The sequence below is a fragment of the Mizuhopecten yessoensis genome, unplaced genomic scaffold (genome assembly GCF_002113885.1).
Source record: "Mizuhopecten yessoensis strain PY_sf001 unplaced genomic scaffold, ASM211388v2 scaffold11153, whole genome shotgun sequence".
In the NCBI taxonomy this organism is placed as follows: Eukaryota; Metazoa; Mollusca; class Bivalvia; order Pectinida; family Pectinidae; genus Mizuhopecten; species Mizuhopecten yessoensis.
Window position 1 is genome coordinate 977,033 of NW_018408906.1, and position 72,089 is coordinate 1,049,121.

A 72,089-nucleotide genomic window follows, 5' to 3' on the forward strand; every position below is an offset into this window, starting at 1 on the left:
GTACTTTATATGTTGAATTCTATTAAATCATGATGGATGGTGGATGCATTTCAGTTTTAAGAAATGTGTGATGTTTTTAAATAACAATATACTCATAATTCCCGTCAAGATTTGCATATATTGTCAATTATAAATAAGTCATTATCCTTGCTTGTTATTTTAAGCAGTGCCAAAGAGGATTATAAGTTTCCCACTAAAATTTACAAAACTTGGACGAGATGGCTAATTGTGAAACAAAATTTCAGATAAAAGGATAAATATACGTCCATGATGTTAAATTAATGTGTAGTTAATGAATGTTACATTTTAACATAAAATAAAATAAAAAGTTGAACTTATTTACCTTCAAAATGGGTAATAATGCTGACCAATCAGGGAGCATGTTACGTAATGGTTTGGTGCAAACATTTAATAGCTCTGTTATGTCTGAAACTCTGCTAATAAATAGCATTGTAAGTATGTTGTGATTGGAGAAATCATGAAACAAAGAAGTACTATTTTTTTTGTTTTCTGTTACTTAGTGATAGAGAATGTTAGCAATAACTGACTTTAAATGTGTGTCTACTCACCCAGGGGGGCTAACTCTCCCAAGTTACTTCCCCTGTTTTACGTGTTTATGTAAGGTGCATACCTCGTATGCATTGGGTGTAACTCGTGGACAGATAATTGAGTGTGGAATAAACAAGTTGACTATAAGTTACATGTTTTATCTTATCATTATGAAATAAGTACTGGGCTGATGCTGTTCAACCGATAACTGGATGAGGAGTCCATCCGGAGTTCAAAGGTAACAGCAAGTAATATGTGCTTGTGGGTAGAAGATGTCTAAACCTTATAGTTTTAAATAGTGTTATCCTCTCAAACCAAGGTTAACAAAAAGAAGGAAGATGTGTTGAAAACCTAGATTGGATTTAATATAATAATATAAACTTTATATATTTTACAACAATTATGAAACAAGTTTTTACAGCTTATACTAATTATATATAATCACTATTGTACCGAATGTGAGAGCGCGGGGGGTCTTATTGTGGGAGGAAACCCGAGTAGCCAGAGAAAGTCCATATGGTCGGGCAGGTGCCCCCATACCTTGAAGGAAACCGGAGTAGCCAGAGAAAGTCCACATTGTCGGGCAGGTGACCCCATACCTTGAAGGAAACCGGAGTAGCCAGAGAAAGTCCACATTGTCGGGCAGGTGCCCCCATACCTTGAAGGAAACCGGAATACCCAGAGAAAGTCCACATTGTCGGGCAGGTGACCCCATACCTTGGAGGAAACCGGAGTAGCCAGAGAAAGTCCACATTGTCAGGCAGGTGCCCCCATACCTTGAAGGAAACCGGAATACCCAGAGAAAGTCCACATTGTCGGGCAGGTGACCCCATACCTTGAAGGAAACCGGAGTAGCCAGAGAAAGTCCACATTGTCGGGCAGGTGCCCCCATACCTTGAAGGAAACCGGAATACCCAGAGAAAGTCCACATTGTCGGGCAGGTGACCCCATACCTTGGAGGAAACCGGAGTAGCCAGAGAAAGTCCACATTGTCAGGCAGGTGCCCCCATACCTTGAAGGAAACCGGAATACCCAGAGAAAGTCCACATTGTCGGGCAGGTGACCCCATACCTTGAAGGAAACCGGAGTAGCCAGAGAAAGTCCACATTGTCGGGCAGGTGCCCCCATACCTTGAAGGAAACCGGAATACCCAGAGAAAGTCCACATTGTCGGGCAGGTGACCCCATACCTTGGAGGAAACCGGAGTAGCCAGAGAAAGTCCACATTGTCGGGCAGGTGACCCCATACCTTGGAGGAAACCGGAGTAGCCAGAGAAAGTCCACATGGTCGGGCAGGTGCCCCCATACCTTGGAGGAAACCGGAGTAGCCAGAGAAAGTCCACATTGTCGGGCAGGTGACCCCATACCTTGGAGGAAACCGGAGTAGCCAGAGAAAGTCCACATTGTCGGGCAGGTGACCCCATACCTTGGAGGAAACCGGAGTAGCCAGAGAAAGTCCACATTGTCGGGCAGGTGACCCCATACCTTGGAGGAAACCGGAGTAGCCAGAGAAAGTCCACATGGTCGGGCAGGTGCCCCCATACCTTGGAGGAAACCGGAGTAGCCAGAGAAAGTCCACATTGTCGGGCAGGTGACCCCATACCTTGGAGGAAACCGGAGTAGCCAGAGAAAGTCCACATTGTCGGGCAGGTGACCCCATACCTTGGAGGAAACCGGAGTAGCCAGAGAAAGTCCACATTGTCGGGCAGGTGACCCCATACCTTGGAGGAAACCGGAGTAGCCAGAGAAAGTCCACATTGTCGGGCAGGTGACCCCATACCTTGGAGGAAACCGGAGTAGCCAGAGAAAGTCCACATTGTCGGGCAGGTGACCCCATACCTTGGAGGAAACCGGAGTAGCCAGAGAAAGTCCACATTGTCGGGCAGGTGACCCCATACCTTGGAGGAAACCGGAGTAGCCAGAGAAAGTCCACATTGTCGGGCAGGTGACCCCATACCTTGGAGGAAACCGGAGTAGCCAGAGAAAGTCCACATGGTCGGGCAGGTGCCCCCGTACCTCAGAGTACCTAGAGAAAGTCCAACACTTTGTCAGGACCATGAGTTGATCATTCATTCCAAGTTTAAGTTAAATCGACCCAGTAGAACTTTACTTTAAGTTTGAAATAGTTTTTCAAAATGGCGGCCGTTGTAGCCATATTGGATTTCTGATCGACACGAAAAAATAACACTTGGTCAGGGAGTTGTCAGTAACATCCCCATGAAGTATCAATGAAATCCCATAGACAGTATTTCAGCTTAAGTTGAAAATGTAAAATGTTAATGGACGACGGACAAAGACGGAAAGCAAAAGGTCACTTGAGCTAAGGCTCAGGTGACCTTAAAAGGTACTACTGTACCAAATTCTTACACTCAAAAGATGTATGTAGGATGGATCTGCCCCATACCACAATTGGGTATGTACACCTAAGGTTAAGGTCATATTTAGGTCAAAGGTCAAATTTGTTTCCAGTTAATAACTTCTGGCTTGCTGAAGATAACTGGACGAAATTTAACTAATATATGTAGGATTCAATGTCAGTGTGGCATACACATTTCTGGTCTATCAACCCAAGATCAAGGTAAACAATTCATTTCTTTTGGCCACAACTTTTGATTTGCTGAAGATAGATCTATGAAATCTTAAAGAAATATGTAGAATGGCAAGGTGTGTGATGCATAGCATTTTAGAGTCGGTGTGCTTAAGGTCAAATTGTCAAAGTTTTACCTTGTATCTCCATAGGTAAATGTAGAATGAAGTGGTTTGTTGCATATTATTAGTTATTCACTTCACACAGTTATAGAGATAAGAATGGCACCAGGCATGATAAAATACAGATCAAGATATGTAACACATAACCTTTATTTCAGTCCTGATGACCTGTTCAGGGAGCATACAATCCATCAGTTTTAAATATATATACGGTGGGCTATTCAAAGCACCCTTCTTCTGTGGTCTGTCCTTAACAATTCTTATTAGCGCTATTTCTCAGAGTACTGGAGCAATCTTTTTTTTAATTTCAAATATCACAACAGGATTTTGCCTAACGAATTTTGGGACTGATCACAAAACCAAGATGACCAACAGGCAGCCATCTTGAATTTCAGAGCTTAAGTTTGTTTACGCTATTTCTCCGAGTACTGGAGAGATCTTCCTCAAACTTCACATGAAGTTCCCCATGATCCCTAGTTTTGCATATCAAATTTTTAAACTGATCACAAAACCAAGATGGCCGATATGCAGCCATCTTGAATTTGAGAGTTAATGTTTGTTAACACTATTTCTCAGAATGTACCAGAGGGATCTTTCTCAAATTTCTTCTGAGATTTCCGTATGGTCCCTAGTTAGGCATATCAATTTTTTTTGTACCGAACAGAAAACCAAGATGGCCAACAGGCAGTCATCATGAATTTGGGAGTTAAAATTTGTTAGCGCTATTTCTCAAAAAGTACTGGAGATATCTCTCAAATTTCACACAGAGGTCCCCCTTGGTCCCTTGTTATGCATATCATTTTTTTTAAACTGATCACAAAACCAAGATGGCCGACAGGAAGCCATCTTGAATTTGATTATTAAAGTTAATGAGAGCTATTTCTAAGAAATTATTTGAGGGATCTTTCTCAAATTTCATATGAGGGTTCCCCATAATCCTTTGTTATGCATATACAATTTTGGGGCTGACTGGAACACTAAGATAGCCAACAGGTGGCCATACTGAATTTGGGAGTAAAAGATTGTTGGCACTATATTGCTCATAATGTAGAGGAGGGATCTTTCTCAAATTCCAAGTAGGGTTCCTCTTGGTTCTTAATTATGCATATCCAATTTTTAGCTTGATGTGAACCAAGATGGCTGACAGGAGGCCGCCATCTTGTTATAGTTGAAGTTTGTTGTTGCTATTTCTCAAAAAGTATCGGAGGAATCTTTCTCAAAGGGAGGGATTGCCCCTCCTTTGATTTCAATTTTCTTTTGGTGAGGCGTAGACTTAAACCTGATCACAACAATAACAAGAGGCCCATGGACCTAAACGGTCACCTGAGTCCTACAGTATTTATTTTTGTTGTTGAAATATGTACCAATTTGAGTAAAAAATAGTTAAGTATAATGTTAACTTAAGTTTGTCAGGACCATGAGCTTAAATCGGCCTATAAGAACTTGTTTTTAAGTTTGAAACACTTTTTTCAATAAGTTTGAAATACTTTTTTCAAAATAGCGGCCGTGGCGGCCATATTGGATTTTTGATCGACCCGAAAAATAACAACACTTTGTCAGGACCATGAGTCGATCATTCCTACAAAGTTTCAGTTCAATCGGCCCAGTAGAACTGGACTTTAAGTTTGAAATAGTTTTTCAAAATCGCGGCCGTGGCGGCCATATTGGATTTCTGATCGACCCGAAAAATAACAACACTTTGTCAGGACCATGAGTCGATCATTCCTACAAAGTTTCAGTTCAATTGGCCCAATAAAACTTGACTTTAAGTTTGAAATACTTTTTCAAAATGGAGGTCATATTGGAACTCTGATACACCCGAAAAATAACAACACTTTGTCAGGACCATGAGTCGATCATTCCTACAATGTTTCAGTTCAATTGGCCCAGCAGAACTTGACTTTAAGTTGAATAGTTTTTCAAAATGGCGGCCGTGGCGGCCATATTGGATTTCTGATCGACCCGAAAAATAACAACACTTTGTCAGGACCATGAGTCGATCATTCCTACCAGGTTTCAGTTCAATCAGCCCAGCAGAACTTGACTTTAAGTTTGAAATAGTTTTTCAAAATGGCGGCCGTGGCGGCCATATTGGATTTATGATCGACCCGAAAAATAACAACACTTGGTCAGGGAGATGTCAGTAACCTTCTCATGAAATATTTCAGCTTAAATTGAAAATGTAAAATGTTAACGGACGATGGACCTAAAGCTCAGGTGACCTAAAAAAACATTAAAATTCAAATGGGTTCTTGGTCCTTTTTTTCGTAGAAGCATAAAACTGAAATTCTCAAAAAGCCAGAGTTTTTCCCAAAAAGACTAATGTTGTCAAACTAACAATGCATTGACGGGATCATATGCTACAGTATACATGGAAAAATCCCTTGCTATGGTAAGTTATAAGATAATTACAGACAACTCAACAGCCAGAAGGCATCTCAAGCAATGATATTTTTCAGACAAAATATGTGTTCATTTTAGAGTAAAAGTATCTTATAACTTTTGTATACCAAAAATATTTTGAATATAGATGGACTAGTTCATGAACTACCAGTGACAAAAATATCAAACTTTATTTTCTCTTTCCACACGTGCAGATTAACCAACCTGATATCTAAAATAAGACATTTCTTAACAGAATTACTAAAAGCTACACTTAGAGGGTTAACCACATTGGGAACTTCAGTCACACACCTGTTACTAACCAAATTGGCTATAGCCTGTGAGACAAACTCTGGTTTTGACAAAGCGGACTTGTCATTTTTTGAAAATGAACGAGGAGGGGTTGAAATGAAAGGTATGGCATAGCCATTCTCTATAGTACTGACGACAAACTCGGGCGCATCTTATGTCTTTCCAAAACTGTACATGTTGTTTTAGCCCTTAACATATATTACAGGGTGTTCGTCCTGATACTCAAAAAACTGTTTGTGTGACCAAAGTCAGTCCAAGTCATACGAATAGGGCGTGTTATACTTATCATGTATGCCGCTGTTGCTCTCACTTCGCTCCTCCCAACTGCTGGAACTGACGGGTGCCGCCCTGTCTGTACTTGCCAGTCTAGATCTCTCCTTCAGTGACCGAAACCTCCGCATGAGAAACACTGGTCTGAAGGGGAACACTCTCTTGGGTTGATAGGTGTACTGCTGAAACCTTGGCCACGGAAAAATGATGAACCGGAGGCTGCCGCTGTCCAATTCTTGACACTTGGAGCGTTGCCGCCATTAGCATAACTAACAGAGCTACACTTACGAACATCGTTCTTTTGTTTAATGCTAAGTAAAGCCCTGTTCTCTGCCGGACGAACATGTTTCTCATCCTCGGAGTCCGAAGCCAGGTCGTCCGAAATATACTCATTGACAGTGGTCCAGCCAGCCGGAAACACGGGAAAACGCTTATATGGCTTCTAAACCGCAGCCTGCTGAACATTGAGAGGTAGGAGCCGAAGCCGTGTTGTTTGCCTCGGAAATGGGAATATCTTTCTCACTCATGTTAAAAAATAAACTATCCCACTATAGCGTCTGTCCAGGTGCGCTGCAAAAGCTTGAATGACATATCATAGCTTGTACACCTGTACAACTCACCTATATCACAGGTAAAGCATGTGCGCCTCGACCATTTTGAAGGGACCACGTCCTCCATCTACATCAATTATTTTTAAATTTCTAGGAGAAGGGATTTACAAAATGGGCAACAACATCCTTTATTCATGCAAAATGAAGGTCCCTTGTTCCAAGGATGCTTCAGAACAAATTTCGATAAATTCTCTTTGTTCCTACAGAAATGATGTTAAACCTCTATTTCCCCTATCGGGGCTATGCACCTCTGCCCACAGGGGGCCACACACATTGTTTACACAAAATATATTCTCTCAAGGGGGCTTTAGGCTGAACGCAGTCAGATTCTATCCAGCTGTTCCGGATTACTCCGACTAGTAACGTTTTCAAGGAAAAGTTGGCAGACAACGGACACTGCACCAAGGCATAAACTCACCTGTTCTTCGAAACAGGAGAGCTAAAGTGAAGCATTTATTCAGCATTCTCACAGACCTCGGCAAAACAAAAACAAAATTGTCTTCTTTACATCCTGCACTTTCAATCTTTTCCATAATTTTGTTTTTATACTTTCATTCAGAAATCTTATCTTCTCCTCGATCATGGCCTGTACATGTCTTTCTATCTGATTTCGATTAACGTCTTTCTCATATTTTTGTTTCATTTTCAGATACAGGATTTTCCCTTTTCTATAGGGTATTTACCAATGCTATTCCAAAAATATCTAATTGTAAAACTCTATTTTTACTATCAAAATCAATTACATATGTAACAGCTGTTTCACACATACAGTACCATGTATCTATAGTGTCAATAGAGCGAACATTTTCTGTTTTTGATTGGTGATAGAATTGTTTTTTTCCTCTCAATATTTTTCAAAACTATCTCGTTTTATATAGGAAACAACAGGACCTGAAGTGGTTCTCAAAAGGTAATGGACAGGACTTTATGAATAATTTTGCGTAATTTTGAAAAAGAATGATAGTTTGTGATCAAAGACTGCTGGCATTATCAACAAATCCACTGACCCACATTTCGACATCTCAATTGCATTCCTCTATAAATATCAATACTTTCAAGATATCTCAAAATTTTCAATCAAAGTTTCATACTTCTGTGTGTATATAAGTACACTGTTCTTACAAATGAGGTTGTTGTTTGAGCTATTTACTAGTAGAGTACTTCATGCTTAACAAGGGGAACTTAAATTTGAAAAAGATCTTTCTAACACTACTTAGACAAGAGGCCTGGATCGCTCACCTGGATATGTTTATATGCTCATCTGCCCCCAGGGGGCACACCCACCATTAATAAACAAGAGGTCCATTGGACCTGTATCGTTCACCTGGTTTTATATTTACGTCATTACAACTGAATGCATTAGTACATCTTTATATGAAATTTCCTCAAAACCAGACAAGATCTATGTTCTGACCCAACTGGGACCACAATATCTGACTTTCAACTAATGAGGGGCCTCCATTGAGTTGCCAGGTTAACAGCTTTTGAAATAAATAATATGTCATATTACAGGGTGTAATTAGACAATACTTTAATTTTCATTCAACTATAAGCTTTTATAAACCTAGAAACCAATTTTTAACAATTTATGAAAACTACACCATAGAATGATAATCTAGCTGTCCCATTTCTTAGGACCGCAGCGGTCAAATCAACCTCATTCAATTCAGAAATGTTTGTTCTTCCTCAATAATGTTTTTGACCAAATTTTGTACAATCGACTCAGGCAATTAGGGGGTATTAGCGTCTTAAAGCAAAATATTAAGATAATTTTACTCTTTGGGGCCCGGTCTTCCTAGCCCCAGTCTCATTTATTTAGGAAATGTTTGCCCTCCCCAAATGAAATTTCAGAGCAAATTTGGTTGAAATTTTCTCTGGCGTTTGGGAGATGCGTTTTAAAGCAAATCTAGCTAAGTTCCCCTTCAGGGCCCCGCCCCAATGGCATCAGCAGCGAACCAACCTCATTTATTTAAGAAAAGTGATTGCCCTCCCCTAGTGATGCTTCAGACTAAATTTGGTTGAAATCCTCTCTGGTGTTTTGGAGGAGATGCATTTTAAAGCAAATTTAGCTAAGTTCGTTTTCAGGGCCCTGCCCCCCTTGCCTCAGGGGTTGAACCAACCGCATTTATTTAAGAAGTGATTGCAATTCCCTAGTGATGCTGCAGATTAAATTTGGTTGAAATCCTCACTGGCGTTAAGTAGGAGATGCATTTTGAAAAACATCCCTTCAATACTTTCTGAGAAATAATGCTCAAGTTTTAACTCTTCCATTTTGGAATAGTTCATTATGAAATTTCAGGAGTGAATGAGTTAAACAAACCTGGTTTTACAACACAATTTAAAACAATAACTAAGTAGCGAGTCAATGGTGTTTAATAATAAAACAGCGCTGTGAACAAATGAGACACATAAAATAAATGAACATGATTCTTAGCTAAAAAATACACTTTGTATATAATACACCGATGTTTGATGTTCTACGCTAAATATTTTATAAGAAAAATTAGCTGCTATTGAATGTGATGTACCATTGTTTTTGTACTTGTTACTGATGATACAATTAAAGTAGAAAATAATTTGCATCTAATCATTTTCAACAGTTTTTAATCTGAAATGCGTACCAAGGTTCCTCATCCACACCCTTTCTCAGAAAAACTGTTTGGTAAAAATATGATGTATATCAATTTTTCTTCTGAATGATTGTTTTTACGAGGGTTGGGGGCAATTTTTCAGAGGCCCGATAGGCCATTAAACAAGAGACCAAGGAGTCTTATAGTGCTGAATACCATACCAGTTTATCAACGGTGTACTATAAATACAACCTACAAGAAGGACCTAACCCCTGTAGGTAGGCAAGACACCAAGGACATGATTTTATTCTTCCAATTCACGCCCAGCAATTTTGCATATGGTGGAGATCTCAACTGTTTCCACGAGTTAGTCCCTAGGGTCGGGTCTGGACCTCTGTGCCAATCTTAGCTATATATATATATATGGTAACATGAATGTCTTCGCCTCTACACATCTAGCAATCATACATTTGGTTTAAGAGTAAAGATAATGACCGCTTACAAGTTATGACCTAATATCTCTATCAAAGCCAACCTCTCAAATGGGAGAAGACCCTCAGGCTAGTTCTGGTAGCATGAATGCATTTCTCTAATTATGTTGAGTATGGGTATACATGGATATAGGTTGGGGATCTCCATAAATTAATACAACATAACATCTTCCATTAGGTTCTGCCCCTCTGTGGGCCATATATACATAAATTAAGTTTCCTAAGCCCAATGATGCTCCTGGCCAAATTTTCTTGAAATCCCCTTCATTGGTATGGAAGACGAGATTTTAAAGGATTTTTTCCGCTATTTTCTTTTCCCACACTCAAAATTGAGTCACCTTTGCCAAAACATTGAGTTCCCTTTGGTATAGGATGTTCCAGACTAAATTTGGTCAAAATTCACTTAGCTTAAAGCCATTCAGATTGGTATATCTCGCCTATGCCCTGATTTGACCATCAATGCACATATCAGAGAAAGTAACTTAAACGATGTGAGGAATGATAAGCAGATCTGCATTAAACCCTGCCTCTTATAATGTTTTAACAATGAAACCTCCAACTGCCCCGTTTAACTTATTACAGAGTGCCGTAGTCCTTTCCTATTTGTGTCAATCAGATTTTTGATTGATTTCTGTATTACTAAAGTTAAAACCCTTATGTTTTATAATGCAAAGAAAAACAGATGTATCTACAATATGATTAAACACAAACATATTAGACAATGTGGAAACTGAGGTATTTCTGTCAGTTTCACCTCCACAAATCTTATGCATACAAGTTATACTAAAAAAGTTCCCCAAGAGGCAAACAAAAATATTGTAAGTCGACATTAATATTTAAACTCAATAACTAAATTCACAATGAGTTTATGATCATTGATCCTTGATAGGATAATGATCTAAAATAGCAGCCAGTCACATTCAGGGTCAAATCAAATAGGGGTTGGCAAACCATTTGAAAAGTTGAACTTCATCATATTTACAAAGACCCATCCAAACATTTTTTCATTTCAATGTTCTTTCTGAGATTGTCTCTGGAAAGTTAAATTAAATCTGCCACATTCATAGGCATCTCGTCAATCTGTGTCGAGTAGTACTGCTCAATGTCTCTTAGAATTCTGATGTCATCATTTTTCACAAAGTTGATGGACACACCCTTTCGTCCAAATCTTCCAGAACGACCAATCCTGTGGATGTACAATTCTCTGTTGTTTGGGAGATCGTAATTGATGACCAGGGATACCTGTTGGACATCAATTCCTCTAGCCCACACGTCTGTACTTATCAGCACTCGACTTGCACCTGAAAGATATTACAGAACATAAAATTATATAATTACTTACTGCTATCATAGTTTAATCATACAAAATATTACCGATTACATTTTTAGCTTATCTTCCAAATAGCTTATAATTAACTGTAAGACTTTTTTGACAATTTGGTTTTTAATACAGTACATGGCTTACAGTTGAACTTTGGCGTTTAACAATTTCAGAAGCCAAACAACATTTTGCCTGAAACATGTAAGGTCAAATATTTAATGTACATACATAATTAACATCCCTAAGAATCAAAAGTCATTTTTGGGAGTGAAAAAGATACAAAGGTATACAGCAGCAGGCAAACAATTATATATATATGATTTATATGTTATCATATTCATTGCTATTAAGCATCTTGCTAGTGCTACTCCTGATATCGAGATTTTACCGGGAAATGTATAATCACACGTACTTCAGGAATAAAGCTTTCCAATTCATAGACATAAACAGACTCACTGGACATATAGAAAAGGCATGGAATGCGGACATACCGACCTCACGTGCTTACACGAGTTCATAAGCTCGAGGTCGTTAAGATTTTCGCTGTTGAGGGAGTTTCGCTCAGTCGATTCTTACTCTGTGAAAATAATGTTTTGTAAAATATCAAGATACCTATGTAATGCATGTGTGAGTGGACGTGAGAACGGCATACCAAGCGATAGCCTCTGGTCATATATACTGTGAGTTAGCGGACTGTGGAATGATGTCTAAAATGTACATAGCTGGAGGTTAGGGTGTTAAAGCTATTAAAGGTCGGTCAGGAACCCCAAACAGTTGATAGTAGACACCAATGTATTACCCGATCTGAATTCTTTCATGATTGCATCTCTTTCGTCTTGTCGCATGTCACCGTGCATAGATGACACTGTAAAATTGGCTTCCCTCATCTTCTCAGTCAACCAGTCAACCTTCCTCTTAGTGTTGCAGAAAATGACAGCTTGTGTGATGGTGAGAGTGTCATACAGATCACAGAGAGTATCAAATTTCCATTCCTCTCTCTCAACAGCAACAAAGAATTGTTTGATTCCCTCAAGTGTCAACTCGTCACGCTTGACTAGAATGCGGATAGGATCCGTCATGAATTTGTTGGTCATCTCCAAAATATCATGGGGTAATGTAGCAGAGATCAGCAGAACTTGAGTAGCAGGAGGAAGGTATCTGTATACATCATAAATCTGTTCTTTGAAACCTTTATTCAGCATTTCGTCTGCTTCGTCCAGGATAAGCATTTTGATAGATCGGGTTCTAAGATTCCTCCTTCTGATCATATCAAATACTCTTCCTGGTGTCCCAGATACCACATGCTGTCCGAAATCGAGCTTCCTAATGTCTTCGCCGACATTTGTTCCTCCGATGCATGAATGACACTGGACATTCATGTAATCTCCGAGGGCTAGGATGACCTTTTGAATTTGGACAGCCAATTCTCTGGTTGGAGAAAGCACCAAGGCTTGTGTTTCCCGTAACTGTGTGTCCAAACACTGCAGAATAGACATGGAGAACGTTGCTGTTTTTCCTGTACCCGACTGAGCCTGAGCGATCACATCTCGGCCTTTCACAATAGGTTTTATTGCTCTCTGCTGGATGGCTGACGGCTTCTCAAACCCGTAGGCATATACTCCACGTAAAAGTTCTTCTCTCAGACCCATGTTATCAAACGTTGGTGTGACTTCAACATCTTCACTTGTCTCAAATTCGATGTTTTTCATGATATCATCAGGAACCACGCGTCTATCTTCCCTTTCCGCCATGATTGCGTTTGTCGATATTCCACTCACTTAGATGTTTGAAATACGCTTTGTCTTCTCTTCCTTTTGAAACGCATTACTGAGTAGGATTATAGTCTGTTTCATTTTTCTTCTGACAAGTAATAATGAATTTTATAATGTGGCCGGGATATTTTTAATGTTAGTATCACTTCCCAACTGGTCAGCGACACACTTAAATAAAAAAATGGGACTTGAAAAACATCATCATTTACAAATTAATAAATTCTAATAATAAATAAATAAAAAGAAGCAAATCCGGAGCCCGTCTTCCCTTTCTTTCTTTCGACTCCTCCTCGAGTGGCAACAACGTGTTTATGCTGAAAGTGGAAGATGGCTGATACCGGCGATGCACCTGCAGTGAAAAAACAAAAGATTGTCGCCAGGTAAAATATATAGACTTAAAGGTGGTGTGTTACTTTCATCGTAATGACAGTATTGCAATTATCAGTATCCGTCCACACTTCAAAATGAAAGTAACATCGCCCCATCTTATGCATGACTGAGTCATTGCCATTGATGATCATGTAACCTGCATGATTTAACTTCCTGAAACAGAAGTATTCCTTTTGAATAGTGTATTTATTGTCAACAAAGCGACTTTTTTTCAGGATTCATATTTTATTATAAATACAAATACAAAACAGTTTGTTTGATGATCCCGCAAAAATATGAACACCAATACGCGATTGGATAAAACTAGTGGGGTAAACAAAGGACAAGTTAAGTATGAAAATTATCTTGGAATCTATGTTATATCAGTAAATGCCATGCACATATCTCATATAAGGATAATATATGAAAAACTTATTACCAAATTGTTAGTTATTACAAGGAAATTGGAATATATTGTTTAATGTACCCATATTGGGCCCCAGATATAAATGCCCTGATGATAAAATAGACTGTCCCATGGCTGGGACAGTATATATACACATACACGTAGTAGACTCAACCTCTTTAGTTAGGCGACAGCACTAGTGTGTACACCTGTGAAATGGCCAAGTGAGTTTAAATATAAATATATACACATCTATAGGCTACCGCAGACAGCTCAATTCACATATTGACATATATATAATGTTTAAAACGTTGTTATTGTAGTACATATATATACATATATTTTCAGAATTAATGTATCATATTTCTAATTTCCATCAGTTAGTTTCAACTTATTATGATTTGGTTTCTGTGAGAGCCATGACTTCACACCTTTGAAATCCAATGAAGGAATACATTCTCGATAACTTACAATATTGTAATGTATCTTCTCTTTAGAGAACATTGTTTGATAGAATTTCCAACTAATGAAAGGGTCATTTCGTTCTTCTACCTTAATTTTACAGCAGCCTGGATGGACTGGAGAAATTATTGTTCTCGCAGATCCATGTTGAGATAACTGTATAAAGATTAGTAAAAAACATTACTTTCATATTTTTGTTAAGTTATTATAGGAAAAAAAAACCATGGAAATGTTCATATTTTGACAGAAAAAAGATCAACAGGTTATGCAGGAATTACACATCAATGATTTAAAAGAAACTCTTTCAATTAAGTTAATCATACAAGTGAAGGTTTAAGGTCATAGGAGTATATTGATAAACGGAAATAGGAAGTACATCCCTAGTTGAAAATCCAATGTAGGGAGACAGTATCACAATTATTTCCGCATATTCTAATGTTTAATATTAAACTGATGAATATTGTATGTTTATTATTGACAGAACAGTGTTTTCTCTCAATATTTAAGTATTTCAAAGCAATCCAGGCATTAATTCAGTTGTTTTTTATCAATGAGTCACATTTGTCCATTTTTCTGTACTTCAGGAAACCGACTACCTATAGCTATTTCACTACTGTGAAGTTTTTCAAGAAAGATAACTCTTACATGCAGTTACTATGTGTATACAGTTTTATTATAAAATGTCATTTTTTAATCGTTTATATATAATTAATTTTACACAATTTCAGCATTTATTAAATTGATATACATCAATGCAATACTTATCTATATCAGTATCATTTTTATTGACATTATTTTATAAAAGATTGTGTCTTTTTCAAAATTCACTCCTTTTTACATAAATTTCCATTTAAAATCCTTAAAATTCTGACAACTTATATTTTTTTCATGGCAGAACATTTTCTTTACTTCAAAGCAATAAAACTACAAATTTTGAAGAAATTCTACTGAGAAATGGTGGCACAATCCTATTCCCTTAAGTTATAAATAGAAAAATTAAATTGCTTTAGTGACAATTAAGTTTACTAAATATTTATGTATTATATTATGTTTCACAACTTGCTAAAGGACTGAATTTTATCAAGAGAGAATATTTTACCAGAGCTTGGGACAATCTAGCTTCTGTTGATTTCATACACTGGCCTTCAAATGTTGCAGTACATGTATATCACGACTGATTATTTATTTTTCTCTGTGCGTTTCGGGTGATTTCATTTTAAATTTTAGTTATTCAAGAATATGTCATAACTAACTGACTGACCAAATGGTATGTCAAATGTGAAAATGACCAACTGATTTTCGACAAGAAGAATTTTCCTGGCAAAACGTGATTTAAAAGTAAGAAATTGCATTTTAAATTTTACAAAATACACATATTAGTTGATGCAAGAAATTTTAAACCCAATGCATTCTGCTTATCAAACGAATGTTTACAGTCGTTTAAGTCCTTTGTGAGAGCCATTATCAGTAAGACACAGAGATAAGATAACTTGATAGCAGGGGTGGACCAGAGCTTTCAGACAGTGGGTGGAAGAATAAATGAATTAGAGGGAAGATAAACATTGGTGCACTCTAGGTTAATCAGCAAGGTTTCTTCTTTAAGTTTAGCTTGAAAGTCAGTTTGCCATTTCTGGACCAGTTTCTATTTATATCACAATCAAAGCTAATATTGTGGTATTGTATGGTCCAAAAATATGGAAATGAGTCCGTAAAAAAATGTTTTCAGTGTTATTTCAGTGTTTGTGTCTGCTGTATTTTTTAATGGCAATTGAATGTAAAGCATATTTTAAATGTCCAGTCTTATACCTACCATATATCAGGTCCAGTACACTCTGCTGATTGGGCGATATAGCTATAAAGACCTATATAGCTATATTCACCTATAAATTATAGCTGTATTGAGCTATATTTTCTCAGATTTCTATTTTCATTAAATCAAAGGAAAGTCGCATAAAGCAATGAGGTTTATGGCAATGTTGACTACAAAAAGCATACATTTTGATGTTTATTTTCATTTTTCATAAATGTTAAATTTTCGAGTTTTTTACATCATTTTTCTTTTTAAAGAATGCTTATATTTAATGTCTTTTGTTATCTACCTAATGATAAAATCTTCTTTTAAAAGCGACTTTGTTTTGTTTTCCTTAAAAAAGAAAATCACATGAAAATAGCTCAAAAGACCTATATCAGATAGGTCAATAGAGCTATTATGGGTCTTTACAGCTATAAAGCTCAATCGGCAGAGTGTACTGGACCTGTATACCGTAATCACAAATTGATGACATTGTGTCCTCCTTATGTTGACAAATAAACAACTATAAATAACAGCAAATGTTTACATATTGAATTATATGCAGCACTATATGTATGAGTGCTGAATTATATTTATCATGAGAATATAACTGAATTATGATATAATAAAAAAAAATCTTTCTATGATATAAAAATAAGTAAATTATAAAACATCTTTGTTCAATAATAAGAATCATCTAAACCATATTTGTTGTATGTAGGCTATAGGGCTGCTATGGTTAGAAAAAATGCCACTCGCCTAGTCGAATAACCGTGTGTGCTTATCCGAAACGAAACTGGTTAGCTATGTTTTTTGTTCTGTGAAATACATGCAGCTACCAATGGCTCTTTATTTTGATAAAAATATGAAAACTTAATTCATTCAATTCATAAACAAAGATAACTCAGTACTTAGTTATGCTTTGTGAATACAGTTGTAAAACATTGCAAATTCATGTTTGTTTGTTCCAGAGAAGGATGTTTGTTGGGGTATGGAAACTGTAGGACATTATATAACAACATATGTTTGTTTGTCCCAGAGAAGGATGTTTGTTGGCGTATGGAAACTGTAGGGATATTATAACAATGTGTGTTTGTTTGTTCCAGGGAAGGATGTTTGCTGGGGTATGGACACTGTAGGGATATTTTAACAATGTGTGTTTGTTTGTTCCAGGGAAGGATGTTTGTTGGGGTATGGACACTGTAGGGATATTATAACAATGTACGTTTGTTTGTTCCAGGGAAGGATGTTTGTTGGGGTATGGAAACTGTAGGGATATTATAACAATGTACGTTTATTTGTCCCAGAGAAGGATGTTTGTAGGGGTATGGAAACTGTAGAGATATTATAACAATGTGTGTTTGTTTGTTCCAGAGAAGGATGTTTGTAGGGGTATGGAAACTGTAGGGATATTATAACAATGTACGTTTATTTGTTCCAGGGAAGGATGTTTGTTGGGATATGGAAACCCATTGTTGGACATCTCTGTTCAGGGAACTGCAGAATTCCTGGAAAAGTAAGTTAACTTCCCTTGTAAACACCTGTTGCTAAACATGTACATGTATTCAATTCAATATCTCCATTATGCAAAATCAGATCTATATCAGAATTGTGTTAAAAACACATGAAATACAATGTATTCCTGTGAAAGCAATAAACAGTAAAACTGATGGTATGGTTCATGAATAATTAAAAACAAAGTAATAAAATATTTCTTTCCTTTGAAAAACTAAGGTCTCTACATGTACTGGATGATACGTGACAAAACCTGTATTTTAACAATGTTATTAAAACAGTGCGAGTGAAATTAATATATTTGTTTTAATGGGCACAAATACACATATTTCAAGAGAGCAGAATTTTTTAGGAGTTCCTGGTAACATGATAGTGGAAATAAAATGGAGTCCAGAACTCAGATTTCTGTTTTACTGAAATTCTTCATTTAATAAGAAAAGAAGTGGATACATTTTTGACTTGGCACCATCTTATTTTTAAATTTTTACCAGGTATGAACTGAAAGCTGACAACGCCATCTTGGCAGAAGAAAAACACAAGGGAATGTATGTATGGAAATATCACAGAAAACATTGACAATTTATACTTTTATAATGAGCAAAAGTAATAATTTATACTTTTATTATGAGCAAAAGTAATAATTTCCATTGTAGTTCTAGAAAAACATCATATATGGTAATTAGGTGAATGTTTTTTGAATCCAGTATGTACAATGTGTGATGAGTCGTACAATGTGTGATGAGTCGTACCATGTGTGATGAGTCGAACACTGTGTGATGAGTCCTACAATGTACAATGTGTGATGAGTCCAACAATGTGTGATGAGTCGTACAATGTACAATGAGTGATGAGTCGTACAATGTGTGATGAGCCGTACAATGTACAATGTGTGATGAGTCGTCCAATGTGTGATGAGTCGTACAATGTGTGATGAGCCGTACAATGTACAATGTGTGATGAGTCATACCATGTGTTTTGAGTCGTACATGTACTATGTGTGATGAGTCGTACAATGTACAATGGGTGATGAGTCATACAATGTGTGATGAGTCGAACACTGTGTGATGAGTCGTACAATGTACAATGTGGGATGAGTCGTACAATGTGTGATGAGTCGTTCAATGTGTGATGAGTCGAACACTGTGTGATGAGTCGTACAATGTACAATGTGTGTTTGGTCGAACAATGTGTGATGAGTTGTACAATGTACAATGTGTGATGAGTCGAACAATGTCTGATGAGTCGTACAATGTACAATGTGTGATGTGTCGTACAATGTGTGATGAGTCGTACAATATACAATGTGTGATGAGACATACAATGTGTGATGAGTCGTACATGTACTATGTGGGATGAGTCGTACAATGTACAATGTGTGATTAGTCGAACAATGTGTGATGAGTCGTACAATGTAAAATGTGTGATGAGTCGTACAATGTGTGATAAGTCGTACAATGTACAATGTGTGATGAGTCTAACAATGTGTGATGAGACGTACAATGTACAATGTGTGATGAGTCGAACACTGTGCGATGAGTCGTACAATGTACAATGTGTGATGAGACATACAATGTGTGATGAGTCGTACATGTACTATTTGTGATGAGTCGTACAATGTACAATGTGTAATGAGGCGTACAATGTGTGATGAGTCGTACAATGTAAAATGTGTGATGAGTCGTACAATGTGTGATGAATCGTACAATGTGTGATGAGTCGAACACTGTGTGATGAGTCCTACAATGTACAATGTGTGATGAGTCGAACACTGTGCGATGAGTCGTACAATGTACAATGTGTGATTAGTCGAACAATGTGTGATGAGTCGTACAATGTGTGATGAGTCGTACAATGTGTGATGAGTCGAACACTGTGTGATGAGTCGTACAATGTACAATGTGTGATGAGTCGAACAATGTGTGATGAGTCGTACAATAAACTTCCAAAATCCAACCAGATGGACTTCCACTTAAGATAGTGGGATGACCTCAGAAGAGTGACCACTCAATTTCTAGGCTCCAAGTTCTTGGTGCACTTCCACTCATCAACTGCTGATGATCTGATAAAGAGGTTTGAGAAGAAAACGGAAGAAAAGGGTTTGAAGTTCAAATACATGGTTCAATCAGCAGGGCTCACAAATACATGGTGCAATCAGCATGCAGGGCTCACAAATACATGGTGCAATCAGCAGGGCTCACAAACACATGGTTCAATCAGCAGGGCTCACAAATACATGGTTCAATCAGCAGGGCTCACAAATACATGGTTCATTCAGCATGCATGGCTCACAAACATATGGTTCAATCAGCATGGCTCACAAATATATGATTCAATCAGCAGGGCTCCCAAATACATGGTGCAATCAGAATGCAGGGCTCACAAATACAGGGTTCAAGCAGCAGGGCTCACAAAGACAGGGTTCAATCAGCAGGGCACACAAATACATGGTGCAATCATCAGGGCTCACAAATACAAGGTGCAATCAGCAGGGCACACAAATACATTGTTCAAGCAGCAGGGCTCACAAATACATGGTGCAATCAGCAGGGCTCACAAATATATGGTTCAATCAGCGGGGCTCACAAATACATGGTGCAATCAGCAGGGCTCACAAATAATTGGTTCAATCAGCAGGGCTCACAAATACATGGTTCAATCAGCAGGGATCACAAATACATGGTGCAATCAGCCGGGCTCACAAATACATGGTGCAACCAGCAGGGCTCACAAATACATTGTTCAATCAGCAGGGCTCAAAAATACATGGTTCAATCAGCAGGACTCACAAATACATGGTTCAAATCAGAAGGGCTCACAAATACATGGTTCAATTAGCATGGAAGACTCACAAATACATGATGCAATCAGCAGGTCTCACAAATACATGGTGCAATCATCAGGGCTCACAAATACATGGTTCAAATCAGAAGGGCTCACAAATACATGGTTCAACCAGCAGGGCTCACAAATACATGGTGCAATCAGCAGGGCTCACAAATACATGGTTCAATTAGCATGCAAGACTCACAAATACATGATGCAATCAGCAGGGCTGACAAATACATGGTTCAATCAGCAGGGCTCAAAAATACATGGTTCAATCAGCAGGGCTCACAAATACATGGTTCAATCAGCAGGGCTCAAAAATACATGGTTCAATCAGCAGGGCTCACAAATAAATGGTTCAATCAGCAGGGCTCACAAATACATGGTGCAATCAGCAGGGCTCACAAATCCATGGTTCAAATCAGCAGGGCTCACAAATACATGGTTCAATCAGCAGGGCTCACAAATATATGGTTCAATCAGCAGGGCTCACGAATACATGGTTCAATCAGCAGGGCTTACAAATACATGGTGCAATCAGCAGGGCTCACAAATACATGGTTCAAATCAGCAGGGCTCACAAATACATGGCACAATCAGCAGGGCTCACAAATACATGGTGCAATCAGCAGGGCTCACAAATACATGGTTCAATCAGCAGGGCTCATAAATACATGGTTCAATCAGCATGCAGGGCTCACAAGTACATGGTTCAAATCAGCAGGGCTCACAAATATATGGTTCAATCAGCAGGGCTCACAAATACATGGTTCAATCAGCAGGGCTCACAAATACATGGTTCAAATCAGAAGAATTTTGTGTTGCCAAACTAAGATTTTACTTCATCAAAATTTTTTTTCGTGCACACAACTTTCCGTGTATTTTCAGATAGATGATTTATCAAGAACTGATCCACTTATTGAATCATTGTCATGGCTCTTTTTGTTTCTGGTGTATTATTAGCTGAATGCTAGATCAAGAGAATAACAGAATAGAAAACAGTGTTTTTCATCTTTTATTTATTCTTTCCCATCATCTATAATATTTCAATTATTTGCATATAGTTTTATTCAATTTTCAATATCAATTCACCAATGCTAACAATATCTTCAGACCAATATCATACAATATTTATTTAAATTTTATTTTTATATCCCTTCATGTATATATAAACATATTCTAGAAATAAATACTGCTGTCTTAATAAAATAATGAGCACCAGAGTCACTTAATGTCCAGCAGTTAACCCTTTCATCCCTATGTAACTTAAGTAGACTCTACCATGCATTGATCCAGAGGAGTCTATTTTGGTCTACAGTGGTAAAAGGGTTAAACTCAAAAGTATGATGCACATGTCACAATGTATCATCCTCTCATTGGGATTTATATACCTTAACCACCGCCAGCCGCAGTTGATGTCCCTTTTGTTAAAATTTATTTCTTCTCAGTTTTGGTTGGGGAGATGGTTTGGGGACATCTCTGGCTGTCAATATCTTATTCTTCGTCTGCTCAATTCCAGCAGAATTTGTTCATCTACTAGTAGTGGTTAGGGACTATGGATAAACCATGCTAGTTTCATTGTTTGTTTTCAAATCACTAGTGTGTATGATTCTTTCCCGGCCCACTTTCATGCTGGTCTCATGTCGAACACTACGTAAACATGTGATCGATAACCTTGTTAGTTATTTCAATATTTACTGTTAAAGCATCATAAGAATGGTGTGTTCTGATATGTTTTCTTCTTCCCTACGAGTAGATTTGAAGAGGATGTGTTGAATGTTCATGCTTCTAATATAGACATATTTCTTCATACATTTCAGTTACATTTCACCAGAGCTGTTGTTAATTGGTAATCAAAGATAGAGTGCTAGCTAATTACTGCATTGTGTTCATATTTTTTAGCATATTTTGTTCTCTTGTATTCACTCGGGCTGCCTTTGGCTGCAAAGACATGCTCAGTATGAACCCTGTAGGTAGAATATGCGAGATTTTGTTTTACTATAAAGTGACACACCTTGTTGTATCCACCAATACAATCCTTTGTTATATATGCAAACATAAATGTGAATTAAGGTGACATGTTATATATGAACAGGTACGATGACATGACAGAGACATTTAAGGACTCCGTAGAGTATGTGCCAGGGGGAGCCACTCTTAACTCAATCAGAATTGCTCAGGTAATGATAAACGTCGTTAACTTAGTGCATACAAACTGTTGATTACACAGTGAAGGATACAATATCTCTAAACTCTATGTATCTACATGACACAAAATATATTAATCGTATAGTGTATGTATTATGATGTCCTGAATCGGAATGGAAAAAATGTCATTATACAAAAATATCAAAGGTATAGATATATATACCTTATTTCTTTGGAAATCGGCGGTGGTGGGGGGACATATTGTGTTAACTCAGTTTGTTCTTATTATTATTATTCTTTCTTCTTCTTTTGGTATATAGGGGTATTAGGGGACAGTGAATTCAACTGTATAAGTTTCGTTGCCATAGCAACCTCACAGAGGCTTTTGATTGGTGGAAATTTAGATGGGGGAAGTTTTGGGGACTTCTGTAATGGTCCCCCATTTCAATTACTACTTGTTATTGTGTTTGGTCATCTAGTGGTTGACAGGAGTACCACAAGCGACAACATTCTTTGGCTGTATAAATGAAGACAAGTATGGCAACATTCTGCTCAAAAAGGCAACTGACGACAATGTCAACTTCAAGTGCCAGATCACCAAAAAGGCACCAACTGGCACCTGTGCCGTGATTGTGACCGACACAAGCAGGTAGGAACATTGTTGAAGCCAAATTTTAGGCATTTTCAATAGGAACAATTCTTGCCAATTCAAAGGAAATCTCCATTTCATCAGGAATAAAGCACAGGAGATTCCAAGACTATAACAGGATTAAAAATCTTTGAAGTAAAAATAGAATATCTTTCTTAGCAGTGAAATATGTTGAAACAATAATAGTAAAGAGCAACTTGGATCCTCTTTCAGCTCGGATGCTCTTTCAGCACGGTTGCTCTTTAAGACGCCAGTATAAAAATCACAGAAAAAATTGGGCCTTTGTGGCTCTAAGCTTCACAAGCCAAAATGACTTCCAAGACTTGGTGAAGTGCTGTTGAATATACTTTTCTTCATTTTGTTTGAAAACTATTTTTTTCTTGAACGTTTTTAGGTCATTATGTGCAAATTTAGGTGCAGCCAACTTGTTCACAAAGGACCATCTGGATGTCAAAGAAAACTGGAATCTTGTAGAGGAGGCACAGTACTATTATATTGCTGTAAGTATTTAAGTGAGTTTTTAGCTCACCTGGTCTACTATTCCTGAACTGCCTAGTAGTAGATTTTAACTAAATTTGGTCTGGAGCATCCTTAGGCCAAGGGCACTCAATTTTGTATAAACGGTGGGTGTGGCCTCTCTCTCTCCCCCCCCCCCCCCCCCCCCCAGGGGCAGAGGAGCAGGGCCCAATAGGGGGAATAGAGGTAAAACCTTTAAAATCCTTTTTCTAATGTAGGGCTAAAGGGATTATATCCTAATTTGGTCTGGAGCATCCTTGGGCCAAGGCAACTCGATCTTGTATAAACGGTGGGTGTGGCCCCTTAAACGGCACAGAGGGGCAGGGCTCAAAAGGGTGAATAGAGGTTTAAATCTTTAAAATCCTTCTCCTTCTGTACTATTTAGGGGGTTTTATCCAAATTTGGCCCAAAGTATCCTGAGTCAAACGGGAATAAATTTTGTTTAAACAGAGTGTGTTGCCCCTCTGGGTACAGACGGGTGGGGCCAAAAAATAATGTGAATTTGAATTGAGGTTTAAGTCTTCAAAATCCTTCGGCCTGGAACATCCTTGGGCAAAGGGGACTTCATTTTGCATAAACAGAGCGTGTGGCCCCTTTGGGTGCAAAATTGCGGGCCCAATAGGGGAATTTGAGGTTTAAATCTTTAAAATCCTTCTTCATCTGTACCATTGAAGGGATTTTTTCTTTTTTCATAATAAGAATAATTTCCCATAGTTGATTTATCATCTAAGCGAGCGATACAGACCCTCTGGGCCTCTTGTTATGAAAATGCATTAAAATAGCTTTGAATAAAAAATATCTACACAAAAGCCCTTGAAAATTGTCAGTTATCTAGAAATTGCAGGTCAGGTTGAATTATGAATTTTGTGTTTTGTTCATTAGGGTTTTCCTCTGACAGCTTGTCCAGCAGCTGTTGAAATGATTGCTAAACACTCAAGTGAAAAAGGCAAGACTTTCGCCACCAACTTATCTGCTCCCTTCATCTGCCAATTCTTCAAGGAACCGATGATGCAAGTCATGCCCTATGTTGACATTCTTTTTGGAAATGAAACAGTAAGTTATGTAGGAGTTTTTCTCATGAATCTCATATGGTTAAAATTGTTGTTTTAGCTTCAAATGGTTAAGTGAGCCTAAGCCATGGTGCATCGTCCATCTGGCGTTAACTTTTTCAACCCCACTTCGACCAAAGTCAGGGCACATAGAATTTGCTTCGTCTATGCATGTGTACGTGTCCATCTGTCCATCCTTCTGTGCTGACTTTGGTTTTATAGAGCATATTTCAGCCACTCTTTTATGAATGAGCATCAAACAAGGTTATAGGTACATCATGGGAAGGTAGTGTGCCATATCCTAAAAATAGGTCACTGTTGACCTTGATTTGATCTTTGACCATGACTTCAAGTTCTAAAATAGTGATAAGAATTGGGCAGAGCAGGTGCTGTCGGTAATTCCTGTGGTACTCTTGTTAGTAGGTCAGATTGGCGTGGGACGAACATATACTGTTCCACCCTGTGGTACTCTTGTTAGTAGGTCAGATTGGCGTGGGACGGACATATACTGTTTCACCCTGTGGTACTCTTGTTAGTAGGTCAGATTGGCGTGGGATGGGCGTATAATGTTCCTTCCTGTGGTACTCTTGTTAGTAGGTCAGATTGGCGTGGGACGGACATATACTGTTCCACCCTGTGGTACTCTTTGTAAGTAGGTCAGATTGGCATGGGACGGGCGTATAATGTTCCTTCCTGTGGTACTTTGCATGAATGATCAGTATCTTATGTAGTTCTGCACCGGCATTTTAATTTGGGATTTCAACCCTTTTTGATGGAGTTATGCCCTTTTTTGTGAAATACTTGTCCGCGCAACTCCTTAACGAACAGGTGGATTTCATTGAATTTTTGCATGATTGATTGGTATCTTATGTAGTTGTGCACCGGCATTTTAATTTGGGATTTCGACCCTTTTTGATGGAGTTATGCCCCTTTGTGCGAAATACTTGTACGTGTAACTCCTCCTTAACAAACAGGTGGATTTCATTGAAACTTTGCATGAATGATCCGTATCTTATGTAGTTGTGCACTGGCATTTTATTTTGGGATTTTGACCCTTTTTGATGGAGTTATGCCCCTTTGTGCGGTTTTGTGATATTATGTTTGCACAGGTTTTTCACATAAAAATGATCATAATTCCAAAAGTCATGTAATATTTCCTGTACACATTGTTACTGTGTATTACAATGATACTGATATATATTGCCGTTTTGTCTGAATTGACTTTCTTATCAGTTTTATTTACGTCCATTTCATTATCTCCCATACCACGAGATATAGTAACAGGTCTACATATCAACTAGATAACGAATTGCTTTTACATATATATGCTAGGGGTATTTGCATTCAGATATTTTTGTGGAAGTTTTGACCCTTTAACAAAAATATTTATTTATCTTGCTAAATACATTGAAGTATATAACTCTCAAATAAACATAACTTGGCGGAAGCGGGGGTATTAGTCAGCTATCCTGGCGACAGCTCTAATTATGCATATTGTTGTGCGATACATGTAATAGCAAGCTAACAGACAACTTACAATAAGTTGATTGTACCTGGACCTGTTGAAACTGAATGTCACACCTGTCTGCTATATAGTATGGCAACTGTTTGATCAGTTAATTGGGCAATTGTTGTATGATTAAGGTACAACTTCCCTGAGGTGAAGACTGACCTAACCCTTCCTCCACCATCTCATGGTGATATGTACTGAGAGACAAAACAGTTTTGATGCGCTGTTTTTCTGGAAAAAGTTGTAATATAATTATCAAAAAAGAAGAAACTGGAATCATGATTTTGAACAGTAAAAGCTTTTTTGCCCCAGGCAGCCATCTTGGATTTTGTCAGTTCAAGTTTGTTATCGCTATTTCTCAAGAAGTACCTGACAGATCTTTCTCGAATGTCATATGAAGGTTGTCAGTAAAAGATTATGTGTACCACTTTTAAGTATACTAGGAAATCATCTTTGATTCAAGATTATTTTACATGGAACAACTGACTATGTTATAAATTACTAGGGGTTGCTAGAGCCAATACAGCTGTACGAGAAATCCTTGAGTTATTGATTATACATTTTTATTTCATTTTTTTTAACAGGAAGCAGACACATTTGCCAAGGAGCATAAATTTGGAGTAAGTTATCACATAGAATCATGAAGACATCAGCACCAATTGTCCCAAGCATGTTCAGAGAGTAGAAAACACCTTTTGTTCCAAGCAGGTTGAGAGAGTAGATCTAGAAAACACCATTCATCCCCTGTAAGTTCAGAGAGTAAAAAACACCTTTTGTTCCCAGCAGGTTGAGAGAGTAGAAAACACCATTCATCACCTGTAAGTTCAGAGAGTAGAAAACATATTTGTCCCCAGCAGTTTCAGGAGAATTAAAAAACACACCGTTCATCTCCAGTAGGTTCAGGTGAGTTGAAAATGCCAGTAATGCCAAGTAGAATGAGGAGAGTAAAAAACACCATTTGTCCCCAGCAGATTCAAAAGGTAGTAAACACCATTTTTCTCAAGTAGGTTCAGGAGAGTAGAAAAAACATTCATCCCCACCTGGTTCAAGCACAGAAGAAAAATAAACATTCATCCCCCACCTCGTTCAAGCTTAGTAGAAAAACAATTCACCCACACCTGGGACAAGCACAGTAGCAAAAAAACATTCATCCCCACCAGGTTCAAGCACAGAAGAAAAATAAACATTCATCCCCACCTGGTTTAAGGACAGAAGAAAAATAAACATTCATCCCCCACCTTGTTCAAGCTTAGAAGAAAAAAATGTTCATCCACACCTGTTTCAAGCACATTAGAAAAAAAAACATTCATCCCCACCAGGTTCAATCAAAGTAGAAAAAAACATTCATCCTCACCTGGTTCAAGCAGAGTAAAAAATAAACAATCACCCCCCACCTGGTTCCAGCACAGTAGAATTCCAGCTCAGTAGGAAAAAACTTTCATCCACACCAGGTTCAAGCACATTGGGAAAGAAAACATTCATCCCCACCAGGTTCAAGAACATTGGGAAAAAAAGCATTCATCCCCACCATTTAGGAGAGTAGAAAACACTGTTTGTCCCTGGTAGGTTCAGGTGGTTAGAAGACATTTTTTTATACCATTGACAATAGAAGGAAGCTACAAAAACCCACTTTTTGATTAAGACATAAAACAGCTACTTTTAATATTCTCTAACAACACACTTGCAACAAAAAGGTGGACATTAAGCAATTTTTAACAGCTGATTGATTGATTGATTGATAGGTTTTACGTCCGCTTCACTACCGAATAGTTCAGTTATCCAGCAGACGATTTTAACAGCTTATGATAAATTCATTAGAGACTAATTACTGTCTGATATGATTTCACCTTTCACGATACGACCCTTACAAATCATAGTAATATTTATTATATTGAGTAAACATTCAATAAATTAAATTATCATACCACCTCTTTATAACAGCGTAGGATTGCTTGTACTGGTCACATTACTTTAACTCATTCACCCCTGAAGTTTCATAATGAACTATTCCAACCTTCAAATTGGAAGGGTTCAAAAGTGTCTTCAGGGGTCAATGAGTTAAAGCAAAATGTTGTTTTTTACTCTTTACCTCGAGTTTCCAATCAATATTCCTATCATTTGGGGTCTATAGAAAACTCGGCTAGAAGTATGACTGAGTTCTGAGTAACTGAAACAGACAATAGCAATGACAATGGTCCGAGTTCTGAGTAACTGAAACAGACAATAGCACTGACAATGGTCTGATAACCTCTACTTTATGTGCTATTGTATAGTAAAAGATTTGTTGCCATTACTGTAGGGAACCATAACTGTTTTCATTTGCCCTTCTGAAACAAGAATAATCTTCAGAAAACGGAGAATCAGGTTTTCCAACCACATCAGCAATTATTTTATATTTTATCTCCAAGAAGAGCAAAATAGAACTACAGTGTTTTTATTTTTTTTTATTTTTTTTACAGACAGAAGACAGGAAAGAAATTGCCAAGAAGATGGCTGCTTTACCTAAAGAAAACAAGGACAAACCAAGGATAGTGGTCATCACACAGGGGGAAGATCCAGTGATTGTAGTGAAAGGTGAGTCACTAGAAGCTCACAGTGGTTGTGTAGTGAAAGTTGAGTCACTAGAACCCTACAGTGGTTGTGTAGTGAAAGGCGAGTCACCAGAACCACACTTTGGTTGTGTAGTGAAAGGTGAGTCACTAGAACCCTACAGTGGGTGTAGTGAAAGGCGAGTCACTAGAACCGTACAGTGGTTGTAGTGAAAGATGAGTCACTAGAACCGTACAGTCATTGTAGTGAAAGGTGAGTCACTAGAACCGTACAGTGGTTGTAGTGAAAAATGAGTCACTAGAACCGTACAGTCATTGTAGTGAAAGGTGAGTCACTAGAACCGTACAGTGGTTGTAATGAAAGATGAGTCACTAGAACCCTACAGTGGTTGTGTAGTGAAAGGTGAATCACTAGAACCCTACAGTGGTTGTAGTGAAAGGTGAGTCACTAGAACCCTACAGTGGTTTTTGTGAAAGGTGAGTCACTAGAGCCGTACAGTGGTTGTGTAGTGAAAGTTGAGTCACTAGAACCGTATTGTTTGAAGTGAAAGGCGAGTCACTAGAATCGTACAGTGGTTTGACAGAGCATAAATCATACCCTAGGGAGTAACAGAGAAATCATACTCTAAGGGAGTAACAGAAAAGCTGTACCCTAAGGGAGTAACAGAGAAGCTGCACCCTAGACAGTAACAGAGAAGTTGCACCCTAAGGGAGTAACAGAGAAGTCGTACCCTAGGGAGTAACAGAGAAGTTGTACCCTAGGGAGTAACAGAGAAATTGTACCCTAGGGAGTAACAGAAAAGTTGTACCCTAGGGAATAACAGAGAAGTCGTACCCTAAGGGAGTAATAGAGAAGTCTTACCCTAAGGGAGTAACAGAGAAGTCGTACCCTAGGGAGTAACAGAGAAGTTGTACCCTAGGGAGTTACAGAAAAGTTGTACCCTAAGGGAGTAACAGAGAAGTCGTACCCTAGAGAGTAACAGAGAAGTAGTACCCTAGGGAGTAACAGAGAAGTTGTACCCTAGGGAGTTACAGAAAAGTTGTACCCTAAGGGAGTAACAGAGAAGTCGTACCCTAGGGAGTAACAGAGAAGTTGTACCCTAGGGAGTAACAGAGAAGTTGTACCCTAAGGGGTGACAGTAGAGTCAAGGAACAGGTAAAATTAGAAATAAATCTTGGATTGGTGGAAAAAATAAGATTCCGCATTTTTATCTCTGAGTTGGGATGTTGAATTCAGAATTAATTGTCCTGCAGCAATTCAAATTTAATACCTCAATTTGTTTGTAGCAATATTGACTTTATTGTTTATGCTGCTTCAGATGGTGAAGTGACAGAATACCCAGTCATCCCGATCAAATCTAAGGACATCATTGACACTAACGGAGCAGGAGATGCCTTTGTTGGAGGTAACTAGAACTGTATATAGAACTACCTGTATGTTCTTTCTCAGAAAACTTGTGCCGTTAACACTGAGACATGACCTTCCTGGTTTGCTGTTAGTGTAACAACTGTTCTAGAATTAAGGGTGAGGGTGATGAATGTGAGGACATTAGAGAAGTAATTTGTAAGGGTGAGGGTGAGGGTGATGAATATGAGGACATTAGAGAAGTAATTTGTAAGGGTGAGGGTGATGAATATGAGGACATTAGAGAAGTAATTTGTAAGGGTGAGGGTGAGGGTGATGAATATGAGGACATTAGAGAAGTAATTTGTAAGGGTAAGGGTGATGAATATGAGGACATTAGAGAAGTAATTTGTAAGGGTGAGGGTGATGAATATGAGGACATTAGAGAAGTAATTTGTAAGGGTGAGGGTGATGAATATGAGGACATTAGAGAAGTAATTTGTAAGGGTGAGGGTGATGAATATGAGGACATTAGAGAAGTAATTTGTAAGGGTGAGGGTGATGAATATGAGGACATTAGAGAAGTAATTTGTAAGGGTGAGGGTGATGAATATGAGGACATTAGAGAAGTAATTTGTAAGGGTGAGGGTGATGAATATGAGGACATTAGAGAAGTAATTTGTAAGGGTGAGGGTGATGAATATGAGGACATTAGAGAAGTAATTTGTAAGGGTGAGGGTGATGAATATGAGGACATTAGAGAAGTAATTTGTAAGGGTGAGGGTGATGAATATGAGGACATTAGAGAAGTAATTTGTAAGGGTGAGGGTGATGAATATGAGGACATTAGAGAAGTAATTTGTAAGGGTGAGGGTGATGAATATGAGGACATTAGAGAAGTAATTTGTAAGGGTGAGGGTGATGAATATGAGGACATTAGAGAAGTAATTTGTAAGGGTGAGGGTGATGAATATGAGGACATTAGAGAAGTAATTTGTAAGGGTGAGGGTGATGAATATGAGGACATTAGAGAAGTAATTTGTAAGGGTGAGGGTGATGAATATGAGGACATTAGAGAAGTAATTTGTAAGGGTGAGGGTGATGAATATGAGGACATTAGAGAAGTAATTTGTAAGGGTGAGGGTGATGAATATGAGGACATTAGAGAAGTAATTTTTGGGAGTAGGCTATTTCTGTAGGTTTTATTTGGGAATACTGTAATTCAGGACTGATAGTAGGCTATTTCTGTAGGTTTTATTTAGGAATACTGTAATTCAGGACTGATAGGAGGCTATTTCTGTAGGTTTTATTAAGGAATACTCAGGACTGACAGTAGGCTATTTCTGTAGGTTTTATTTAGGAATACTGTAATTCAGGACTGATAGGAGGCTCTTTCTGTAGGTTTTATTGAAGAATACTGTAATTCAGGACTGATAGGAGGCTATTTCTGTAGGTTTTATTTAGGAATACTCAGGACTGATAGTAGGCTATTTCTGTAGTGTTTTTTAGGAATGACTGATAGGGGACTATTTCTGTAGGTTCTATATATTTTTATGATTTGATTATGTTTGTTTTTTCAGGTTATCTAGCTGAGCTGGTGAAAGGGGAGAACGAAGCCAAATGTGTCAAGTGTGGAAACTATGCCGCTAACATTGTTATCCAGCGGTCTGGCTGTACATTCCCGGCCGAGCCCGATTTTGAATGACTGATATCTAGAAAGACAACTGATGAACCAGAATTTTTTACTTTACCTCTCAGCAGCTGACCAGTTGGATAATTTCATCCTTGTATGTAGATACAGCTGTGATTTAAATAACCATATGATATTGCAGCAGACGACAAATATCTCAGGATGTGAAATACTCAGCGGTGAACCCCCTCGTGTTGGTACCCTATACCAGAGTAAAGTTTCTCCTGACAATGGCTGTTAGGAATAAAAAACATCAATTTTCTATTAAGAAATATAAGCACAACTTTGGATTAAAACCAAAGCGTCAAGATCGATAAGTTATTTTCTAGCATATATCTTTGATCTCCCATTTGAAGAAGGTCATGTGTACGGCTACAGTGCTTTGATTGGCTTAGCTTGAGTTGTTCTAGGCACACATTGAATGAAACAAAAAGGAAAAGAAATCTAATAAGATACCTATTGACGCCTACCATTGAGGAGGCCTACCATTGAAGCCTACCATAGAGGAAGCCTACCGTTGAAAAATATTTACATTAAGAATTGCATTTCATTGACGGATAATTTTGTAGAAATAATTCAAATGTGTCTTGAATAAAAAAAAAAAGTGATAATCAGAACTGAATATTTCACAGGAGATATGTAATCTTCACTCAGAAACTTTAGTTACAATGCAGTATTAAAAAGAACAACGAACATGTATCTGCCAGAGTAAGTTTTCAGTATCTATTCATCTTCTGATTTGTACCGCAATAAAAATGGCATTCAAATATGAACTATAAGAACTGGAGAGGTATTTATAGTGGATACAAGTAAATCATCCAAGTACATGATAGTCTTATGTTAGATAATCATCTGGTACATGCTATGGAAATGACTCGCAGCTTACAGAGAGCTATTGAAAGAGGAACTGACAGATTGTAAATAACATAAAATCAGTAGCCTCTCGATCTCCAAGGTGATCTGTATCTGTCATTTCATTTCATTTCATTGACACAGGTTTATGGTGTGAATATTTAAATGTTAAATCAGATTTGAATATGAGTTGTAATGAAGAGTGATGTATTAAAAGTGGTAAAGGTGAGGGTGAACGTTAAAATCACTGGGGCTTGTACAGGTTATTCACTTTTTATTTAGCTTGGGTGATTCACAGAGTATTGTAGAGGAAAAATTCAAGAGCATAAATGTTGAATGTGGAGTGAAAAATGTGGTAAAGGGCAGTAAACAACATGAGCCTATTTTCAATACTAAATCACAGGGACTTCAATATTTCATTCGATAATTTTATGTATACAAGTAATCAAGAACAAATACGGTAGTGTACATATTTCAATTAAAAGAGCTTCAAGCCCCTGTGCTTTTTTCATCGTGAGAAATTCTTTTGCTGAAAGTGTGTCTTATTTCTTCATGACATTTAAGTGGAAATCATTAAAACAAATACAATTAAAAACAGCTGTTCTTTTTTTTTGTTAAAAGGGACTGATTGCTCTCCAAACATGGTTAAAATCTACAGGTTTCCAAATCTCAACACATGATGAAGATTCTTTTATCACCAATAGACACCAATATACAGGGATCTGTGTAGTGGTACAACACACTTAATTGACATAGACACCAATATACAGGGATCTGTGTAGTGGTACAACACATTTAATTGACATAGACACCAATATACAGGGATCTGTGTAGTGGTACAACACATTTAATTGACATAGACACCAATATACAGGGATCTGTGTAGTGGTACAACACATTTAATTGACATAGACACCAATATACAGGGATCTGTGTAGTGGTACAACACATTTAATTGACATAGACACCAATATACAGGGATCTGTGTAGTGGTACAACACATTTAATTGACATAGACACCAATATACAGGGATCTGTGTAGTGGTACAACACATTTAATTGACATAGACACCAATATACAGGGATCTGTGTAGTGGTACAACACATTTAATTGACATAGACACCAATATACAGGGATCTGTGTAGTGGTACAACACATTTAATTGACATAGACACCAATATACAGGGATCTGTGTAGTGGTACAACACATTTAATTGACATAGACACCAATATACAGGGATCTGTGTAGTGGTACAACACATTTAATTGACATAGACACCAATATACAGGGATCTGTGTAGTGGTACAACACATTTAATTGACATAGACACCAATATACAGGGATCTGTGTAGTGGTACAACACATTTAATTGACATAGACACCAATATACAGGGATCTGTGTAGTGGTACAACACATTTAATTGACATAGACACCAATATACAGGGATCTGTGTAGTGGTACAACACATTTAATTGACATAGACACCAATATACAGGGATCTGTGTAGTGGTACAACACATTTAATTGACATAGACACCAATATACAGGGATCTGTGTAGTGGTACAACACATTTAATTGACATAGACACCAATATACAGGGATCTGTGTAGTGGTACAACACATTTAATTGACATAGACACCAATATACAGGGATCTGTGTAGTGGTACAACACATTTAATTGACATAGACACCAATATACAGGGATCTGTGTAGTGGTACAACACATTTAATTGACATAGACACCAATATACAGGGATCTGTGTAGTGGTACAACACATTTAATTGACATAGACACCAATATACAGGGATCTGTGTAGTGGTACAACACATTTAATTGACATAGACACCAATATACAGGGATCTGTGTAGTGGTACAACACATTTAATTGACATAGACACCAATATACAGGGATCTGTGTAGTGGTACAACACATTTAATTGACATAGACACCAATATACAGGGATCTGTGTAGTGGTACAACACATTTAATTGACATAGACACCAATATACAGGGATCTGTGTAGTGGTACAACACATTTAATTGACATAGACACCAATATACAGGGATCTGTGTAGTGGTACAACACATTTAATTGACATAGACACCAATATACAGGGATCTGTGTAGTGGTACAACACATTTAATTGACATAGACACCAATATACAGGGATCTGTGTAGTGGTACAACACATTTAATTGACATAGACACCAATATACAGGGATCTGTGTAGTGGTACACCACACTTAATTGACATAGACACCAATATACAGGGATCTGTGTAGTGGTACACCACACTTAATTGACATAGACACCAATATACAGGGATCTGTGTAGTGGTACACCACACTTAATTGACATGTCTATATAAAAAGTTACACAGTGACGATACCCCTGATTGAATAAACTATTGTTGCATATCTCATTTTCTTTAAAATGAAAACTGCAATATTTTTTTTAAATGTACTCTACGATATTGATTCAAGAGACTTTGGTCTATTTGGGTGATGATGATAATACCTTTTCTTAATATGCATATGTCTTATGTTAGAATATAAGGTACACTCCATGAGGAAATAATACTTGATCCCACAACAATTACGTGTACGATTCTCATATGGAATAGGGTTTGATCTGTGCCGACGACCTACCTCAACACTCAAATGTTGAGAAGAGACTAAGGCATAAGGTAATAGGATTGTGTCGCCATTTCTCAGTAGAATTTCTTCAAATTTTGTAGTTATATTGCTTTGAAGTAAAGAACATTTTCTACCACAAAAAAAAAATATAGGTTGTCAGAATTTTAAGGATTTTAAATGGAAATTTATGTAAAAAGGAGTGAATTTTGAAGAAAAAAAAAAGAAACACAATTTTTTGCAAAATAATGTCAATAAAAATGATACTGACATAGATAAGTATTGCATTAATGTATATCAATTTCATAAATGCTGAAATTGTGTAAAATTAATTATCTATAAACGATTAAAAAATGACATTTTATCGTAAAACCATATACACATAGTAACTGCATGTAAGAGTTATCTTTCTTTAAAAACTTCACAGTAGTGAAATAGGTAGCCGGTTTCCTGAAGTACAGAAAAATGGACACATGTGACTCATTGATTAAAAAAACAACTGAATTAATGCCTGGATTGCTTTGAAATATTTTAATATTGAAAGAACACACTGTTCTGTCAATAATAAACATACAATATTCATCAGTTTAATATTAAACATTAGAATATGCGGAAATTGTGATACTGTCTCCCTACATTGGATTTTCAACTTGGGATGTACTTAATTCCTATTTCCGTTTAGCAATACACTCTATGACCTTAAATGACCTTAGCTGTTCATAGGACTTTAAACAAAGTTAAACCAAACCTTAGTTCCCTCTGCCAATTTCGAAAAAAAAAATGAAAAAAATCTTATTTTAAATAAATGCTTCTATACTACCTGCAGACTGCATGTACCAAACATATCCAACACCTTTAGTAAAAGAAAGTTCTTTTACTGCTCTAGCCCAATTTTGTTTGGAAAACTGTTCAGCGTCCTGATACAAGATGTCATATACTGACCTAACAAGATCGTTTGTTAAATAACATATTATCCTCGGCCAATATTTTATGATACTGTAATATCTTATCTTTAAAAAAACGACCTAGTTCACCATAAACAAAGTTATTTTGCATTGTGGATTTAAAATATGATAATCTTTTACAAAATTTATGGTGTACACATTCAATATCCTCAGCCGAATCGAAGCCTCTTACCTCGCTACCATAGCGGCACAGGCGTTACCAATTTATCAAATAAATCGCAGATATATTTGGGCAATTAATTAACAAAGTTAACAAACCAGAGTTTTCTAAGCCTCATAAAATGGACCCCTCGGTGTAAAAACAATGCCGTCAAATGAAAACTTGTTCACTATCTCTATTTCTCCTCCGTCATAATAAAATCTAACGTCACTTGCCACCCTTTCGTCTTTTGTAAATATTATTACCCCAGTTTTATTTACATTCAGTTTTAATTTCCAGGTGTTACAATCCACTTTCAGTATGTCTAATCCGTGTTGTAACTGTTCAGCAGATTCTGAAAAATTGTGATATCATCTGCCTATGAAACCAAATGGAGTTTCAAATAATCAATTGTTATACCATCAGAACCATTCAATATAAATTAAATTTCTAAATCATTTACATACATAACAAATAAAAAAGGAGACAAACTTTCACCTTGAAGAACCCTGATAATAAATTGAAAACTTTTACCCTGTTTTAGGTGGTCGGGTGGTGCAGTAGATAGCGCAATTGCCTTTCACCAAGGCGGCCGGGGTTCGATTCCCCGATCCGACGTTAAAAGGTTGGGGTCACCTGCCTGACCACGTGGGTTTTCTCCAGGTACTCCAGTTTCCTCTCACACTAAGACCCCCCACACGCTAACATCCTGGCCAACAAGAGTGATTAATATAAGTTGAAATAACTTGATTCATAATTGTTGTTAAATAAATAAAGTTTATATTTAATATTTATTTATTTTACCCTGATTTGACAGAACAAGTTGTATTTTTAGCCACAAGTTGTCCCTTACAACTTAATCAAATGCTTTTGAGAAATCAATAAACGCACAATATATGTTTTTTTCAAATAAAAAGGATGGGAGAACTCCATTACATTATCTATTGTACTATGACCTGTCCTAAATCAAGCCTATGCGTCAACGTAAAAAACCTTATATTTCTCTGCACAGCAATTAAGCCTTTAATTCAATACCCTCGTGAATAATTTCCAAACTACACTCAATAAAGTTATTCCCCTTTAGTTGGATACATCTGACAATGATCCCTTCTCTTTAAAGGAATAATATATCCCTCAGTCCATGCATCTGGAAAAAAATCTTTTCTTAAAAACAGAATTGAGCAATACATCAATGCTTTAATAAATGTATGAGGCCCGGCACTTTCACATGGCTTTAGCCGAGTGACTGTATTTCTCTCATTCAGTATCACAATTTTTAAAACTCTTCAAACCTGACCTGTTTTTCACCCTTAACATAATATCTTTCAACAAAATTTACAACCTTAGTTTCAGGCTCAAAACTGGATTATCTGGATTTGTGAGATGAGAAAAACTCCACAAAATCATCAGCAGTAATAAATGATTTTGGTTTATTTGTACATGATAATTTTAATAAACGCCAATATTCTTATGAATTGTTTTCCGTAGCCTGTAGTAATTTTCCTGTATGTTCTCTTTCGCAGGCCATTCAACATTTCATTGCTTTATATTTAGATTCATTCTTTTCTAGACCATATTTCTCACATATCTTTCTATACCAAGGAATATTGGTGGAGTTTTCTTGCGTGATATAAACCCCAGAAAACAATAGTATGTGGCAAGATAAGTGTTGTCGCTTTACATAAACCTTCATTGAAAATACTGACAGCAATGTTTAAATCTGCATTACTAATTTCTGTCGTACTCGATAACCGGTTAATTTCTAGAAAATTGGACCTTCAATCATCTTTGTGTATTTACAAAAACAACTTATAAGTGCAGGGTTCCATTTATACTTAGTTATCTCGAATGGAATGTCGTCATCAACTGTGTTATACCTACAGGTTTCCGTAGACACTTTCATTTCCAAATATACTGCCAGATGATCACAACATTTGGAAAGTCATCACTGAAGTTGACAATTGATGAGAATCTGGGTGTTGTAATTACAACATCAACCAAACTGTACCCACGGCCGTTCACAAAAGTTAACATCTCTGTTCCAACGTCTTTTCCCACCCTACCATACAATATTCGTAAACCAGAAGACAGTCCACTTCAAACCTTTGCTACTAAATCTACCCTTACCAAGTGAATATCACTTACCAACACTGTCCTCTTACCCATACTGTCCTCTTACCCATATTGTCCTCTTACCCATACTGTCCTCTTACCCACACTGTCCTCTTACCCACATTGTCCTCTTACCCATACTGTCCTCTTACCCACACTGTCCTCTTATCCATACTGTCCTCTTACCCATACTGTCCTCTTACCCACATTGTCCTCTTACCCATACTGTCCTCTTACCCACACTGTCCTCTTACCCATACTGCCCTCTTACCCATATTGTTATCTTACCCACACTGTCCTCTTACCCACACTGTCCTCCTACCCACACTGTCCTCTTACCAACACTGTCCTCTTACCCACACTGTCCTCTTACCCATACTGGCCCTCTTACCCACCCTGTCCTCTTACCCATACTGTCCTCTTACCCATACTGGCCCTCTTACCCACACTGTCCTCTTACCCATACTGGCCCTCTTACATACACTGTCCCTCTTACCCATACTGTCCTCTTACCCATACTGTCCTCTTACCCATACTGTCCTCTTACCTACACTGTCCTCTTGCCCACACTGTCCTCTTACCCACACTGTCCTCCTACCAACACTGTCCTCTTACCCACACTGTCCTCTTACCCACACTGTCCTCTTACCCACACTGTCCCTCCTACCCATACTGTCCTCTTACCCATATTGTCCTCTTACCCATACTGTCCTCTTACCCACACTTTCCTCTTATCCATATTGTCCTCTTACCCATACTGACCCTCTTACCTATATTGTCCTCCTACCCACACTGTCCTCTTACCCACACTGTCCCTCTTACCCATACTGTCCTCTATGCATTCGTCATCTGTAGGTAGAAAGTTACTAAATACTGTATATCATTCTCAATGAAATCTGGTAACTCCTTTGTTCTAGCTTTCATGTCATCTCCTCTGTGTCTTCCTCCTTATTAACAATATCAATTAATATGTCGTGTAAACTGTCAAATGTATCTACATCTAAAAAAGCCTGCCAACTGGTATTTCAGGTAAAACATATCACAAAAAGAGGCATACATTTTATTTCAAAACAGGAAAAGGTTTTGGATATTTTCACTGCAATAATCTGGGAACTTGATTTGATTGCAGCATTTAGCTTGCAAACATTACTTTTCTGTAAAAGATATTGTGTGTACAATGGGCAATCCTAAACCTTTGAAAACTCCACACATCTACTTATTGGCAGTTACCGATAAAACTATAAAACACACCTATTTTTCCTTTTTGTTTATTTATTATTACCAGAAGGAACTAAATTTATAAGCCAAAGGCTAACTAATACCCCGCTCCTATTTAATCCAGAACTTTAAGCCAAACAATAACTTATGCCCCCGCTCCTATTTAAACCAGAACTGTAAGCTAAAGGCTAACTAATACCCCCACTCCTATTTAAACCAGAACTATAAGCTTAAGGCTAACTAATACCCCCTGTTTCCATATAAACCAGAAGTATAAGCTAAAGGCTAACTAATACCCCCCGCTCCCATATAAACTAGAACTATAAGCTTAAGGCTAACTAATAGCCCTAGCTCCTCTATAAAACAGAACTGTTAGCTAAAGGCTAACTAATATCCCCCGCTCCTATATAAACTAGAACTGTAAGCTAAAGGCTAACTTATACCCCCACTCCTATATAAACCAGAACTGTAAGCTAAAGGCTAACTAATACCCCCACTCCTATTTAAACCAGAACTATAAGCTTAAGGCTAACTAATACCCCCTGTTTCCATATAAACCAGAAGTATAAGCTAAAGGCTAACTAATACCCCCCGCTCCCATATAAACTAGAACTATAAGCTTAAGGCTAACTAATAGCCCTAGCTCCTCTATAAAACAGAACTGTTAGCTAAAGGCTAACTAATACCCCCGCTCCTATATAAACTAGAACTGTAAGCCAAAGGCTAACTAATACCCCCGCTCCTATATAAACCTGAACTGTAAGCTAAAGGCTAACTAATACCCCGCTCCTATATAAACTAGAATTGTAAGCTAAAGGCTATCTAATACCCCCGCTCCTATATAAACTAGTACTGTAATCTAAAGGCTAACTGATACCCCCACTCCTATATAAACCAGAACTGTAAGCTAAAGGCTAACTAATACCTCCTGTTCCCATATAAACCAGAACTGTAGGCTAAAGGCTAACTAATACCCCCGCTCCTATATTTACTAGAACTGTAAGCTAAAGGCTAGCTAATACCCCCGCTCCTATATTAACTAGAACTGTAAGCTAAAGGCTAACTAATACCCCCGCTCCTTATATTAACTAGAACTGTAAGCTAAAGGCTAACGTATACCCCGGCCCCGCTCCTATATAATTATTGACTGAGCTGTACACTTATTTTAGTATATAGGTCACAGTGACATACTTCCTGTACTCCCCATTCTAAAACATACCTGCATACCAAATCTTGTTAGTCCAGGTAAACTAGCATACTATATGCCCCAGACAAACTTTTCCAGAGGTCAAAGGTAAAACAACAGGTCACAGTGACCTACTTTTTGTATTTGACATTCCACCATTCCATACACAGATACACTGACTTTATTATGACTACAGGAATTTACGTATTCCTCGCAATACAGTTTCATACACATGGTAATCCATTGGTCCATCAGGCCCACCGCTGACCTGACTTCCCAAACATGTATATGATGCTGTAAAGCTATACTTGTGACAGATGCAGGTCTGTATTTGGAGTTAAATGCATTGCAAAGGATGTGGCAAAACTGAGGACCAAATAGCTCTATAGCTAAGTCACCCAGCTAGAGCTGGACTCAACACATTTGAAAACCCTGACCAGGTAAATAATTGAGTGTGCATATGTGTGAAAGTATTCATGTGTGTGAAGGTGTACATGTTTGTTGTGTTACATGTGTGTGAAGGTGTACATGTGTGTGAAGGTGTACATGTGTGTCAAGGTGTGCATGTGTATGAAGGTGTACAGTGTGTGAAGGTGTATATTTTGTGAAGGTGTACAGTGTGTGAAGGTGTACAGTGTGTGAAGATGTACATTTTGTGAAGGTGTACATGTGTGTGAAGGTGTACAGTGTATGAAGGTGTACATATGTGTGAAGGTGTACAGTGTGTGAAGGTGTACAATTTGTGAAGGAGTACATGTGTATGAAGGTGTACATGTGTGTGAAGGTGTACATGTGTGTGAAGGTGTAGAGTGTGTGAATGTGTACAGTGTGTGAACATGTAGTGTGTGAAGGTGTACATGTGTGTGAAAGTGTACATGTGTGTGAAGGTGTACATGTGTGTGAAAGTGTACATGTGTGTGAAGGTGTACATGTGTGTGAAAGTGTACAGTGTGTGAAGGTGTACATGTGTGTGAAGGTGTGCATGTGTATGAAGGTGTACAGTGTGTGAAGGTGTACATTTTGTGAAGGTGTACATGTGTGTGAAGGTGTACAGTGTATGAAGGTGTACATGTGTGTGAAGGTGTACAATGTGTGAAGGTGTACATGTGTCTGAAGGTGTACATGTGTGTGAAGGTGTACATGTGTGTCAAGGTGTGCATGTGTATGAAGGTGTACAGTGTGTGAAGGTGTACATTTTGTGAAGGTGTACATGTGTGTGAAGGTGTACAGTGTATGAAGGTGTACATGTGTGTGAAGGTGTACATGTGTGTCAAGGTGTGCATGTGTATGAAGGTGTACAGTGTGTGAAGGTGTATATTTTGTGAAGGTGTACAGTGTATGAAGGTGTACATGTGTGTGAAGGTGTACATGTGTGTCAAGGTGTGCATGTGTATGAAGGTGTACAGTGTGTGAAGGTGTACATTTTGTGAAGGTGTACATGTGTGTGAAGGTGTACAGTGGGTGAAGGTGTACATGTGTGTGAAGGGGTACAGTGTGTGTGAAGGTGTACATGTGTGTGAAGGTGTGCAGTGTGTGAAGGTGTACATATGTGTGAAGGTGTACATGTGTGTGAAGGTGTACATTTGTGTGAAGGTGTACATGTGTGTGAAGGTGTACAGTGTGTGTTAAGGGGTACATGTGTGTGAAGGTGTACAGTGTGTGAAGGTGTACGGTGTGTGAAGGTGTACATTTTGTGAAGGTGTACATGTGTGTGAAGGTGTACATTTTGTGAAGGTGTACATGTGTGTGAAGGTGTACATTTGTGTGAAGGGGAACATGTGTGTGAAGGTGTACAGTGTGTGAAGGTGTACATTTTGTGAAGGTGTACATGTGTGTGAAGGTGTACATGTGTGTGAAAGTGTACAGTATGTGAAGGTGTACATGTGTGTGAAGGTGTACAGTGTTTGAAGGTGTACATATGTGTGAAGGTGTACATGTGTGTGAAGGTGTACATTTGTGTGAAGGGGAACATGTGTGTGAAGGTGTACAGTGTGTGAAGGTGTACATGTGTGTGAAGGTGTACAATGTGTGAATATGTACAGTGTGTGAAGGTGTACATGTGTGTGAAGGTGTAGAGTGTGTGAATGTGTACAGTGTGTGAATATGTAGTGTGTGAAGGTGTACATGTGTGTGAAAGTGTACAGTGTGTGAAGGTGTACATGTGTGTGAAGGTGTACAGTGTGTGAAGGTGTACATATGTGTGAAGGTGTACATGTGTGTGAAGGTGTACATTGTGTGAAGGTGTACATATAGTTGAAGGTGTTCACTCATCAAGGGGGATCTCGTTTTCTCCTCCCACTTTTAACACCGATCTAAGGCCACAGACCTAAACACATCAATTAGCTTTACTCATTACTTACAATATAAATATATCATAAAAAAGTAAAAGCCACAGGGATAAAAACGTTTTTCCCAAACACATTAAGTGAACCACCGAATAAAGGGTTTCTTAGATTAGCTGAGAAAATTGTATTTCATCAAAAATGTAATGCCAATAAATTACTAATCAGTAAATAATCGCCGACCGCAGTATACATTGCATATAATATATGCTAGTTTGTGATCTTGGTGAAACATTTTAATAAACATGCGATTGAAAAAATTACTGTGTTGACTAAGAATTAAATATTCTTTGTACATTGTTTGGAATCAAAAACAATATTTGTCGAATAGTTAAACAAAAATATTCTACTAGGTTGTCGTTGCTGACCATCGAACCCCGTGCCTTTATTTTCTGTTGGCAAACTTTCCCTTGACAATACAGGCAGTCGTAATTTTCCTTATTGTTACCCCTATTTCTTCCGCAAGATTATATACTAAAGCAATACTGAAACAATTATATATATAAAGGCTATTTACCAGTGGGTTTTTTTATTTGCTGCTTCAAAAAATAAACTAACTGCTTCTAAGCCTGCTTACCCCGTGCCAGACCTTCTTATGAGAACATTTACTGTAATTTCAAAATTAAATTCTATGCCGGGTTTTAGTTTCAATTTTTTATGAGTTAAGAGTAAACACCACTTAACATAACATCTAGTGTTTGAACTTAATATCAGACCCACAGGAAATCATTCTAAAACACTGGATTTTTATAATTAGGCACCAGTTACTTCGTGGACCAGTGTGTATGGGCGGCCGTTTTAGGATAAAATACATAAACTATTTAAGTGCAAAAACACCAAATGACCATTATGTACTTTTTAAACTTAAGTGTAAAAGATTTCCACTTAAGTGTAAAAAAAAGTTTTTGCACTTAAGTAGTTTATGTATTTTATCCTAAAACGGCCGCCCATAAGTGTGTCTGTGATATGTTATTAGTCTTTCTCCCACACCTGACAGATTTATCTCCCGTTTTGCCGGTGCTAGATTTATCTGTCTCCGCCCTAGGGTTGAGACGGGGGGATTCCCCTATTCATAACTATGGCACGACGTCACTTCAACAATACAATGACGTCACGTCAACAATCCATCAACAAATTGCCTGTATGTGTTTTGGGTCCATGTTTACCTTTATTTCACATTAAAATACTGTTAGATATGGGAGAAAAATAATCAATCGCTACTGGTTGTGTAAGATAGAGAAAACTCAACCCTCTAGCGATAGATTCTAGTAGTACCATTCTGTTGATAAATTTTGAAATGAAGAAAAAGTTTCCTGAAAAAAAAATCTTGTTATCAAACGCTAACTAATTAATGTAAGTAAAACATGTTCACGTAAAATTCTAGTCTATGAAAATTCCGGTAGGTTAATAAGAAATAAACATTACATAACCCATTCACTCAGTCTATGGTGTGTCAGTTTTAAATTCTAAGATCTACACTCAACATATGATAGATTGATTAATTATTTACGAGTTTTGGACCGCACAGATCTAACGAGCAAGAAGAGTAAAAGTATAGATTGAGTGGCCAAAATAACTACATGTGATAATATACATCTCTGGAGGAATGAATATTAATTTAATCTGAGGATCAATGTGCATGCAAGTCAAAAGCTTTATGAAAATAAATGTTCTGTCTTTGACAAAACAATGACATATTTTTATGTGAAGGATTTTCATATCGAAACAAATGTGAAAGTTGTTTTATGCCCAGAGTCAAGATGAGTCTTGGTTTCAATTTCGTTATATGAGTCATTATCAGAAATTGACCGATTTTCATTTTGATAAAAAATAAAAAACAACTTGTTTAAAAATACATTTTTATTAACCAAACTATTAGATCCAACATTGGAGTAACTAAAACAAGTTTCTGTAATTCAAAATAATTACGTTTTTTCTAAACATTTTTAAAACATTAAGTCATATTCTACCAAAATGTCTGTGGTGTTACCAGTTTTTAAAATACATTTAAATATACAAAAAAAAAAAAAAAATATAAATCAAATTCCCTTTTTTATTATTATTGTATCACAGCTAAAGCCAATTAAATATATAAATGTTGACAGAAACTCAGTTATTTTATAAAATAACAACTTTCCCCTTCTGAATCATATTTTTTTTAAATTTGCATACTTGTCAAATATGTTTGGTGGAACTTAAAGTGCAATGTCAGAAGTATTTTAGGTTCAATTATATTTAATATTGCCAATGACAATATTATCATTAATTTGCACAAGATAAATGATGGATTTAAGAGAGAAATACATTTTTTAGGTCAAATAACATGACAGACATTTTGGTAACATGAAAGACATAAGTAACACCATAGACATTTGTATAGCATTAACATTAATCAAACATCATGAAATAACTAACAACAGTTTAAAATATTGACTGCAGCATATATATAATCATGGTTTTGAATGGATTTTCCATCCACAATTTTTCCAAATGATTTAGAGGAAACATCAATGAATAAAAATAATATTGGTAACATGATAGACATTATGTCTGTTATGTTACCAACAAAAAAAAACAAGCATGTTTATCATCTTGACTAGAGGATAACACAATTGTTGACTAGAGGATAACAACTGGAATAAGAATGTGTTTAAGCAATGAATGTTTTTGCAAATAGTGTTATGGTCGTATAACACCCATTGTTATTGCCGGTAGGGCTTTATGTTAGTTTGTCAGCAATATCAATAAGAGTTTATAAGACCATAATACCATTTGCTAAAATATTCATTGCTTATACATTTGTATTTATTCTTTGTATTGTTCGTGATCTAACCCTCCAGGAACTTTCCCCACGATTTTATTGAAAACACTGAGCCAGCTTTTGTCGGTGGTGCAATTATGGCCTTAACAGCCTCAATTGTATACCAACACCGGTCTCTTTTCTATTTTGGCCACGAAAACATGTTTCCATATAATCCACCCTCCTTCTTCATGCACTCTACAAAATACTCAGTTTTTGTTTTGTTTACTTTTAAGACTACCCCCGGAAATGGCTCGTTTTCATATAAAACAACAACATAGTTTCCAACAGTGGGCGGTCTTGAATCATTGGAAGGGGCGTAGGGTGACCCGACATCACTAGAAGGGGCAGTGGGTGACCCGACATCACTAGGAGGGACAGTGGGTGATCCGACATCACTAGGAGGGGCAGTGGGTGACCCGACATCAGTAGGAGGGGCAGTGGATGACCCGACATCACTAGGAGGGGAATTGGGTGACCCGACATCACTAGAAGGGGCATTAGGTGACCCGACATCACAAGGAGGGGCAGTGGGTGACTCGACATCACTAGGAGGGGCAGTGGGTGACCCGATATCACTAGNAGTAGGTGCCCCGACATCACCAGGAAGGGCAGTGGGTGACCCGACATCACTAGGAGGGGCAGTGGATGACCCGACATTATTGGGAGGGGCAGTGGGTGACCCAACATCACCAGGAGGGGCAGTGGGTGACCCAACATCACTAGGAGGGGCGGTGGGTGACCCGACATCACTAGGAGGGGCAGTGGGTGACCCGACATCACTAGGAGGGGAATTGGGTGACCCGACATCACTAGGAGGGGCAGTGGGTGACCCGACATCACTGGGAGGCGCATTGGGTGACCCGACATCACTAGAAGGGGCATTAGGTGACCCGACATCACAAGGAGGGGCAGTGGGTGACCCGACATCACTAGGAGGGGCAGTGGGTGATCCGACATCACTAGAAGGGGGAGTGGGTGATCCGACATCACTAGGAGGGGTAGTAGGTGCTCCGACATCACCAGGAAGGGCAGTGGGTGACCCGACATCACTAGGAGGGGCAGTGGATGACCCGACATTATTGGGAGGGGCAGTGGGTGACCCAACATCACCAGGAGGGGCAGTGGGTGACCCAACATCACTAGGAGGGGCGGTGGGTGACCCGACATCACTAGGAGGGGCAGTGGGTGACCCGACATCACTAGGAGGGGCAGTGGGTGATCCTACAGGAGTGGGCGACTTTTTTGTCATGCTGATATTTCTGCTTCTGTTGCATGAGATGCGCCTTTCTTCTAACGGGATCTTGATCCCTTCTTTCACAATATCTTCTTTGTTTTTCTGCTGCATTGAGGCCCATATTTCTGTTTAAAGATATAAGGTATAAAGTGTAAGGTATATTTCCATGATAATTGTTAAAAGAAATAGGTGATTTAATAACACAATGACAATTTGCGCAATCAATACTGTCATCAATTATAAAATATCAAGGTAACATGTGATTTTTTTTATTTGCAAAAAAATACCAATAAATATAATGTTTAACTTGAAGAAATTGTATACGGTACATGTTACCAATGCATTGTCTTTCATGTTACCATAACGTTGAAGAAAAAAAAATCAGTTTATTAGGCATTTTATTTTTCTTCAACGATTTCACAAGTTGCGTAAATATATAACTACAGTCTTTTAATTTAAACATGTTTTTAAATACAAAATTAAAACTAAAGAAAAGAAAAAATAAACATGTTTGTCTATCATGCTACCAAATATGTCTGTGGTGTTACAATGTTGTATAAAATAGAAAATGTTATGCAATATAATGCGTGTCGCAAGATTTAGTTGCATGGAAATATGTCAGTTGGAAAAAGACAATATAGTCCCGAATGAATAGTAATTTTCATTATTATAAATATAATTATAAAACTCATTTTAAGATTTTAGTGTCTGTGGTGTTACCAATGCATTGTCTTTCATGTTACCATAACTTTGAAAAAACAAACAACTGAGTGTATTAGGCATTTTATTGTTCCTTAACGATTTCACAAGTTGCGTAAATATAACTACAGTCTTTTAATCTAAAATGTTTTGTTTAAAACACAATTACAACTAAAGAAAGGAGAAAATAAACATGTTTGTCTATCATGTTACCAAATATGTCTGTGGTGTTACAATGTTTTAAAACAGAAAATTATATGCAATAAGTGTGTCGCAAGATTTAACTGCATGGAAATATGTCAGCTTGAAAAAAGACAATATAGTCCCGACTGAATCATTATTTTTATTATTTAAAATATAAGTATAAAACTATTTTTAAGATTTAAATGTCTGTGGTGTTACCAATGCATTGTCTTTCATGTTACCATATGTTAAAGAAAACGAATCAAATAAGTGTATTAAGCATTATATTGTTCCTCAAGGATTTTACACGTTGTGTAAATATATAACATGGTCTTTTATCTGAACGTTGTTTTTTTACTACAAAATTACAACTAAAGAAAAGGGAAAATGAACGTGTTTGTCTATCATGTTACCAAATATGTCTATGGTGTTACTTTTTATATGGTAACATGAAAGACAGTAACACCATAGACATTTGACCTAATTACCTAGCTTAACCTGCTCTGTGTAGTGCAGAAAAAGTTTTTGCCGCCAAAAATATGTTTGTGATAACTGGACTGTTAGAGACATATTTTGAAATATGTACCATACCTTTTACATTTCTCACAATCATGGTAACATCATAGACAAATAAAATGAAACATGAGTCGGTACTTACACTGGATGGTCGTTTGGTTGGCCTTCTGTTTTTATAACTGCCACCATGGCATGCTGGTTTGAACAGGAAATGGTGCTGCTTCAGTTGCAGGATGGGAAATATAAGCAAGCTGGTACCAGTTCATCAAGTGAACCAAAATCAGTACCGGTAACATGAAAGACATGAAAATCAAGTACAAAATATTTTTTTCGTTTAAATAACTAAAATATTAAAATATCAATTTATTTTCATATTTAAAGTGAAATATAGAATGTTTTCTCAATAAATTAGAATAAGAAATGTACATTGACTGGTGTGAATAACTCTTTTTTAATGTCAATCAGCCCACCCTACCATTGGACAACAACCGCTTTTCACTTTTGGTCTTTATAATTTCAGTTTTCTTTTGTAAACATTTTTTTTTTTAAATGGATCTTTTTCTTATTGTATTAGTACATGTCTTTAATGTAAATACACCAGAAATGGACAGTTTTATTATTTGATCATACAAATTCATCTCAAAGTGCTGGAACACAAAATCGGTCAATTTCTGATAATGACTCATTATATCTTCTGAATGTTTTAGAAGAAATGGTTTAAGCAGAGAACAGAACCATGGATGAATTGAGATACTTTAAAGAGGCAAATACTTGTCTCGATACGTGAAAAAGGTTAACTGGAATTTGACCGCTATTTTTTCTATGCGATATCTCATTTTTGTGAGATCTTTGCAAATGATTAATATTAAATCCCGGTTCCGGATAACGAGTGTGGGTCTAATTTTAAACGCCGGGCGACATCACCAGATACGGCTTAGTTGAACTGAGCCGATCCGTCAAAAAGGTGAGTAAACTTTGTTTTAGGTATCTGCCATTTGACAACAATACAGGCATAGATAAGAGAACAAGCATGGCCAGTTCACATCGAAGCATTTTGGCAAACAATAAGAAAATGCCATGCATGATTCTGTAGAAATAACCTTGGAGTCCACAGTACAGCCTACTACGCGTTAGCTAGTTAACCGCCACCCTTGATCAGTGAAGGGGAATGGTACGATACACATATAATTTCTACGAGCTCTCGACAACGTTCTCTGTTTGGAGTCGACATAACTGTTAAGTGACAGTTAGTATTTAAAGCATAATATACATCCTCTGCCTAGGATTTCTCTGCACCCGCAGGGTTAAGGTTTCACATCCAGGGTAAAGTTTCACAGTTACAACCCCACGGTAAGGTTCAATAGTTACACCCCCAGGGGGTTAATATTTAATATTAAGGTTCCACAGTTACCCCCAGGATATGACAGCTAGCTATAGCACATAGAAAGAAACAATTCTATGACATCACAGCTTCTGATGATGATCTTGAAATGGGCCAGTAGCATGTTGGGATGAAGCAACATCAACTTTGTTTTAAAAAATAAATGTCCTTGATCTGCGGTTCATTTCACCATGCTTCACAATACCATGCTACGCCGGGTATCAGATTATTTGCCCCAAAACCGTAACGCCACAAGCTGTTACATCCCAATTTTACTTCATATCGCCTCTGAAAACCTGAGCGTCCCATGCATATTGCCCGAAAAATTCAGTTTGCCCCAAAAGCTACATATCACACAAAATCAATATATTTATTAATATGTCGTTTCCAAGATACTTTTCCATCTAGATTCGACCGGGTTTTAGATAAGCATGTCATGTGAAGGGGGGGGGGGGGGGGGGGGGGGGGGGGGGGGCATGTGTACTTCTGGTAATCACCGTAAATCAGAGAGTTGCACAAAACCATATGCAAAAACCGGGTACAGATATGTGTTTCCTGACTGCATGTCTTACAACATTATAACCTGCTAACTCCTGAATCTCCCAATGGGGGGCATGACCCCTGACCCCTGACCCCCATCGGTAAATTCTGTGGGTAGTGATAACGCGTGACAAAATGTTTGCGTCAATTTTAATAATTTTGTGTCATCACAGCATAACATAATGTTGTGTGTTGCGATCGCTATCCGGAAGCATTTTCATGCAGATTGGTAAAATGATCTTCCATGGACTAAGATAAGTACTCGGGATTAAAGTTAATAAGTTAGTGTTTATATCCTTGTCGTCAGACTTCGTGATTTTTTTTTATCATACGTCTTTTAATGTACCTCAGTATCTCAGAAAAGTATACATTTTCTGTACATTTTAAGTAGCTAAATAAAGTTATAACGTTTTTGTACCTTTTTACTAGAACTGCTTTCATACTTTTGCAGTATCTCAGGAAAGTATTCATTTTCTGTACATTTTAAGTACCTTAATAAAGTTATAACTTAATTGTACCTTTTTCACTAGTGCTGCTTTTGTGGCTAAATGTAACTTTTGTGTACCCTTTTGTTTGCCAATAAAGTAATGATTGAACTGAACAAAGTGTTTGAGTGTAACCTTTCAATACCTTTTTGTAACTTTTTAGAACTAGATTGAAATTCTCTTCTCACAAGGTTCCAATCTAGCATCAAAAGTTATAACTTTTTTGTACTTAAAAAGAAATAACTTTTTTGTAACTTTTTTCGGTATGGGGTCATAAAGAGCACATGGACCTACCAAAAAAGTTGAAGTATACAGTTTAAAATAAGCATGAGCGGGCTTAACATTATTCTGAGCCACTCAAAATTATTTTTCCACAAAGCATTGTAATACCTGACACTTGTTCTTTTGTTCTAATGTTGGACAAAGTCCAGATATCGGTTGTGAAATCAAATGTATTACGGTCGGGATTATATGCACTGTTTTAATAGTAAACAGACTCACTTTTCAAATTGCTTGGCTGGCCAACAGAGAGGAAACCATTGTGAAAATGTTTGGAAATGTGTGTATGACTTCACCTATACTTGTGTGCTAAACTTTTAACATATTAAAAAAAAAAGAGAAGACTTTTCCTGAATAATTTGGCCAGAAACATGATGGAATCAAGGGCTATCAATTGTGTCCAGATGAACGACCTATACTGATCTGGTCACAGTTGACACGGGGGAAAAACGTGCTAAAAAAAAAAGAAAATTCTAATGATAATAACTTTAACCTATACTCAAGATCACATGGGTCAAACAGAAATAACTTTAACTTATATTCAAGGTCACATGAGTCAATCAGAAATAACTTAAACCTTTACTCAGAGTCACAGGGGTCAAACAGAAATAATTGTAATCTTCACACAGGGTCACAGAGGTCAAACAGATCTATCTTTAACTTATATTCAAGGTCACATGAGTCAATCAGAAATAACTTAAACCTTTACTCAGGGTCACAGGGGTCAAACAGAAATAATTTTAACCTTCAAGTAGGGTCACAGAGGTCAAACAGATATAACTTTAACTTATACTAAAGGTCACATGAGTCAAACAGAAATAACTTAAACCTTTACTCAGGGTCACAGGGGTCAAACAGAAATATCTTAAACTTTTACTCAAGATTGTTTTGTTTTGTTTTTGTATTGTTTCATTAACGGCCCATCAACAATGTGAGTCATTTAGGGCCAACAACACTTTAAAGAGAGACATTCACGAAAATAAACACATCAAACCAAAACTTAATAGCTTAAAATATGTAAAGGATTAAAGAAAAATAATGGCGAAGTGAACTCTACTGCTGTCATTAAATTTGATGGAAAACCATTAAAAAAGCTCTCACGACTAACCCAGGACGAGTTGCACAAATTCATCATGACCTTGCAATCGAGGTCCTGACAGCTGGATTCGCTTCCCACAGACCTACTCAAGCAATGCATGCTTCTTTTGATTACTTCAAGCATGAACAAAATCATCAGTTGAGTCAAAGGTTCCATTGTGTTTCAAGAAGGCACATGTAAAACCACTGCTGAAAAAGCCTGGAATGGACAAGGAGTTGAAGAACTACCACCCAGTATCAAATCTACATTTTCAGTCTAAGATCTTGGAGAAGATTGTGTACCAGAGTTTAGAAGTTCATCTCCATGTTAACAGTTTCCATGACAAACATCTGGAGTACTCTTATGGAGTGACTGGTGACACACTGCTGGATACAGTCTTATTTGAATGAATGAGGACAGTATGTTGCCAAAGGATCTACCACCTCACATGACAAAATACTAGTTTTCGGGGTTCCTCAAGGGTCGGTGTTAGTACCATGAAAATTTTGCCTATATTCAAAACTGATTGGAGAGATTGGTTGACACACAGCCTTTGCTTTCATTGTTATGCTGACGAGTGACGACACACACATGTACATGGTCATCAAGCCACAGGACAGTTGGCATACTGATCACAAAATCTGGAAACATGTCTGACAGACATCAATACCTGAATGTCAACATGCTAAAGCTTAATCAGGAAAAGATGGTACTTATTGTCTTTCCCCTTTGGCAACATAGGGGTATACTTTGATAGTTCACTGAACATTAAGAAATAAAAGAACACCATTGCCAAATCCTGTTACTAACAGATCAGGAACATCAGCTGCATCCGTCAAATTTAAACTGCAGATGCATGCAAGACTGGTGAATTTACATATTACCTCTCGTTTGGACTATATGGTAACGTCCTGCCCTGTGGTATATCTGACAAACTAACTAGTTGTCTGCAGAGTGCCCAGAACACTGCAGCAAGACTGGTTACTCGTACTTGAAACAGAGAGCACATCCCACCTGTGCTATATTCGTTGCACTGGTTACCTGTACGATACAGGTTGCTGTACAAACTTTTGGTGTACACGTACAAGCTCCCCAGTACCTACAGGAGCTTGTCACCTGTATCAGTTGTCACGATCACTGCGGTTGGAGACAGATTCCTGTGTGTCAAGTGCTTTGGAAAGGTTTCCGCCACGTTTCCAGGAAGTCGAAACTCAAGAAGGATATAAAGACTCGCCTTATTACATCTGCATTTTAGGCTCTTTTGCGCCTATGTCACGTACACAACACCCTATACATCTATAAAGTAAAGCACCTTAAAGTTCCAGTGAGATTTAATCTTCAGTGTCATGTTTTATTTATGAATATTATGTACATGGAGATATTAAAGTCTTGTTATAAATGTCACTGTAGGAATACTGTTAAAAAAATATTCTTGTGCTGTAAAGCACCGTAGAGTTTTTTTTCTTCGAATTATATAGGGCGCTGTATACATCCTATATATTATTACTATTAACCTCAAACTATTTCTTCTTGAAAGCTCCGTCCTTAAATGACCATAGCTGTTGATAGGACGTTAAACAATACTAAACCAATCTTGGAAGCTTTAAAGTGGCCTGGCCTAGAGCCATGATGCATTGCATAGCTTGCTGGCAATCGGTGCTATACCAAGTTAAAGAAAACAAATGATCTTGACCTTTATGCAAAGCTGCAGGGTTCAAATCTGTTCCAACACTGTGAAGAAGGAAAGGCCAAGAGTCATGGACGTACCAGCAGCTTGCTGAAATGAAGTACTATAAAGTGTGCGAAAATAAATAACCTTGACCCTTATTTAAAGTTATAAGGGATCAAATTTTTTAAAGTGCAATTTTCTTAGAACTTATTATAAAAGACATATTGATATGATATTTGGCTCAAATGTAGTGATATGTACCAAATTTGAAAAAAAAGTAATGGCCTTGTCTACTTTCAAGGTCACATAGGTCAAATATATAAGTGTTAAAATAATCAATATCTGAAGTACTGAAAAGGCTTAGAGTCGTAATATTGAAGAACTGAAAAGGCCTAAAGTCATAATATTTAGCCAGTAGCTTTCTGAAATATAGTTCAAGGAAGTTTGTGAAAGAAATGCCAGTTAATAAAGGTGAGCATCTTATTAGCTTCTTGAATCTCATGTTTATAAATAGTTGAAAATATGGAGGTAATCAAGTAAAATTTGTGAGTGCAGATTTGAGTAACTGTTTAATGATGAATACTTGTTTTATTGACCTGCATTGTTCACATATAATTCAATCAAATATTCGTTTACTTTTGATGAATAACTGATCATAAGTCCAGATTGATCGTCATATTTGTCATTATGTTAGACGTTTAGGGTTCAAAATATCATAAAAGATTTATCAACATGCTGGATTACTAAATATTGACTTGGCTTACTCCCCCGCAGGAATCAGTGGAGTGTTTGTTTAGTGTCGACGCGTGTCTCCAGCGATTGGTGGAGAACTCTGTCACTTCGTATAAGGATTCACAATTACAATGTCACAGAGACAGGTGTAGTGTTCAAGGAGGGTGCTGTTTGGATACACCAGGGCTGGAAAGTTGTACTTACCAAGATAAGTGTTTTCTGTCTCAGATCCTCTTCGACATGGCATGACATTATAAGAAAGTGTTAAATTCCGTCCTCAGGGGGGAAGTCTGTGGCTTGTCATATATAGTGTATACCTATTGTTCTAATTGCTGTACTGCTGTATTATAGTAGAACGAGAATCGTTATCACATCTGTGACTAGGTGAAAACTTGTGCCATTAGGTGAACCTCAGACCAGCTGTCTACCAGCTGTGCTATTATGAAGGCATTATAAAGTGTATGACAAAACGAAGGTAAATACAGATATTTTGGACATCGAGGAAGACATCATGTTGAGTCGCCAAAGGAGAATTGGAGAGCGGATATAGAAAGTACATGTACTTAGGTCAGTTTGACAAGTGGTGTTTATTCTCCGATTCTGGGAAGTGATTGCCATATGAAAGTGATATCAATCATTGAGACATTTGTGAAGTCAACTTCAGACATCATCAACATTGCTGCCTTGCAATGGGGCTGTCCAGACTAGCAATCTGCATTACCGTGCTAGCAGCATTATCAGCAAGCTTGTATGTTAGTGGGCCAAACAGGATTCTTGAAATGGTAAGCTAAGAATTATTTCAGGTGAATTTTTGTCATGTTGAAGCAATTTAATAGAGACCATTGAAATAAGCAGGAACAAAGTTTTCTAGAAATTTGTGTCAAAGTACTGAGAAATTAACTGAATTTCAGATGGGGGGAAAAAACTTTTAATAGATATGCAAGTGAGTATATCGGAGAAATCCGATTGTTGTTCGATCAGGTGATCTACAGTACCTTTTGTATCGTACCTATAAACACCTCCTCACACATACCGTGTACAATGTTGTATAAATTGTAATACTTTTTTTTCACTTAAAATTGTTGATTATATAACTATAATGCTATGTTGAGATTTTAAGATTGTGAACTACATGTACCTAGGTGTCATGGTAACTCCAGTCATGTCTTAGGTGTTCTGGAAATAGCTAGGTTATCAATTAACAATTGATTAGAAAATGTTATAATAGTAGTGTTTTGCAAGATGTTTTCATGGAAATAAGAAAATAATAAACTATTGCACCACCCGGAAAATGATTTCAATCCCATTGGAAATTTAGGTTAGTTATATAAACAGGACTTTTATAATCTTCAGTATAGGAGATTGAAAAGTGAGTCATATTGTGCTATCTAGTTTATTGCCTCCTTTTAATGCATCTTGAAAGAAAATTAGTACCATGTACCAGGTAAACAGGGGTTGATGGCTCTATTAGACTATATTACCACCCTTTGTTACCAGGGGAGACCAGGTGGGCGTCATTTTATACTGTGATAAAAGCTATAACTAGCATTGTAATCGGGATGGTTGCTGGGTCTTTATCACATGGAATGTCATAAACAAGTTTAAATACCCTCCCTCTTATATCACATGAAATATGGTTGACAGGTCCAAATGACCTCCTTTGCTGATGTCAGGCTCGTCCAAATGATAATCTATCTTTGTAATCCTCAAGTGAAACAAACATAGGGTTGAAGCCTACTGTTTCTATGTTTCTGTTCCTGTGTAACTATTCCTATGTTACTGTTTCTATGTTACTGTTCCTGTGTTACTGTTCCTGTGTTACTGTTCCTGTGTAACTGTTCCTATGTTACCATTTCTATGTTACTGTCCCTGTGTTACTGTTCCTGTTCCTGTGTTACTGTTCCTGTTCCTATGTAACAATTTCTATGTTACTGTTCCTGTGTTACTGTTACTGTGTTACTGTGCTACTGTTCCTATGTTACTGTTCCTAAGTTACTGTTCCTAAGTTACAGTTCCTATGTTACTGTTCCTATGTTACCATTTCTGTTACTGTTCCTATGTAACAATTTCTATGTTACTGTTCCTATGTTACTGTTCCTATGTTACTGTTCCTGTGTAACTGTTCCTATGCTACTGTTCCTGTGTTACTGTTCCTATGTTATTGTTCCTGTGTAACTGTTCCTATGTTACTGTTCATGTGTAACTGTTCCTATGTTACTGTTCCTGTGTTACTGTTCCTAAGTTACAGTTCCTATGTTACTGTTCCTATGTTACCATTTCTATGTTACTGTTCCTATGTAACAATTTCTATGTTACTGTTCCTATGTTGCTGTTCCTATGTTACTGTTCCTATGTTAATGTTCCTGTGTAACTGTTCCTATGTTAATGTTCCTGTGTAACTGTCCTATGTTACTGTTCCTGTGTTACTGTTCCTATGTTACTGTTCCTGTGTAACTGTTACTATGTTTCTGTTCCTATGTTACCATTTCTATGTTACTGTTCCTATGTGACAATTTCTATGTTACTGTTCCTATGTTACTGTTCCTGTGTTACTGTTCCTGTGTAACTGTTCCTATGTTACTGTTCATGTGTTACTGTTCCTGTGTTACTGTTCCTATGTTACTGTTCCTGTGTTACTGTTCCTATGTTACTGTTCCTGTGTAACTGTTTTTATGTAACTGTTCCTATGTAACTGTTACTATGTTTCTGTTCCTATGTTACTGTTCATGTGTTACTGTTCCTGTGTTCCTGTTACTATGTTACTGTTCCTATGTTACTGTTACTATGTTACTGTTCTGATGTTACTGTTACTGTGCTACCATTTCTATGTTACCGTTTCTATGTTACTGTTCCTATGTTACCATTTCTATGTTACTGTCCTGTGTTACTGTTCCTATGTTACTGTTACTATGTTTCTGTTCCTATGTTACTGTTCCTGTGTTACTGTTACTGTTCCTGTGTTTCTGTTCCTGTGTAACTATTTCTATGTTATTGTTTCTATGTTACTGTTCCTGTGTAACTGTTCCTATGTTACCATTTCTATGTTACTGTTCCTATGTTACTGTCCCTATGTTACTGTCCTTGTGTTACTGTTCCTGTTCCTATGTTACTGTTCCTAAGTTACAGTTCCTATGTTACTGTTCCTATGTTACCATTTCTATGTTACTGTTCCTATGTAACAATTTCTATGTTACTGTTCCTGTGTTACTGTTCCTATGTTACTGTTCCTGTGTAACTGTTTTTATGTTACCGTTTCTATGTTACTGTTCCTATATTACCATTTCTATGTTACTGTTCCTATGTTACTGTCCCTGTTTTACTGTTCCTATGTTACCATTTCTATGTTACCATTTCTATATTATTGTTTCTATGTTACTGTTCCTATGTTTCTGTTCCTGTTTGTATGTTACCATTTCTATGTTACTGTTACTATGTTACTGTTCCCATGTTACTGTTCCCATGTTACTGTTCTTATGTTTCTGTTCCTGTTCCTATGTTACTGTGTCTATGTAACCATTTCTATGTTACTGTTCCTATGTTACTGTTTCTATGTTACCATTTCTATATTATTGTTTCTATGTTACTGGTCCTGCATTACTGTTCCATGTTTCTGTTCCTGTGTTACCATTTCTATGTAACCATTTCTATATTAGTGTTTCTATGTTACTGTTTCTATGTTACCATTTCTATATTATTGTTTCTATGTTACTGTTTCTTTGTTACTGTTCCTGTGTAACAATTCCCATGTTACTGTTTCTTTGTTACCATTTCTTTATTATTGTTTCTATGTTACTGTTACTGTTCCTATGTTACCATTTCTATGTAACCATTTCTATGTTACCATTTCTATGATACTGTTCCCGTGTTACTGTTCCCATGTAACTGTTCCTATGTTACCATTACTATGTTACTGTTTCTATGTAACCATTTCTATGTTACTGTCCCTATGTTACTGTTCCTTCTGTTTCTATGTTTCACACTGTAAAACTCTACTACACTCAGTGTCTCTTTTTCATTTTCAGCGAATACATTCTGAGATTCACCATAAACAAAAAACGTGAATAATCTGAATATCTTTAATTTGTACTGAAGTAATAAACATGTACTGTATCCATTTATGAACTTCTCCAGATCCAAAATTTGTATATATACTGTGTCCTTGGAATTTTTTCTCATCATTGTTTTTTGAGCACGTGATTTACACTTTTTGATGAAAAAGATTGAAGTCGACACAACACTTCTATATAATGAAGCTGCTGCCTGTATTAGTTAATTCTCTAAAGAAACTTTAATTTGTATGTTGATTGGTACAGAAATCACAAAAGCTGCAGTGATTACGTCTGCTGCATTAATATTTGAGTACTCCACTGATTTTACCATAGGCCTCAGCCCTATTCCAGGAAACTAACAATTGTCTACTAGCAAAAACTCAAGTTAATCTTAAAAATATTCTAGTTAAAATTTAAAAATATCACTTATTCTCAATTTTCTGCAAGTACGTTTTTCTGTCTTTAAAAAACAAAAACAAACAAAAAAACAAAAAGCAGATATTGATATTCACCGCATGTGTCCTTGATTGACATTCTTAGTGTCTGTTTCACTTGTTGATGTTCTAATATGTAACATTTAATGAAACAAACTTTAAAGTTTCTACACATCAAACATTTCATGTTTTACTGCAGCAATTGAAACTTTGAAAGTAGCTCAAATAGTTAGTTTCGACCCCTTGGTTCTATATTAACACCAAAATTATTTTCAACATTATACTTTGAAAATTCAGAGCTTCCACATTGATTAAAAGTAAATACAACTTTGTAATTTCAACTCTAAAAATATTTTTTTAGCTCTCCATGTCCAGACAACCAGTGATCTTATTCCATCGTTCATCCGTCTGTGCACTGTCTGTCAACTTTTTCCTTTAAACACTACTAGTCCTTAACGGCTCAGTGGATTTTTACCAAATTTGGTCTGGAACACTCTTGACCAAAAGGGACTCAGTTTTGTATAAACGGTGAATGTGAACCAATGTGAACAAAAGTAAATCTTCAAAAACCTTCTTTCTTCGTACCAATGAAGGGTTTTAGACCAAATTTGTTCCAGAGCATCTTTGGGAAAAGGGGACTCAATTTTATATAAAAGGAGGATGTGGCACCCCTGGGGACAGAGAAGCAAGGCCCAAAAGGGGAAATAGAGGTAAATCTTTAAAATTCTTGTCCCTTCATATAATTGAAGAAATTTTAACCTCCATGGGCTATGCTAACGCAATTGTTTTATAAACCGAAGGTATGCCCCCCTCCCCATAAATTGGACATTGGGGCAGGCCTGCAGAGAAAATTATGTTGTATTTTGAAAATGTTTGAGATCCATTCCTTACATGTATATCTATGTATGCTTATACTCAACTTAAATAAAGAAATGCATTCATGCTACCAAAATAAGCTCTGGGGTTACCCACCTTGTGGGGTTGGTTCTGATAGGAAAATTAGGTCATAACTCGAAAACAGTCAGGATTTTCACTCTGTGACCGATTATACAATTGGTAGGTATGAAGAGGCCTAGGATTGGACCTAGTTGTCCATCGTCCTGGTCCATCATTTTTTTCCCTTTAAAATGCTACTTTAAGTCCTTAATGGCTCAGTGGATTTTGACCAAATTTGGCGGAGCATCCTTGGCGATCAAAGGGGTCTTAATTTCTTTTAAACGGAGAGTTTCGGTCCAAATATAGGTAATGGATGTAAAGATACCAAACGAAAGTATTAAATAATTATACTTTTGGTAACGTTTGGGGAGAGGATATGTAATAATAGGGACTAATTTAGCTGAAGTTCCTCCCAGGGAATTTTCATCCTTTTTTTGCAGTACTAAAGAGTAGGCCTTAACAATTGACTTTTACTGATGTAGAGTAGAGATTTTGTTACCAAACAAATGCAAGGTCACACAAGTGACAAGAAATACTTCTTCATCTGGGCTCATTCTCGAAATTCATGAGGTTATTTCTGACTAGGGATCTTTGCACCCATGGAATGTGTGATGACAAAATGGCCTTCAGAAACTGGCCTTCAGAAACTGGCCGTGAAAACCCCCTGACCAATCGCTAGGCTGATACATGTCCATTGAAGATTACTGAGAACAACAAGTCAATTTGTTCTTGTTGTTCTCAGTAATCTTCAATTCTTTAAGGAGTTTCCACCCTTTGTAATACACATGTTTTTCTTGTTGTATTTTCGTGTCGTCATTTCCGTATTGCGTATCGGGCATTCCATTACCGTAGTGTAAATTATAGTAACACCGGGTAAACAATAGTACATGTGCGTGACGATGATATGTCAACACCCGATATCTAGACTTAACTTCGAAATGTGTAATCACACGTACTTCAGAAATAAAGCTTATGATACAAAGACATTAATTAAATCACGGGAAAACACTGACATACGATCAGACGACTTCAAGAAGGTCGTATATGAGGCGCCTGGAATGCAGACTGATGTGTTTTGTTTACCGACCTCACCTGTACGTATCACGCGCTAACAGTAGTTCAAAAGCTCTTGGTCGCTACGACTTCTGTTGTGGAGTGAGTTACGCTCTGTCAGATAAATCGGTTCACAAATGCAATTACAATAACTCTGTGAAAATAGTGGTTTGTAAAATATCAAGATCCCTATAAAATGCAAGTGCATGTGCGTGCACGTAATAACGGCATACCATGCGATAGCCGATGGTTACATATATGTACCTGACATGTTAATATACCATGCGTAAGCAGGCTATGGAATGATGTCCAAAGTGTACATGATTGAGAGTAATTTTGTTCCATAAAAGAACAGTAAATTGACAAATAAATATAGTAATTTAATTTATTTCCGTCGTTTTTGGTATATGAAATAAAATAAGTGTCATTGTATAAATTCTATCCTTCTGCAAAAAGTTCCGATTTTTTTCAAGGTAGACAACTCTCATCAGGATCAAAATAATTGTAAAATGTAAAATAAATTAATTATAAAGACTTTGTGTGTATTTGGTTCAAATTTTCACTCTTTTTGTATGTAACTATGTGTCCTGTTTGATTTTGGCTTGTATTTAGTAACTTTTATCCATATAGTTTCAATAAAAAACGCTTTTTGTAACATGTTGTAGATATTTTATGATAAATAAAATATTTGTAGGGTTGATTAGCAATGTTTCTTTTCATTATTTTATTGTTGTAATAGTTTCGGACAATGCCACACGCTCAAAAAATGTGAAAGTGTTGAATTTGACAAAAATTCAATTTTTCGGTATTTTTTACAAATAAATCCCCAGTTTATCGGAATGCTTAGATTTTCATAAAATCATCTCTACATAGTGACATAACCATCATGTGAAACTTTTATTGAATTCTGATGGCTAATTGCGAAAGGGTGGAGCCTCCTTAACTGGGCCTGCCATTTTAATGGCTTGTCCTTGAGACAGTTCTTTCACAGAGCTGGTCTTTCATTGTAGTGGTCCTTTAACTTTAGCTGGCGTTATAATCCTACTGTGATATTGACCTCACTTGATCGTAAGAGCAATGAAATGAACTATACATTGACAGGCTTAAACTCTTCCTAACACTTGAGGTCAGGCTGACATGGTCAACAGTACAAGTCCTCCTTATTGTCTACAATTAAATACTAACAGTGATTAGTTGTCGAAGCATGTTAAATATTTTAATTAAACCAAGAATGAAAGACAGGCTGACCCCACCCCCACCCCCACCCGGGATAAGGGATGGGGCCAAAAAGTGTTCATAACTTGGAAAGGGTGGAGATCCCCACCCTATAACCATATATACAATTGCTGAGTATAAAGAGACGAATGCACATATGCTTCCAGAATGGCCTTGGGGGGTCAGGCCCCTCCCTGGAAACTTAGTCTTTTGGCCATAATTTTGAAACAGTTGTGATCCCCACCCCAAAACTAAATATACAATTGCTAGGCATATAGAGATGAACACAGTTATGATATTAGCATTGACCCTTGGGTCTGGCCACAACCCTAGGGACCTAGTTTCTGAGTCACAACTTGGAAACAGTTGAGATCCCCACCCCACAACCACATTGCATACAATTGCTGGGCAAGAAAAATCTCATAGATATGCTACAAGGATTGGCATCTGAGTTTGGCCCTATCCCTAAAATCTTCTTTGAAGAATATTTTGCCATGATTGCTTAGATATCCTGGTGAGCGATACAGGCCCTCTGGGCCTCTTGTTAGTTTTTGGAACTCTTTAGGGAAGGAGATGTAATTGTCCCTGTTAGGTGGTCGTAAGTGTTCTCTGTCCACACAGAGTACACAAACAAGTAGATCTATTACACCTACACTCACTACAGTACACACTGTAAAGTAAACAAATCTACCCATTTCAGAATTCAACACTTAACAAGGAGTCTACAAATCATTAACACTGAGGTCTTTGAAATTCGGAAACCTGAATTCTTGACTTTCACAAGCATAACAATGTGTATATATAGTGGTGAGGTTAACTTGGGTGAGTTTTCTCATTCTTTAACTGAGACAGCCTTACAAGGTAGGTTATTTTTGATTAACAAGTTATAATTGCATGAACAAGACCATTTTTTAGCTCACCTGGCAGGAAGTGCCATTTGAGTTTATGGTATGGTGTGTTGTTAGTCATATGTCCGTCGTCTGTCAACTTTTTCTTTGAGCAACTTCTTCCCAAGAACTGGAAGACCAAGGGCCATGCTATTTGGCAAGTAGGTAACTTGGAGGGAGTGCTATAAGGTATATTCAAATAAATGACCTTGACCTACTTTCAAGGTCACAGGGGTAAAATATGTTAAAACCTTTTAACAACTTCTTCTGAATAACCAAGGGGCATAGAGCAATGCTATTTGGTCAGTAGGTGCCAGGGATGGAGTGCTATGAACTTTTCTCCAATAAATGACCATGACCTTTTTTCAAGGTCACAATGGTCAATTATATAAAAAATCTTCTGAATAACCAGGAGGCCCGGGGTGATGATATTATGCTAGTAGGTACTTGGGACATAGTACTTTGAAGTTTCCTCAACTGGATGACCTTGACATACCTTGAAGGTCACAGGGGTTAAATATGTTCAAACCTTTGAATGACTTCTTCTGAATAACTAAGACACATATGGTGATGATACATGGCCAGTAGATATCTGGGACAGAGTGCTATAAGGTTTCCTCAATTAAATGACCTTGACGTTCTTTCAAGGTCACAGGCATCAAATATATATTTGGTTGGAAGCATTCCTAGTTGGTGGGATTCAAGAGTATACAAAAGGTGGAGGGACTGACCCCCAGCTGGGGGCTGAGGTGCAAAGCCAAAATAGGCAAATGGGTCGTATTGATGTAAATGAATTTTTTTCTTCTCAATCATATATGGGATTTTCAGGTGGTTGGAATTCAAAATTGTACCTGTTGATAGGCTGACCCAAGGCTGACGGGTGGGGCAAAAAAGAGTTTTAACTTAAAAATGATTAAAATCCCCATCATATAACCACATTTGCTGAGACAAATACACATATAGTTCCAGGATTGCTCTTGGGTCTAGCCCACTGATGGAGACCTACCGGGTAAGTCCATGTGTCATAATTATAAAAAAAAAGCAACTCCATTATCATGTATACGATTGCTGCTGAGCACAAAGAAACAAACACCACTTCTTCTCTTACATTTGATTTGTTTTCTGTACATCCCTAACTTTCCTATTTTACTGTTGTTCCAGGTAGTGAACTTTCGCCCCACACTGATGGGGGTGACCAAGGCCCTGCTGGGGATGGCAGGGGTGACCGCTATGGCCGCCACCCTCTGTAACATGCCTGTATCATGGTTCATGTCATCAGAAAAAGCCACGCTGAAATACCTGGAGAAAGCTAGGGTGCAGACATTGGACTCTCAACGAAACAACATCACAGTAAGTCCTGATACTTGGTCTGTAGGCTACTTCAAAGGTTGCAAGTGTCAAAACGTGTTAAGCAATCCGCCTGAATAACCAAGATGTGTTAAGCAACTCTTCTGAATAACCAAGATGTGTTGAGCAACTCTTCTAAATAACCAAGATGTGTTAAGCAACTCTTCTGAATAACCAAGATGTGTTAAGCAACTCTTCTGAATAACCAAGATGTGTTAAGCAACTCATCTGAATAACCAAGATGTGTTAAGCAACTCTTCTGAATAACCAAGATGTGTTAAGCAACTCTTCTGAATAACCAAGATGTGTTGAGCAACTCTTCTAAATAACCAAGATGTGTTGAGCAACTCTTCTAAATAACCAAGATGTGTTAAGCAACTCTTCTGAATAACCGAGATTTGACGGCTAGATCTTTTGCCAGTAGTATTCCAGGATGAAGGGCTATCAAGTTTGTTCCAGTGAATGTGTCAGTTTCTGATTAACTCGGTGTCAAAGGCCTTTATGGGGTCCCTATGAACTACTTTGATTACGTCTCCTTCATCAATGAATCGTGTCCAGTTGTTTCAGGTTTTGAGGGGCTGGAGTACTGTGGATCTCCCGTTTACAAATCCAAACAGCTGATTACTAAGATGGTTGTTATTTTTTTCCGACAATTTGACTACAATACTTGTAAAACCAACTGGTCTGCAGTTGTCAGCATAACACTTGTGTCCTTGGTTATAGCTGTAGCCCTTTTGTCATCCCATACTTATGGCACAAGACCTGTACTTAACAATTGGTTGAAGAGTATTTTGAGTGGAACGATAATTTCATTTTCAAGTTCTATGAAAGTGTTTGGTTGTTTGTTATCTAGATTTTGATATTTCTGGGTGGTGAGGCCTTTTAATTAATTAAGCAGTTTCTTGTTTGCTAATTTCCTTATTGACTTTTTTTTTCATTTTTTTACCGTGGGTCCTCTTGTGATAACTGCTGACTGTCCTTGTAAAAGGACATAGGACAGTCATTAAAAAACGGAAAAACTGGATACTTATCTAGATCATAATAATGACAGTATGACCCTATATGGGTGCTGGATACTTATATGAATCAGACTAATGACAGTATGGCCACCTACGGGTGCTGGATACTTATATGGATCAGAATATCAACAGTTTGGCCCTCTATGGGTGCTGGATACTTATATAGATCAGAATAATAATGACAGTATCACTCTATGGCCTTATATGGGTGCTGGATACTTATATAGCTCCGAATAACAACAGTTTGGCCATCTGTGGGTGCTGGATACTTATATAGCTCAGAATAACAACAGTTTGGCCCTCTATGGGTGCTGGATACTTATATAGATCAGAATAACAACAGTTTGGCCCTCTATGGGTGCTGGATACTTATATAGATCAGAATAACAACAGTTTGGCCCTCTGTGGGTGCTGGATGCTTATATAGATCAGAGTAACAACAGTTTGGTCCTCTATGGGTGCTGGATACTTATATAGGTCAGAATAACAACAGTTAGGCCCTCTGTGGGTGCTGGATACTTATATAGATCAGAATAACAACAGTTTGGCTCTCTATAGGTGCTGGATACTTATGTTGATATTTTTTTACACAAGTCAATGATTTATTGCTTCTTCAAAAAAACTAAAACTTTTACCAAGTAGTATGACTCTTGGTAGGAGACCTCAACTGTGTTGTATACTTGTTTTTTACAGGCATCAGAGTTATGGAAAAACAATGGTGTGGTCATGATGGCCATAAGGCGGCCCGGATGATCCATGTGTAGGGAGGTAAGTAAATCTGGTGTATAAAATTATAGCACGGATGATCCATGTGCTGGGAGGTTAGTAAATCTGGTGTATATAATTATAGCACGGATGATCCATGTGTAGGGAGGTTAGTAAATCTGGTGTATATAATTATAGCACGGATGATCCATGTGCAGGGAGGTTAGTAAATCTGGTGTATATAATTATAGCACGGATGATCCATGTGTAGGGAGGTTAGTAAATCTGGTGTATATAATTATAGCACGGATGATCCATGTGCAGGGAGGTTAGTAAATCTGGTGTATATAATTATAGCATGGATGATCCATGTGCAGGGAGGTTAGTAAATCTGGTGTATATAATTATAGCATGGATGATCCATGTGCAGGGAGGTTAGTAAATCTGGTGTATATAATTATAGCATGGATGATCCATGTGCAGGGAGGTTAGTAAATCTGGTGTATATAATTATAGCATGGATGATCCATGTGCAGGGAGGTTAGTAAATCTGGTGTATATAATTATAGCATGGATGATCCATGTGCAGGGAGGTTAGTAAATCTGGTGTATATAATTATAGCATGGATGATCCATGTGCAGGGAGGTTAGTAAATCTGGTGTATATAATTATAGCATGGATGATCCATGTGCAGGGAGGTTAGTAAATCTGGTGTATATAATTATAGCATGGATGATCCATGTGCAGGGAGGTTAGTAAATCTGGTGTATATAATTATAGCATGGATGATCCATGTGCAGGGAGGTTAGTAAATCTGGTGTATATAATTATAGCATGGATGATCCATGTGCAGGGAGGTTAGTAAATCTGGTGTATATAATTATAGCATGGATGATCCATGTGCAGGGAGGTTAGTAAATCTGGTGTATATAATTATAGCATGGATGATCCATGTGCAGGGAGGTTAGTAAATCTGGTGTATATAATTATAGCATGGATGATCCATGTGCAGGGAGGTTAGTAAATCTGGTGTATATAATTATAGCATGGATGATCCATGTGCAGGGAGGTTAGTAAATCTGGTGTATATAATTATAGCATGGATGATCCATGTGTAGGGAGGTTAGTAAATCTGGTGTATATAATTATAGCATGGATGATCCATGTGTAGGGAGGTTAGTAAATCTGGTGTATATAATTATAGCACGGATAATCCATGTGTAGGGAGGTTAGTAATCTGGTGTATATAATTATAGAATGGATGATCCATGTGCAGGGAGGTTAGTAATCTGGTGTATATAATTATAGTATGGATGATCCATGTGCAGGGAGGTAAGTAAATCTGGTGTATATAATTATAGCATGGATGATCCATGTGCTTGGAGGTAAGTAAATCTGGTATATATAATTATAGCATGGATGATCCATGTGCAGGGAGGTTAGTAATCTGGTATATATAATTATAGCACGGATGATCCATGTGCAGGGAGGTAAGTAAATCTGGTGTATATAATTATTGCATGGATGATCCATGTGCAGTGATTTGCAATTGATATCATATAGATGACAGTACAAGTTGTTTTGAATATTGCTTACAACATTTATTTTCAAATCTATAATCTTTGTATGAGAAATTGCATTTGATATGAGATGTCATTTTCCAACAACCCACTTTACAAATTTGCAAAATCTTTATTTGTGGTCCTCCGTGGCTTATGCGATGTACTGATGCTTTAAAGATTATCCTTTTGTCCTTCTTTCACTTCAGTGATGAGTGAAAATATCTCCCAGCATGTTATATAGACTTATGTAGTTGTGTCAGGTATATTTACCTGGTTTCTCGTTAACCTGTAGATTAGATATCTACCTTGTTGGTATGTCAATAAATGATCGCTGAACAGGTAATAAAGCTGTAAGGATCAGATGGTATCAGTGTTACCTGTCGCTGATATAAACCGAGAGTTATTGTGAAGATACATTACCTTGTTACCTTAAACAAATCTTAAATACACCTAGGTATATGTTTTCATTGTACAAATAGTGTCTGTAGTTAAATATCATCTCTACTTTTCAAGTGTGTTAGTGCAAATATTTTTTTCTGTGGGTTTAGATACAAAGAGAAATTTTGTTTGTTTCCAGTCATGTGAGCTAACACATCTCTCCTGATGGGTTTAACAAGAAATACAGATATGGAATGTTTCAAGTCCACACAGAGCCCATCTTCAAATATCATGCTTGTACATGACGTGTTTTGCCTCGTATATTCTCTAGAGTCCTTAAGTTAATGCATATGTTTTGCTTTATATCTCTGGCTCGTAGGGTTTTCTGAAAAAGTACAAATTTATCTGAATTTATACTATTGCATTATTTTGTTATAGGAAGCCCTTGGGCTGTCCTCCCTGCTCGATGACCTTAACGCCCATGGAGTGAAGCTGTACGGGGTTGTACACCAAACTCTGGGTGTAGAGGAGTTCAAGCCATTTTTCAAAGGGCAAATTTTCTTAGACAATGAGGTATGTCAGAAAAACTGAATGATTTCCATTCCATGGAGTCATACAAGCTACCTGTATGTCTATATATCTGTCAGTGTTCATGCCTTCTTACCAACGTGTTGTATCTATTTGTATTGAGGTCAGTCAGGGCACAGTATTTACATACCTCAGCCTTGATCTGTCTACTGGTCCTGAAGTTCAAGATTGATTAACTTCACTCAGCCTTGATCTGTTTACTGGTCCTAAAGTATAAGATTAATTAACTGAACTCAGCTTTGTTCTGTCTACTGGTCCTAAAGTATAAGATTAATTTACTTAACTCAGCCTTGATCTGTCTTCTGGTCCTAAATTATAAGATTGATTTACTTAACTAAGCCTTGATCTGTCTATACTGGTCCTAAATTTTAAAAGATGGATTTTCTTAACTCAGCCTTGATCTGTTTATACTTGTCCTAAATATAAGATTGATTTACTTAATCAGCTTTGATCTGTTTATACTGGTCCTAAATTATAAGATTGATTTACTTAATCAGCCTTGATCTGTTTATACTGGTCCTAAATTATAAGATTGATTTACTTAATCAGCCTTGATCTGTTTATACTGGTCCTAAATTATAAGATTGATTTACTTAACTAAGCCTTGATCTGTTTATACTGGTCCTAAAGTATAAGATTTATTTACCTAATTCAGCCTTGATCTGTTTATACTGGTCCTAAAGTATAAGATTGATTTACTAAACTCAGCCTTGATCTGTCTACTGTCCTAAAGTGTAACATTAATTTACTAATCAGCCTTGATCTGTCTTCAGGTCCAAAATTATAAGATTGATTTACTTCACTCAGCCTTGATCTGTCTTCTGGTCCTAAATTATAAGATTGATTTACTTAACTAAGCGTTGATCTGTCTATACTGGTCCTAAAGTATAAGATTGATTTACTTAACTAAGCCTTGATCTGTCTATACTGGTCATAAAGTATAAGATTGATTTACTTAACTCAGCCTTGATCTGTTTATACTTGTCCTAAATTATAAGATTGATTTACCTAATTCAGCCTTGATCTGTTTATACTTGTCCTAAAGTATAAGATTGATTTACTTCACTCAGCCTTGATCTGTTTATACTGGTCCTAAAGTATAAGCTTAATTTTAGCAAAACAAATACCATTCCCACATACAAACCCACACATGTTGTTATTTTTTAAATGAATGTACATCCTCCTTCATAATGTGTCCTTTACATTTATACCTGTTTGACATCAACTTCGTGTGGAGCTTTGATACTCTGCATACCCTCGTCAGCTGATATATAAGGGAGGATAGTTAAGGTATGATATATAAGGGAGGGTAGTTAGGGTATGATATATAAGGGAAGGTAGTTAGGGTATGATATAGAAGGGAGGGTAGTTAGGATATGATATATAAGGAAGGGTAGTTAGGGTATGATATATAAGGGAGGATAGTAAGGGTATGATATATAAGGGAGGGTAGTTAGGGTATGATATAAAAGGGAGGATAGTTAGGGTATGACATATAAGGGAGGGTAGTTAGGGTATGATATAGAAGGGAGGGTAGTTAGAGTATGATATAGAAGGGAGGGTAGTTAGGGTATGATATAGAAGGGAGGGTAGTTAGGGTATGATATATAACGGAGGGTAGTTAGGGTATGATATATAAGGAAGGGTAGTTAGGGTATGATATATAAGGGAAGGTAGTTAGGGTATGATATAGAAGGGAGTGTAGTTAGGATATGATATATAAGGAAGGGTAGTTAGGGTATGATATATAAGGGAGGGGAGTTAGGGTATGATATATAAGGGAGGATAGTAAGGGCATGATATATAAGGGAGGGTAGTTAGGGTATGATATAAAAGGGAGGATAGTTAGGGTATGATATATAAGGAAGGATAGTTAGGGTATGATATATAAGGGAGGGGAGTTAGGGGATGATATATAAGGGAGGGTAGTTAGGATATGATATATAAGGAAGGGTAGTTAGGGTATGATATATAAGGGAGGCTAGTTAGGGTATGATATATAAGGGAGGGTCGTTAGGGTATGATATATAAGGGAGGGTAGTAAGGGTATGATATATAAGGGAGGGTAGTTAGGGCATGATATATAAGGGAGGGTAGTTAGGGTATGGTATATAAGGGAGGGTAGTTAGGGTATGATATATAATGGAAGGTAGTTAGGGTATGATATAGAAGGGAGTGTAGTTAGGATATGATATATAAGGAAGGGTAGTTAGGGTATGATATATAAGGGAGGGTCGTTAGGGTATTATATATAAGGGAGGGTAGTTAGGGTATGACATATAAGGGAGGGTAGTGAGGGTATGATATATAAGGGAGGGTAGTTAGGATATGATATATAAGGGAGGGTAGTTAGGATATGATATATAAGGAAGGGTAGTTAGGGTATGATATATAAGGGAAGGTAGTTAGGGTATGATATAGAAGGGAGGGTAGTTAGAGTATGATATAGAAGGGAGGGTAGTTAGGGTATGATATAGAAGGGAGGGTAGTTAGGGTATGATATAGAAGGGAGGGTAGTTAGGATATGATATATAAGGAAGGGTAGTTAGGGTATGATATATAAGGGAGGGTAGTTAGGGTATGATATATAAGGGAGGCTAGTTAGGGTAGACTGACTGTCTATCTGTCGTGTTGTACACTGTTACAGTACTATTGTGGAAAACATCTTCAGGCCATTTTGGAAAGAATGGTTTATTTTGCATAGTTGTAAACCAAATGTTCAATTTTTTTATTTCAGAAAACATTTTATGGTCCAAAAGAAAGATGGATGCCATTGTTTGGTCTATTTCGAGTGAATGTGATACAAAATATAATCCGAGTTTATAGAAAAAAAATCCCTGGCAATATGGATGGTGAGGGACGCTTAATGGGAGGTAAGTAAAGGGATGTTGAAGGTTCAACCTGTAATGGCAGGTAGGTGGTGGGATGTTGAGGGTTCAACCCGTAATGGCAGGTAGGTTGTGGGATGTTGAAGGTTCAACCCGTAATGGCAGGTAGGTTGTGGGATGTTGAAGTTTCAACCCGTAATGGCAGCTAGGTTGAGGGATGG

General features: G+C 37.3%; 4 protein-coding genes across 6 annotated transcripts in view; 2 read left to right on the forward strand and 2 right to left on the reverse strand.

Annotated features, from left to right (window-relative positions):
* Positions 1–9,187: 9,187 nt before the first annotated feature.
* On the reverse strand, positions 9,188–13,004 carry LOC110467017 (eukaryotic initiation factor 4A-III). The gene is made up of 2 exons (XM_021523880.1): positions 12,014–13,004; positions 9,188–11,194 (listed from the first exon to the last, which is right to left on the reverse strand). Exons 1-2 carry the CDS (start codon positions 12,963–12,965, stop codon positions 10,935–10,937), a joined length of 1,212 nt encoding a protein of 403 aa, XP_021379555.1. The 5' UTR covers positions 12,966–13,004; the 3' UTR covers positions 9,188–10,934.
* A 247-nt stretch (positions 13,005–13,251) lies between these two features.
* Positions 13,252–33,259, forward strand: LOC110467018 (adenosine kinase-like). Of its 2 annotated transcripts, none has more exons than XM_021523881.1 (11): positions 13,252–13,366; positions 17,457–17,531; positions 18,022–18,075; positions 22,452–22,536; positions 22,984–23,153; positions 23,548–23,653; positions 24,552–24,722; positions 26,813–26,848; positions 28,688–28,802; positions 30,097–30,183; positions 31,703–33,259. In XM_021523881.1, exons 1-11 carry the CDS (start codon positions 13,314–13,316, stop codon positions 31,825–31,827), a joined length of 1,077 nt encoding a protein of 358 aa, XP_021379556.1. In that variant the 5' UTR covers positions 13,252–13,313; the 3' UTR covers positions 31,828–33,259. The 2 variants fall into 2 exon arrangements, with proteins under 2 accessions (XP_021379556.1, XP_021379557.1); XM_021523882.1 differs by lacking the exon at positions 13,252–13,366 and adding an exon at positions 13,919–13,985.
* Positions 33,260–46,209: 12,950 nt separating this feature from the next.
* On the reverse strand, positions 46,210–49,117 carry LOC110467024 (nascent polypeptide-associated complex subunit alpha, muscle-specific form-like). Its single transcript, XM_021523887.1, has 2 exons — positions 48,845–49,117; positions 46,210–47,429 (listed from the first exon to the last, which is right to left on the reverse strand). Exon 2 carries the CDS (start codon positions 47,413–47,415, stop codon positions 46,210–46,212), a length of 1,206 nt encoding a protein of 401 aa, XP_021379562.1. The 5' UTR covers positions 47,416–47,429; positions 48,845–49,117.
* A 452-nt stretch (positions 49,118–49,569) lies between these two features.
* LOC110467007 (redox-regulatory protein FAM213A-like) overlaps positions 49,570–72,089 on the forward strand; it is a 27,171-nt gene continuing 4,651 nt past the window's right edge. Inside the window, exons 1-6 of one of the 2 annotated variants that reach the window (XM_021523864.1) lie at positions 49,585–49,666; positions 54,909–55,648; positions 64,602–64,790; positions 66,500–66,574; positions 68,891–69,025; positions 71,778–71,913. In XM_021523864.1, coding sequence (XP_021379539.1) covers positions 55,556–55,648; positions 64,602–64,790; positions 66,500–66,574; positions 68,891–69,025; positions 71,778–71,913 — 628 coding nt within the window. In that variant the 5' untranslated portion in view covers positions 49,585–49,666; positions 54,909–55,555. Of the gene's footprint in view, positions 49,667–54,908; positions 55,649–64,601; positions 64,791–66,499; positions 66,575–68,890; positions 69,026–71,777; positions 71,914–72,089 lie in introns of both variants that reach the window. The other variant, XM_021523865.1, reaches the window with a different exon arrangement.

Excerpts from the sequence above, each read along its gene's own strand:
- LOC110467017 (XM_021523880.1), bottom strand. The coding sequence starts at position 12,965 with ATGGCGGAAAGGGAAGATAGACGCGTGGTTCCTGATGATATCATGAAA. Across the intron at positions 11,195-12,013 it reads CATGAAAGAATTCAGATCGG|GTGCAAGTCGAGTGCTGATA; the intron begins GTAATACATTGG and ends AATATCTTTCAG.
- LOC110467018 (XM_021523881.1), top strand. The coding sequence starts at position 13,314 with ATGGCTGATACCGGCGATGCACCTGCAGTGAAAAAACAAAAGATTGTC. Across the intron at positions 24,723-26,812 it reads TTCTTTTTGGAAATGAAACA|GAAGCAGACACATTTGCCAA; the intron begins GTAAGTTATGTA and ends TTTTTTTAACAG. Across the intron at positions 28,803-30,096 it reads TCCAGTGATTGTAGTGAAAG|ATGGTGAAGTGACAGAATAC; the intron begins GTGAGTCACTAG and ends ATGCTGCTTCAG.